This window comes from Coregonus lavaretus (genome assembly GCF_964263955.1).
Source record: "Coregonus lavaretus genome assembly, chromosome: 4".
In the NCBI taxonomy this organism is placed as follows: Eukaryota; Metazoa; Chordata; class Actinopteri; order Salmoniformes; family Salmonidae; genus Coregonus; species Coregonus lavaretus.
This window is the reverse complement of record NC_139991.1, coordinates 79,513,128-79,577,197: the sequence shown is the minus strand read 5'-3', so window position 1 is coordinate 79,577,197 and position 64,070 is coordinate 79,513,128. Positions and strand designations below refer to the sequence as shown.

At 41.8% G+C, this 64,070-nt stretch overlaps 1 protein-coding gene across 1 annotated transcript; it reads left to right on the top strand.

The window, feature by feature from the left end:
- Positions 1 to 9,496: 9,496 nt before the first annotated feature.
- On the top strand, positions 9,497 to 37,189 carry LOC311127106 (SKI family transcriptional corepressor 2-like; the record flags this gene model as incomplete). Its single annotated transcript, XM_084158870.1, has 6 exons — positions 9,497 to 11,299; positions 26,664 to 26,727; positions 27,060 to 27,125; positions 29,991 to 30,155; positions 34,564 to 34,631; positions 37,133 to 37,189. The coding sequence occupies 6 exons, from the start codon at positions 9,497 to 9,499 to the stop codon at positions 37,187 to 37,189; spliced, it is 2,223 nt and encodes a 740-aa protein (XP_084014996.1).
- Positions 37,190 to 64,070: the final 26,881 nt, after the last annotated feature.

The window sequence follows — 64,070 nt, the reverse complement described above, 5'->3', positions numbered from 1 at the left end:
TAAGAGGAAGCTGTTTACAGGCCGTAATAAGAGGAAGCTGTTTACAGGCCGTAATAAGAGGAAGCTGTTTACAGGCCGTAATAAGAGGAAGCTGTTTACAGGCCGTAATAAGAGGAAGCTGTTTACAGGCCGTAATAAGAGGAAGCTGTTTACAGGCCGTAATAAGAGGAAGCTGTTTACAGGCCGTAATAAGAGGAAGCTGTTTACAGGCCGTAATAAGAGGAAGCTGTTTACAGGCCGTAATAAGAGGAAGCTGTTTACAGGCCGTAATAAGAGGAAGCTGCTTAAAGGCCGTAATAAGAGGAAGCTGTTTACAGGCCGTAATAAGAGGAAGCTGTTTACAGGCCGTAATAAGAGGAAGCTGTTTACAGGCCGTAATAAGAGGATGCTGTTTACAGGCCGTAATAAGAGGAAGCTGTTTACAGGCCGTAATAAGAGGTAGCTGTTTACAGGCCGTAATAAGAGGAAGCTGTTTACAGGCCGTAATAAGAGGAAGCTGTTTACAGGCCGTAATAAGAGGAAGCTGTTTACAGGCCGTAATAAGAGGAAGCTGTTTACAGGCCGTAGTAAGAGGAAGCTGTTTACAGGCCGTAATAAGAGGAAGCTGTTTACAGGCCGTAATAAGAGGAAGCTGTTTAGAGGCCGTAATAATAGGAAGCTGTTTACAGGCCGTAATAAGAGTAAGCTGTTTACAGGCCGTAGTAAGAGGAAGCTGTTTACAGGCCGTAATAAGAGGAAGCTGTTTACAGGCCGTAATAAGAGGAAGCTGTTTACAGGCCGTAGTAAGAGGAAGCTGTTTACAGGCCGTAATAAGAGGAAGCTGTTTACAGGCCGTAATAAGAGGAAGCTGTTTACAGGCCGTAATAAGAGGAAGCTGTTTACAGGCCGTAATAAGAGGAAGCTGTTTACAGGCCGTAATAAGAGGAAGCTGTTTACAGGCCGTAATAAGAGGAAGCTGTTTACAGGCCGTAATAAGAGGAAGCTGTTTACAGGCCGTAATAAGAGGAAGCTGTTTAAAGGCCGTAATAAGAGGAAGCTGTTTACAGGCCGTAATAAGAGGAAGCTGTTTACAGGCCGTAATAAGAGGAAGCTGTTTACAGGCCGTAATAAGAGGAAGCTGTTTACAGGCCGTAATAAGAGGAAGCTGTTTACAGGCCGTAATAAGAGGAAGCTGTTTACAGGCCGTAATAAGAGGAAGCATTTTACAGGCCGTAATAAGAGGAAGCTGTTTACAGGCCGTAATAAGAGGAAGCTGTTTACAGGCCGTAGTAAGAGGAAGCTGTTTACAGGCTGTAATAAGAGGAAGCTGTTTACAGGCCGTTGTACGAGGAGAGGATCTGAGAGCAGCGGGACGGCAGCAGAGCGGCCTGGCTCTGAACCAACATGTTCATGAAGATGGTAGAAAGGTCTGACCTGGAGATCAAACACCTCCTACGATGATCAAACAGAACACCTAGTACTGCAACACGGCTATAACAGAACTCCTAGTACTGCAACACGGCTGTAACAGAACTCATAGTACTGCAACACGGCTGTAACAGAACTCCTAGTACTGCAACACGGCTATAACAGAACTCCTAGCACGGCAACACGGCTGTAACAGAACTCCTAGCACGGCAACACGGCTGTAACAGAACTCATAGTACTGCAACACGGCTGTAACAGAACTCCTAGTACTGCAACACGGCTGTAACAGAACTCCTAGTACTGCAACACGGCTGTAACAGAACTCCTAGCACTGCAACACGGCTATAACAGAACTCCTAGTACTGCAACACAGCTGTAACAGAACTCCTAGTACTGCAACACGGTGATAACAGAACTCCTAGCACTGCAACACGGCTATAACAGAACTCCTAGTACTGCAACACGGCTGTAACAGAACTCCTAGTACTGCAACACAGCTATAACAGAACTCCTAGCACTGCAACACGGTGATAACAAAACTCCTAGTACTTCAACACGGAGATAACAGAACTCCTAGTACTTCAACACGGAGATAACAAAACTCCTAGTACTGCAACACGGTGATAACAGAACTCCTAGTACTGCAACACAGCTGTAACAGAACTCCTAGTACTGCAACACGGTGATAACAGAACTCCTAGTACTGCAACACAGCTGTAACAGAACTCCTAGTACTGCAACACGGAGATAACAGAACTCCTAGTACTGCAACACAGCTGTAACAGAACTCCTAGTACTGCAACACGGTGATAACAGAACTCCTAGTACTGCAACACAGTGATAACAGAACTCCTAGTACTGCAACACGGTGACAACAGAACTCCTAGTACTGCAACAGAACTATCACAGAACTCCTAGTACTGCAACACGGTGATAACAGAACTCCTAGTACTGCAACAAGATGATAACAGAACTCCTAGTACTGCAACACAGCTGTAACGGAACTCCTAGTACTTCAACACGGCTGTAACAGAACTCCTAGTACTGCAACACGGTGATAACAGAACTCCTAGTACTGCAACACGGCTATAACAGAACTCCTAGTACTGCAACACGGTGATAACAGAACTCCTAGTACTGCAACAAGGTGATAACAGAACTCCTAGTACTGCAACACGGTGATAACAGAACTCCTAGTACTGCAACACGGTGATAACAGAACTCCTAGTATTGGTACAGCTAGACTCAAACACCACTCCTAGTTTTGGTTAGGTGGTGTTGAGTGCATGCTGTGCGGAGTGATGGCAGCTTATTGGCTGAATAACATCTTACTCAATAGAACCTCCCATTGTCCCAACGCATGCGATGAGTAATTTCACAAATATTGCGCGCCATGCTGTGCATCGTTCACCTGTATAGTAAAATATAGCGTAACCTGGTCACAAGAAAACTATTCGATAAAAAACGACAGGTTTTTTTGTGTCCCATATGTTATGATAGTCACGCTATAAACCCCAGGTACTTCCACCTGAGAGGAGACAGAGGGGTAAACCGGCATGATATTCCTCTGATGGCACATCAGACCGAACACCTATACCTGAACAATTGTACATCTACTAGACAGAAGGTAAGATGTAATATAATATACTACATATAAATTAAAATATAAATTGTTATATTTATGGTATCATCCGATTTTGGTTTGACTATTAAGTCAGAAGTTATATTCGATTTGGACAACTTATTTTTATTTTTATTTGATTCAGTGACTATTTTCCACTGACCATCTCTGAGAGAAATTATGATACATGTTGACATATAACCATTTTAATCGATATAATTGATTTGTGGCTTCAACATGTTCAAAGGACAGCATCAATTATTGCGGTAGGATGACATGAATGAACACACATTCATGCACGAATTATATCATCTCACATTTGTTTCCCGCGTTTACATTTGCACACATAATTATAGAGTAGGCCTAGATATGTTTTATTTTAATATTTTCATTGCATGAGCTGTCCTGGTACTTTCCGAGAGTTCGTTGAAAAGTTTCATTGTCCGCATGCACCTGCTGAAAGGCGCTGGCCGTCCTACAGACACGTGATTTGGGTGGTGGGCTCTGCTCTGATCCAGCCCCTGTCAGGCTGGATCCCTGACATCCTTAAGACAGTCTCTATCAATGTTCAGGAAGGAATAACTGGAACTATAACTATACTATGTACATACTATAGCATAACTATAACGACCTTGGAGTCTATTAAACAGAGAGACTGCATGCCGGCTGGGCGCCACGTTGTCTGTCTGTCTGTCTCTAATTGATTAATCTCCACTTAAACTTTCAGGAGTTTGTTTGCTGCAGCTCAACGGAATTCCGTGTGGAGTGGTGTTTTAATTACTATATGGCAAAGAGTCCATCAATAATTATTATGATGGGATATGGTTCAGTGAATCAGCCTCCTCTTTCTGCGGTTAAACCACTACTACACTCTTTTATTCTCCAAAGAAACAAAAAGGCGATCGCTCGCTTCATATCTGGCACCCCTAAAGGTTCTATATAGAACCCCAAAGAAGGCATTTTTTTCTAAAAGTGTGCATCCATAATAATATTGTATTTACATTTTAGTCATTTAGCAGACGCTCTTATCCAGAGCGACTTACAGTTAGTGAGTGCACACATTTTTTTTTCATGTATCACGTTGTTTGTCAAATGAGTTCCTTTAGGCCATCTGAACCGCGTTCCTGCTAGCACGCTTTATCCTGCACTAATATAGCAAATTCAACCGTCCTGCAAAATGTTTATTTATATTTGATTTGTTAATTAAATTGTTCAGAATTGATTTGTGACCAGTTGTATTTTGGCATGTGCTTTGTTTTTCCCTCCACCCGCAGATTTCTGACTGAGAAACTCTCCGCATTAAAATACGTTTTTCTACCAACATCAGGGAGTGGTAGGACTATGTATGTACTGTAGAATATATCCATGTGATTCAGGAATGTGTTCCTAACTACATCAGATAGGCTAGATCTACTGCACATGTGGCCTAATTTTCAAGAAGTCAATGTAGGCTACATAAGTCAATGTAGGCTACATAATTCAATTGAACCGAAAGGTTTCAGTCCACTTCTAGATGTTGGTATTGCGTTTATGAAGCCAGCAGTATTTTTTAATAACGGCGTCATTGTTTTATAATTCAACATTTATGTTTACACACAAATCTGGATGTGTAGCAAGGCCGCATCATGATGTCAGATCCCACCACCACACCCTGGCATTTTATCTGCTAGGCTACTTTAATTTGAGGCCATAATCAAGATATGGAAGAAGAAGAAGAAGAAGAAGAAGAAGAAGAAGAAGAAGAAGAAGAAGAAGAATGGAAAGGTTATTAGGAAACAACACTGACACTTTTCTCAGTGAAACATAGATTAGATTAATCTAGATTATATTGCAGGGTAAATCTTCACAGATGAAGACACACATGGTCTTGTAATTTAGTGATAGACCGCAGCATTAAATAACGATTCAAATCCAGGTCAGTTGTGCGCGAGCATTAGCATTAGCCTATTCCATCTCAAAATCTACATAAAGCCTAGGTCTACTTCTGATATAACATCAAAATGGCAACAAAATAAAATCCATAGGGCTACATTATAATTCTCCAACAAAAGCAATTGCAGCCTATTCACTGCTCCCACCCGCCCTTCTGCCGCCAAAAGACGGCCTAATCTCTGGCATCAGATGTTGATGATGTCGTACCGGAGGAGATCAGATGATGTATTTCAATATGATAATGACCCACCCCGGGCGCTGTTCATTTGTTGACTGATTTGAAGTTAAACGTCTCCGTATCACTTAGTCGTGTAACTCTTAATTTATAACGTTGTTTCTTATTGACCCTGGGAGGTCACACAGCTTTTCTGTTTTCAACGCATGATTAATTTCACAGTAGGGAGACCGTCACTAACATGACACGTCATGTATTATCAAAATGGACAATGAATTGATTTCGCACTTCAAATGGTCCAGTATAAAATATTACATGTATCCCATATTTATATAGTATAATTATCTTCCTTCCACTGGTATTTGTTTGCACACTTCACAGGCCCATCACTACTTCTACACTGGTGCAAAGCGCTTTTGTAGTTTGCCCAAATTAAAGTTTGTTCATTGAAAGGAAAAGAAACGTGGGCTATTAAAGAGTAAGATAAATAATAAATATTATTTTATGATATTATCTTGACTTAATTTAGGCTTTACCTGTTAAAGTAATATGCTAGTTTAAAATAATCCAATGCAATGAACATTGTATTTAACTAGTAGTGGTTTAATGAAATAGGCTATTCCTATTAAGTGTAGACCTATTCAATACATAAACATTTATTCCTCCCCGGCTCAATACATCATTCTCTATTTTATTTCACCATTGTCATTCATAGGCCTATACTCACGCCCTGTGAAGCTGCTGTAGTCCTAGCTATACCGTTCTAACCCTGTGTGTGTGTCGGACGGTGTGTAGATGCTGTAGTCCTAGCTATACCGTTCTAACCCTGTGTGTGTGTTGGACGGTGTGAAGCTGCTGCCTGGCCGCGTGCTCCGGTGCCTCTGCGGAGGCGAGACAAAAGCTCGAGCAATGACATCTAAATTGGTCTAAAGAGAAACAGATGGGGCTCGCGCTGCGTGCTGCTGTCACGACCGTCCGGTCAGGCCAAAAACTATCTGTTCATATTTATTAAGATGAAGGCAGGGAAATATAATACAAGCAAAATGATACGTCCATTCCGAAAACAAACGAATTGGTTGATAAGTGTAGTCTATTTAATTTTAAATTGAATGTATTTATTTAATAAAATGCTGAATATTATTTGCAATCAAAGTAGTCTAAATGTAAAGGGGTTTTATCCTATTTGCTGAAATCGCAATTATTTTTAATTCTAAATATTGACAAATATTTTATTGGAATATCTAGGCTATATTATACCGTTCTTCCATCTCTTTGACTAAATGTATCCAGTCAAATCTGAACCTCTTGCTGGTAATTCATCCTAGTTGTCTTTAATTCATTTAATTATAATCGGTTTGATCCAGTGTTGATGACGTCATCTGACTACATATCAATACCATTTACATCAATACACTGTTTAGGTAATTGATTAGGTGTTCCGGCTACAAACACTTAATCTGTTTCAGATGATCTGTTTCTGTCTTCCCGCCCTGTACTGGTAGTGATGGGAGACATGGTGAGACATATGCGGCCTTCTACAATGATGAAGAAATATCCACTCTTTATTGCCTTTTCACCCTCCTCCTGTTCTCCTCCTATCCTCTCATCTCCGCTTGGAAACATGATGGATGTATTTCTCTGATTGTTGTCTATGTGGTCTTTAACGGCCAATTTACGGAAGCCCTGAAATTATCTCTTCATGATGACGACAATTAGAAACTTGCTAAATACTGACGTCAGTAAACATGAAACCAGTTAAGTGATTTTAACAATCAGCATAATTTACATTACATTTTCACTACCCAGTCAGCTGACAGAAGGCATCATATGGCCAAGCAATAAATAGTGAATATTTAAATAACATTTAATTGCTTGGTTCAGCTAGAAGCCTATTGGCACACGGTTCATTGTATTGCTGCATGGGAAATCAGAAATGTTGAATTTCTTCCATGTATTTATGAGGCAATGTTAATTGACCAGTCATTCACAGGCCTATTCGATATTGTGATGTCGGCCCATATGTCGTACCAGCCTGTATATTTAAAACATATTTGTTAGGGGCCTATATATGCCTTTTTCGCTGTCTTGGTAGAGACTCGTTTTGAAAGGCAAATTTGCTTAGGACAAATAAAGTGCAGTATATAATTACCTGAAGGCATATTGATTATATTAGTTAGAATTGTTAGCCAATAAGTAAAGCATTTTAGGTTTACAAATTGATTTAGCCTTCTCCAGGTTATGTTTGAGTTACATAACGCTATGAGTGCCGTGATTTAGGACCGAAACCGTCTAAAATAGGCCACAGCAACATTTTAGTTGGTGACATCGACCTACTTATTGTCCCTCTCGTTGTTGGTAAGCCTGCTCCATATCTGCTGTTTGTGGATCTGTGAGTCAGAGTCCTCATTCAGATTGGAGGTGTACATCCCGTCTTTAGCCCGGGGCCAGACTCGTGCATTAGTCTCTTTAGAGTGTTGAGTGTCAGTTAGTGAAACGTCATTGGCTCCTAGCGGAAAGTATCGAGCTGTATAGCGGAAGAGGGGCAGAGCCACGCGCCAATCAAGTCCCGTCCATCACCGCCTGCCTCCAGACACGCGCCGTGTCCTTTAAAGGGAATAAGCCAGCGCGCGCAGCGCACTTATTCTTCACCGACTGGCAACTTTCTTTTATAGAGCAACATATATTCTCTTCTGCTATATTATTTTATTGAACAACATATATTATCTTCTTCTATATTCGGACTTAATTTACTGCAGTTTTGTAAGGTGCATGGTTTTTAATGTATCGATTGTTTTGGGCGAGAGATACGGGATGTTTTTATTTTCGTAACATTTGGATTTCTGTCATCACGCTGTAGAGGAGGTATGATATGCTATTTTGTCCACAGTGTAACAATTACAGTTTTACGTGTATTATAGTGTTATTAGCCTACACTATTATTTTTGATATTATTATTATTATTATTATTATTATTATTATTATTATTATTATTATTATTGTGAGTATTAATATTAGTTTTGTGGCTATCGGCATCAATGAGCTATTATTATTACCATTGCGTTATGTTGAAAATGCATTCTGGTCTAAAGCTGCTGAAAAATTACTAGCCTACGGAGCAAATTGTGTGACATAAAATATAGCCTTTTATTTTAGAATATCTTGCACAGTAAAATACCTCGACCTTAAATCTTCTGTCAGATCATGTCGTTGATGTGTATCTAGGCCCTGCTGGGATGGCCCTCACGTGTCGGTTTGATCTGCAGGTCAACCTGCATTTTGTCCTATAATGTAACGCGCGACAAATTACATTATTATTCAGCAGACTTTACACCAAGCCAGGTCATATAATAATATACTATATAATATTAATAATAAGTTATATTCTGCCTCTCAGATTGACGTGTAAAATGTAATATATAGCCTCCAGTGTTTTGGCAAAACATTTAAAATACAAATTCTGTATGAATATCAACGAAATGGAAGTTCTGTTAAATTAGGATGATTATTCCTTTTAATTTCGTCATGTTCAGTTGCAATTCTATACCTTTTTATCAACGTTGATAATTTGTAGGCTATCAACAAACGACCCCCAAAGTAAAGTAACTATTGCTAAAAAAAAATTTAACGAGTAAAGCCTAATGATGGTATGTCTCCATCATTCTCGCAGGTATACAGTTGAAAACAGTTCGGCTACTTCATATCTTCGATGCGACATGATGTCTTTAAACATTCAAGTCAAATACGCAGCGGGCTCAGGCGGGAGTTGCATTAAACTTGTTCTGCAAAATGCGCGAAAATGTTGAACATGTGAAAGTTGAACATTTAGCGCCTACAGTACAAACTTAATTAATATAATAATAATATAATATGCCATTTAGCAGACGCTTTTATCCAAAGCGACTTACAGTCATGCATGCATACATTTTTGTGTATGGGTTTTTTGTGTATGGGTTTTTTGTGTCCCCGGGATCAAAATAATTAAAATAAGAAACATAAGAAATAAAATGTGGTATCGCTATTCAATCATCATCAAGTTCTTCATCGTTAGGCATATATTTTATTTTGATAATGATAATTTGATATAATTATGATAATAATAATAATAATAATAATAATAATAATAATAATAATAATAATAATAATAATTATTATTATTATTATTATTATTATTATTATTATTATTATTATTATTATTATTATTATAACTGAAAATCTGTCTGACTAATGTGCAGTTTGAATTTAAATGTTAATGTATGGGTGGTTTTCCAGCAGAGTATCATCCAGACAGACAGACAGACAGACAGGAGGACTGACTCCACGGCAACACAACCTACTTCCTGGTTACCAACACCAGCGCTACCATGACGACCCCCCCCAGCTCGTTCCAGCAGGAACCCCTGACCCCCCCCAGACCCCCCCACTCCTCCTCCCTGAAGCCCAACCAGGTGGGTCAAGTGGTTCTGTATGGTGTACCCATCGTCTCCTTAGTGATAGACCACCAGGAGCGGCTGTGCCTGGCCCAGATCTCCAACACTTTGCTGAAGAACTACAGCTATAACGAGATCCACAACCGCCGCGTGGCGCTGGGCATCACCTGTGTTCAGTGTACCCCCGTCCAGCTGGAGATCCTGAGGCGTGCTGGCGCCATGCCCATCTCCTCCCGCCGCTGCGGCATGATCACCAAGCGAGAGGCGGAGCGGCTTTGTAAGTCCTTCCTGGGGGAGAACAACCCCCCCAAACTGCCCGACAACTTTGCGTTCGACGTGTCACACGAGTGTGCCTGGGGTAGTCGTGGTAACTTCATCCCAGCGCGCTACAACAGCAGCAGAGCCAAGTGCATCAAGTGTTCCTACTGCAACATGTACTTCTCTCCTAACAAGTTCATCTTCCACTCTCACCGTACTCCTGAAGCCAAGTACACCCAGCCGGACGCTGCTAACTTCAACTCCTGGAGACGCCACCTGAAGCTGTCAGATAAAACCCCTGCTGATGACCTGGCGTTCGCCTGGGAGGACGTGAAGGCCATGTTTAATGGTGGCAGCAGGAAGCGGTGTTTGCCCTCATCTCACTGCTCCCCCATGGGGCCGGGGAAGGTTGTGAACTCTGGTCTGCCCCACATGATGACCCCTGACCTGGTCCAGAAGAGGAGCCGCTTCGAGGAGGAGGAGGACCTGGATGGAAGCAGCCTGTCTCCCCATAAGAACCCACGCAGCTACCCAGTGATCCCTGTGCCCAGTAAAGGGTTCGGCATGCTGCAGAAGTTCCCCCCCACCTCCATGTTCCCCAGCCCCTACTCCTTCCCAGCCTTCAGCCTCTGTCAGCAGAAGAAAGATGACAGTGAGGTGGCTGGAGGACAGAAGAACGCTGGTCTGTCAGGTCTGCTCTGGCCTGGTCGTAAAGACACCTTCTATCCTCCGTTCTGCATGTTCTGGCCCCCTAGGGCTGCTGGCGGCCTCCCGGTACCCACCTACCTGCAGCAACAGCCCTCCGTCAACGCCCTGTCCTCATTGGCCGAGAGCCCTTCCCTCAGGCAGGCCTTCCTCGACCTATCAGAGCCCCCACAGCCAAGGGCGGGGCCAGACATGAGGGCCACACCCAGGTCAGGCTTGTTTGACACTGACTCCTCCCCACTGACCTCTGACCTGCGCACTGTGACCTCAGAGGGCTGGCTGAAGCTACTGGATGTCCCGTCTCTCCAGGCCAGGAAAGCCTCCTACCACTCAGCCTTCCGACCCGTCGTCAAGGATGCAGAGAGCATCGCCAAGCTCCATGGCAACCTGGAGGAGTTTGGTTCAGAGCGCCACCTGTCCCCCGCCACCAGCTGCAGCTATGCCTCTGAGAGCGGAGGAGAGGGGGAGGGAGAGGGAGGAGAGAGTGAAGAGGATGGAGAGGTGGATGTAGAGACCAAGCAGGATGAAGAGGAGGAGGAACGCTTCAACAGACCAACCCCACCACAGACACACAGCAGCCTGCACCTCCGAGGACCATGGGAAAGAGGGGAGAAAGAGGCTGTCACCTTCCCCTGCAGCCCTGCAGATCACAGCCAGGACCAGAGCAGCACTAGCCTGCCTGCCTCTCCCCCTGCTCCCCCGGCCAGCCTCACACTCCCTCTCCCCAGCCCCACACACACCCCACTGCCACTGGAGGACCAGGCCTACAAAAATGTAAATATTCCCTTAAGGCACTTTAACTAATTATTATTTAATTGGCGCTGTAGGCTGGCTGATGTAATATGCATAAAGAGATTGATAGCGGCATCTCCCTGAAGAAATGAAACATCCACAGTGCTCTGATCCCTGCTAATAAGAACAGTCCAGTATTGTTTAATGGTCACATTATGTCTGTTCTCTCCTTGTCACTTTCTGCCAGTTAGCCTTTCTAATCTGGAACCTGTCGACTCCACATTAAAAAGGCTAAGGGAGGTGGTCCCCAACCAGGGGAACAGTCCTGTTGTACTAATACAAGGCAGGAGACATTCACAGACTAATAGTAACACTAATGAAGAGACATTCACAGTCTAATAGTAACACTAATGAGGGAGACATTCACAGACTAATAGTAACACTAATGAAGAGACATTCACAGACTAATAGTAGCACTAATGAATAGACATTCACAGTCTAATAGTAACACTAATGAGGGAGACATTCACAGTCTAATAGTAACACTAATGAAGAGACATTCACAGTCTAATAGTAACACTAATGAAGAGACATTCACAGTCTAATAGTAACACTAATGAAGAGACATTCACAGACTAATAGTCACACTAATGAAGAGACATTCACAGACTAATAGTAACACTAATGAAGAGACATTCACAGTCTAATAGTAACACTAATGAGTGAGACATTCACAGTCTAATAGTAACACTAATGAAGAGACATTCACAGTCTAATAGTAACACTAATGAGGGAGACATTCACAGACTAATAGTAACACTAATGAAGAGACATTCACAGTCTAATAGTAACACTAATGAGTGAGACATTCACAGTCTAATAGTAACACTAATGAAGAGACATTCACAGTCTAATAGTAACACTAATGAAGAGACATTCACAGTCTAATAGTAACACTAATGAGGGAGACATTCACAGTCTAATAGTAACACTAATGAAGAGACATTCACAGACTAATAGTAACACTAATGAAGAGACATTCACAGTCTAATAGTAACACTAATGAAGAGACATTCACAGACTAATAGTAACACTAATGAAGAGACATTCACAGTCTAATAGTAACACTAATAAAGAGACATTCACAGTCTAATAGTAACACTAATGAGGGAGACATTCACAGTCTAACAGTAACACTAATGAAGAGACATTCACAGTCTAATAGTAACACTAATGAAGAGACATTCACAGACTAATAGTAACACTAATGAGGGAGACATTCACAGTCTAACAGTAACACTAATGAAGAGACATTCACAGACTAATAGTAACACTAATGAAGAGACATTCACAGACTAATAGTCACACTAATGAAGAGACATTCACAGACTAATAGTAACACTAATGAAGAGACATTCACAGTCTAATAGTAACACTAATGAAGAGACATTCACAGACTAATAGTAACACTAATGAAGAGACATTCACAGACTAATAGTAACACTAATGAGGGAGACATTCACAGTCTAATAGTAACACTAATGAAGAGACATTCACAGACTAATAGTAACACTAATGAAGAGACATTCACAGACTAATAGTAACACTAATGAGGGAGACATTCACAGTCTAATAGTAACACTAATGAGGGAGACATTCACAGACTAATAGTAACACTAATGAAGAGACATTCACAGTCTAATAGTAACACTAATGAGGGAGACATTCACAGACTAATAGTAACACTAATGAAGAGACATTCACAGTCTAATAGTAACACTAATGAGGGAGACATTCACAGTCTAATAGTAACACTAATGAAGAGACATTCACAGACTAATAGTAACACTAATGAAGAGACATTCACAGACTAATAGTAACACTAATGAGGGAGACATTCACAGTCTAATAGTAACACTAATGAAGAGACATTCACAGACTAATAGTAACACTAATGAAGAGACATTCACAGACTAATAGTAACACTAATGAAGAGACATTCACAGACTAATAGTAACACTAATGAAGAGACATTCACAGTCTAATAGTAACACTAATGAAGAGACATTCACAGTCTATTAGTAACACTAATGAGGGAGACATTCACAGTCTAATAGTAACACTAATGAAGAGACATTCACAGACTAATAGTAACACTAATGAGGGAGACATTCACAGTCTAATACTAACACTAATGAGGGAGACATTCACAGTCTAATAGTAGCACTAATGAAGAGACATTTACAGTCTAATAGTAACACTAATGAAGAGACATTCACAGTCTAATAGTAACACTAATGAGGGAGACATTCACAGACTAATAGTAACACTAATGAAGAGACATTCACAGTCTAATAGTAACACTAATGAAGAGACATTCACAGTCTAATAGTAACACTAATGAAGAGACATTCACAGTCTCATAGTAACACTAATGAGGGAGACATTCACAGTCTAATAGTAACACTAATGAAGAGACAATCACAGTCTAATAGTAACACTAATGAGGGAGACATTCACAGTCTAATAGTAACACTAATGAGGGAGACATTCACAGTCTAATAGTAGCACTAATGAAGAGACATTCACAGTCTAATAGTAACACTAATGAAGAGACATTCACAGTCTAATAGTAACACTAATGAGGGAGACATTCACAGTCTAATAGTAACACTAATGAGGGAGACATTCACAGTCTAATAGTAGCACTAATGAAGAGATATTCACAGTCTAATAGTAACACTAATGAGGGAGACATTCACAGTCTATTAGTAACACTAATGAAGAGACATTCACAGTCTAATAGTAACACTAATGAGGGAGACATTCACAGTCTAATAGTAACACTAATGAAGAGACATTCACAGTCTAATAGTAACACTAATGAAGAGACATTCACAGTCTAATAGTAACACTAATGAAGAGACATTCACAGTCTATTAGTAACACTAATGAAGAGACATTCACAGACTAATAGTAACACTAATGAGGGCGACATTCACAGACTACTAGAAACAATAATGAGGGAGACATTCCCTGTCATAATACTGACACAAATGAGGGAGAATTTCACAGTCTATTAGTAAAACTAACGAAATAGACATTCACATTCTAACAGTAACACTAATGAATAGACATTCACAATCTAAGAACAACACTAATAGTAACACGAATGAGGGAGACATTCACAGTTTAATAGTAACACTAATGAAGAGACATTCACGGTCTATTAGTAACACTAATGAAGAGACATTCACAGTTTAATAATAACACTAATGAAGAGACATTCACAGTCTAATAGTAACACTAATGAAGAGACATTCACAGACTAATAGAAACAATAATGAGGGAGACATTCCCTGTCATAATACTAACACAAATGAGGGAGAATTTCACAGTCTATTAGTAAAACTAACGAAATAGACATTCACATTCTAACAGTAACACTAATGAATAGACATTCACATTCTAAGAACAACACTAATAGTCACACGAATGAGGGAGACATTCACAGTTTAATAGTAACACTAATGAAGAGACATTCACAGTCTAATAGTAACACTAATGAAGAGACATTCACAGTCTAATAGTAACACTAATGAAGAGACATTCACAGTCTAATAGTAACACTAATGAAGAGACATTCACAGTCTAATAGTAACACTAATGAAGAGACATTCACAGTCTAATAGTAACACTAATGAGGGAGACATTCACAGTCTATTAGTAAAACTAATGAAGAGACATTCACAGTCTAATAGTAACACTAATGAGGGAGACATTCACAGTCTATTAGTAACACTAATGAAGAGACATTCACAGTCTAATAGTAACACTAATGAGGGAGACATTCACAGTCTAATAGTAACACTAATGAAGAGACATTCACAGTCTAATAGTAACACTAATGAAGAGACATTCACAGTCTAATAATAACACTAATGAAGAGACATTCACAGACTAATAGTAACACTAATGAAGAGACATTCACAGTCTATTAGTAACACTAATGAGGGAGACATTCACAGTCTAATAGTAACACTAATGAAGAGACATTCACAGACTAATAGTAACACTAATGAAGAGACATTCACAGTCTATTAGTAACACTAATGAGGGAGACATTCACAGTCTAATAGTAACACTAATGAAGAGACATTCACAGTCTAATAGTAACACTAATGAGGGAGACATTCACAGTCTAATAGTAACACTAATGAAGAGACATTCACAGACTAATAGTAACACTAATGAAGAGACATTCACAGTCTAATAGTAACACTAATGAAGAGACATTCACAGTCTATTAGTAACACTAATGAGGGAGACATTCACAGTCTAATAGTAACACTAATGAGGGAGACATTCACAGTCTAATAGTAACACTAATGAAGAGACAATCACTCTGTAATAACAAAACTAATGAATAGACATTCACAATCTAATAACAACACTAAAAGTAACACCAATGAAGAGACATTCAAAGCTTAATAGTAGCACTAATGAAGAGACATTCACAGTCTAATAGTAACACTAATGAAGAGACATTCACAGTCTAATAGTAACACTAATGAAGAGACATTCACAGACTAATAGTAACACTAATGAGGGAGACATTCACAGTCTAATAATAACACTAATGAGGGAGACATTCACAGTCTATTAGTAACACTAATGAGGGAGATATTCACAGTCTAATAGTAACACTAATGAGGGAGACATTCACAGTCTAATAGTAACACTAATGAGGGAGACATTCACAGTCTAATAGTAACACTAATGAAGAGACATTCACAGTCTAATAGTAACACTAATGAAGAGACATTCACAGTCTAATAGTAACACTAATGAGGGAGACATTCACAGTCTAATAGTAACACTAATGAAGAGACATTCACAGTCTAATAGTCACACTAATGAAGAGACATTCACAGTCTATTAGTAACACTAATGAGGGAGACATTCACAAACTAATAGTAACACTAATGAAGAGACATTCACAGTCTAATAGTAGCACTAATGAGGGAGACATTCACAGTCTAATAGTAACACGAATGAAGAGACATTCACAGTCTAATAGTAACACTAATGAAGAAACATTCACAGTCTAATAATAACACTAATGAGGGAGACATTCACAGACTAATAGTAACACTAATGAAGAGACATTCACAGTCTAATAATAACACTAATGAGGGAGACATTCACAGACTAATAGTAACACTAATGAAGAGACATTCACAGTCTAATAGTAACACTAATGAGGGAGACATTCACAGTCTAATATTAACACTAATGAAGAGACATTCACAGTCTAATAGTAACACGAATGAAGAGACATTCACAGTCTAATACTAACACTAATGAAGAAACATTCACAGTCTAATAGTAACACTAATGAAGAGACATTCACAGTCTAATAGTAACACTAATGAGGGAGACATTCACAGTCTAATAGTAACACTAATGAAGAGACATTCACAGACTAATAGTAACACTAATGAGGGAGACATTCACAGTCTAACAGTAACACTAATGAAGAGACATTCAGAGTCTAATAGTAACACTAATGAAGAGACATTCACAGACTAACAGTAACACTAATGAGGGAGACATTCACAGTCTAATAGTAACACTAATGAAGAGACATTCAGAGTCTAATAGTAACACTAATGAAGAGACATTCACAGTCTATTAGTAACACTAATGAAGAGACAATCACAGTCTAATAGTAACACTAATGAAGAGACATTCACAGTCTAATAGTAACACTAATGAAGAGACATTCACAGTCTAATAGTAACACTAATGAAGAGACATTCACAGTCTATTAGTAAAACTAATGAAGAGACATTCACAGTCTAATAGTAACACTAATGAGGGAGACATTCACAGTCTAATAGTAACACTAATGAAGAGACATTCACAGTCTAATAGTAACACTAATGAAGAGACATTCACAGTCTAATAGTAACACTAATGAGGGAGACATTCACAGTCTAATAATAACACTAATGAGCGATACATTCACAGTCTAATAGTAACACTAATGAAGAGACATTCACAGTCTAATAGTAACACTAATGAAGAGACATTCACAGTCTAATAGTAACACTAATGAGGGAGACATTCACAGTCTAATAGTAACACTAATGAGGGAGACATTCACAGTCTAATAGTAACAATAATGAAGAGACATTCACAGTCTAATAGTAACACTAATGAGGGAGACATTCACAGTCTAATAGTAACAATAATGAAGAGACATTCACAGTCTAATAGTAACACTAATGAAGAGACATTCACAGTCTAATAGTAACACTAATGAAGAAACATTCACAGTCTATTAGTAACACTAATGAAGAGACATTCACAGACTAATAGAAACACTAATGAGGGAAACATTCCCAGTCAAAACACTAACACAAATGAGGGAGAATTTCACAGTCTATTAGTAAAACTAATGAAGAGACATTCACAGTCTAATAGTAACACTAATGAAGAGACATTCACAGTCTATTAGTACAACTAATGAAGATACATTCACAGTCTAACAGTAACACTAATGAAGAGACATTCACAGTCTAATACTAACACTAATGAAGAGACATTCACAGACTAATATTAACACTAATGCAGAGACATTCACAGTCTAATATTAACCTGGTGAGGGAGACATTCACAGTCTAATAGTAACACTAATGAAGAAACATTCACAGTCTAATAGTAACACTAATGAAGAAACATTCACAGTCTAATAGTCACACTAATGAGGGAGACATTCACAGTCTAATAGTAACACTAATGAGGGAGACATTCACAGACTAATAGTAACACTAATGAGGGAGACATTCACAGTCTAATAGTAACACTAATGAAGAGACATTCACAGTCTAATAGTAACACTAATGAAGAGACATTCACAGTCTAATAGTAACACTAATGAGGGAGACATTCACAGACTAATAGTAACACTAATGAAGAGACATTCAGAGTCTAATAGTAACACTAATGAAGAGACATTCACAGTCTAATAGTAACACTAATGAAGAGACATTCACAGTCTAATAGTAACACTAATGAGGGAGACATTCACAGTCTATTAGTAACACTAATGAAGAGACATTCACAGACTAATATAAACACTAATGAGGGACATTCCCAGTTATAATACTAACACAAATGAGGGAGAATTTCAAGGTCTATTATTAAAACTAACGAGATAGACATTCACATTCTAACAGTAACACTAATGAAGAAACATTCACAGTCTAATAATAACACTAATGAGGGAGACATTCACAGACTAATAGTAACACTAATGAAGAGACATTCACAGTCTAATAATAACACTAATGAGGGAGACATTCACAGACTAATAGTAACACTAATGAAGAGACATTCACAGTCTAATAGTAACACTAATGAGGGAGACATTCACAGTCTAATATTAACACTAATGAAGAGACATTCACAGTCTAATAGTAACACGAATGAAGAGACATTCACAGTCTAATACTAACACTAATGAAGAAACATTCACAGTCTAATAGTAACACGAATGAAGAGACATTCACAGTCTAATAGTAACACTAATGAGGGAGACATTCACAGTCTAATAGTAACACTAATGAAGAGACATTCACAGACTAATAGTAACACTAATGAGGGAGACATTCACAGTCTAACAGTAACACTAATGAAGAGACATTCAGAGTCTAATAGTAACACTAATGAAGAGACATTCACAGAATAACAGTAACACTAATGAGGGAGACATCCACAGTCTAATAGTAACACTAATGAAGAGACATTCAGAGTCTAATAGTAACACTAATGAAGAGACATTCACAGTCTATTAGTAATACTAATGAAGAGACAATCACAGTCTAATAGTAACACTAATGAAGATACATTCACAGTCTAATAGTAACACTAATGAAGAGACATTCACAGTCTAATAGTAACACTAATGAAGAGACATTCACAGTCTATTAGTAAAACTAATGAAGAGACATTCACAGTCTAATAGTAACACTAATGAGGGAGACATTCACAGTCTAATAGTAACACTAATGAAGAGACATTCACAGTCTAATAGTAACACTAATGAAGAGACATTCACAGTCTAATAGTAACACTAATGAGGGAGACATTCACAGTCTAATAATAACACTAATGAGCGATACATTCACAGTCTAATAGTAACACTAATGAAGAGACATTCACAGTCTAATAGTAACACTAATGAAGAGATATTCACAGTCTAATAGTAACACTAATGAAGAGACATTCACAGTCTAATAGTAACACTAATGAGGGAGACATTCACAGTCTAATAGTAACACTAATGAAGAGACATTCACAGTCTAATAGTAACACTAATGAGGGAGACATTCACAGTCTAATAGTAACACTAATGAGGGAGACATTCACAGTCTAATAGTAACAATAATGAAGAGACATTCACAGTCTAATAGTAACACTAATGAGGGAGACATTCACAGTCTAATAGTAACAATAATGAAGAGACATTCACAGTCTAATAGTAACACTAATGAAGAGACATTCACAGTCTAATAGTAACACTAATGAAGAAACATTCACAGTCTATTAGTAACACTAATGAAGAGACATTCACAGACTAATAGAAACACTAATGAGGGAAACATTCCCAGTCAAAACACTAACACAAATGAGGGAGAATTTCACAGTCTATTAGTAAAACTAATGAAGAGACATTCACAGTCTAATAGTAACACTAATGAAGAGACATTCACAGTCTATTAGTACAACTAATGAAGAGACATTCACAGTCTAACAGTAACACTAATGAAGAGACATTCACAGTCTAATAGTAACACTAATGAAGAGACATTCACAGACTAATATTAACACTAATGCAGAGACATTCACAGTCTAATATTAACCTGGTGAGGGAGACATTCACAGTCTAATAGTAACACTAATGAAGAAACATTCACAGTCTAATAGTAACACTAATGAAGAAACATTCACAGTCTAATAGTCACACTAATGAGGGAGACATTCACAGTCTAATAGTAACACTAATGAGGGAGACATTCACAGACTAATAGTAACACTAATGAGGGAGACATTCACAGTATAATAGTAACACTAATGAAGAGACATTCACAGTCTAATAGTAACACTAATGAAGAGACATTCACAGTCTAATAGTAACACTAATGAGGGAGACATTCACAGACTAATAGTAACACTAATGAAGAGACATTCAGAGTCTAATAGTAACACTAATGAAGAGACATTCACAGTCTAATAGTAACACTAATGAAGAGACATTCACAGTCTAATAGTAACACTAATGAGGGAGACATTCACAGTCTATTAGTAACACTAATGAAGAGACATTCACAGACTAATATAAACACTAATGAGGGACATTCCCAGTTATAATACTAACACAAATGAGGGAGAATTTCAAGGTCTATTATTAAAACTAACGAGATAGACATTCACATTCTAACAGTAACACTAATGAAGAGACATTCACTCTTTAATAACAACACTAATGAATAGACATTCACAATCTAATAACAACACTAATAGTAACACTAATGAAGAGACATTTACTATTTAATAACAACACTAATGAATAGACATTCACAATCTAATAACAACACTAATAGTAACACTAATGAAGAGACATTTACTATTTAATAACAACACTAATGATTAGACATTCACAATCTAATAACAACACTAAGAGTATCACTAATGAAGAGACATTCAAAGTTTAATAGTAGCACTAATGAGAAAGCCATTCACAGTCTAAAACTAATAATAATGAGGTACACATTCACAGTCTAATAGTATCATTAATGAATGACACACTCACAGTTTAATAGTAACACTAATGGGGAAACATTCACAGTCTATTAGTAACACTAATGAAGAGACATTCACAGTCTAATAGTAACACTAATGAAGAGACATTCACAGACTAATAGTAACACTAATGAAGAGACATTCACAGTCTAATAGTAACACTAATGAAGATACATTCACAGTCTAATAGTAACACTAATGAAGAGACATTCACAGTCTAATAGTCACACTAATGAAGAGACATTCACAGTCTAATAGTAACACTAATGAAGAGACATTCACAGACTAATAGTAACACTAATGAAGAGACATTCACAGTCTAATAGTAACACTAATGAAGAGACATTCACAGTCTAATAGTAACACTAATGAGGGAGACATTCACAGTCTAATAGTAACACTAATGAGGGAGACATTCACAGTCTAATAGTAACACTAATGAGGGAGACATTCACAGTCTAATAGTAACACTAATGAAGAGACATTCAGAGTCTAATAGTAACACTAATGAAGAGACAATCACAGTCTAATAGTAACACTAATGAAGAGACATTCACAGTCTAATAGTAACACTAATGAAGAGACATTCACAGTCTAATAGTAACACTAATGAAGAGACATTCACAGTCTAATAGTAACACTAATGAGGGAGACATTCAGAGTCTAATAGTAACACTAATGAAGAGACAATCACAGTCTAATAGTAACACTAATGAAGAGACATTCACAGACTAATAGTAACACTAATGAAGAGACATTCACAGTCTAATAGTAACACTAATGAGGGAGACATTCACAGTCTAATAGTAACACTAATGAGGGAGACATTCAGAGTCTAATAGTAACACTAATGAAGAGACAATCACAGTCTAATAGTAACACTAATGAAGAGACATTCACAGACTAATAGTAACACTAATGAAGAGACATTCACGGTCTAACAGTAACACTAATGAAGAGACATTCACAGTCTAATAGTAACACTAATGAAGAGACATTCACAGTCTAATAGTAACACTAATGAAGAGACATTCACAGTCTAATAGTAGCACTAATGAGGGAGACATTCACAGTCTAATAGTAACACTAATGAAGAGACATTCACAGTCTAATATTAACACTAATGAGGGAGACATTCACAGTCTATTAGTAACACTAATGAAGAGACATTCACAGTCTAATAGTAACACTAATGAAGAGACATTCACAGTCTAATAGTAACACTAATGAGGGAGACATTCAGAGTCTAATAGTAACACTAATGAAGAGACATTCACAGACTAATAGAAACAATAATGAGGGAGACATTCCCTGTCATAATACTAACACAAATGAGGGAGAATTTCACAGTCTATTAGTAACACTAATGAAGAGACATTCACAGTCTAATAGTAACACTAATGAAGAGACATTCACAGTCTAATAGTAACACTAATGAGGGAGACATTCAGAGTCTAATAGTAACACTAATGAAGAGACAATCACAGTCTAATAGTAACACTAATGAAGAGACATTCACAGTCTAATAGTAACACTAATGAAGAGACATTCACAGACTAATAGTCACACTAATGAAGAGACATTCACAGACTAATAGTAACACTAATGAAGAGACATTCACAGTCTATTAGTAACACTAATGAAGAGACATTCACAGTCTAATAGTAACACTAATGAAGAGACATTCACAGTCTAATAGTAACACTAATGAAGAGACATTCACAGTCTAATAGTAACACTAATGAGGGAGACATTCACAGTCTAATAGTAACACTAATGAGGGAGACATTCAGAGTCTAATAGTAACACTAATGAAGAGACAATCACAGTCTAATAGTAACACTAATAAAGAGACATTCACAGACTAATAGTAACACTAATGAAGAGACATTCACAGACTAATAGTAACACTAATGAAGAGACATTCACAGTCTAATAGTAACACTAATGAAGAGACATTCACAGTCTAATAGTAACACTAATGAAGAGACATTCACAGTCTAATAGTAACACTAATGAAGAGACATTCACAGTCTAATAGTAGCACTAATGAGGGAGACATTCACAGTCTAATAGTAACACTAATGAAGAGACATTCACAGTCTAATAGTAACACTAATGAGGGAGACATTCACAGTCTATTAGTAACACTAATGAAGAGACATTCACAGTCTAATAGTAACACTAATGAGGGAGACATTCACAGTCTAATAGTAACACTAATGAAGAGACATTCACAGTCTAACAGTAACACTAATGAAGAGACATTCAGAGTCTAATAGTAACACTAATGAAGAGACATTCACAGTCTAATAGTAACACTAATGAGGGAGACATTCACAGACTAATAGTAACACTAATGAAGAGACATTCACAGTCTAATAGTAACACTAATGAAGAGACATTCACAGTCTAATAGTAACACTAATGAAGAGACATTCACAGACTAATAGTAACACTAATGAAGAAACATTCACAGACTAATAGTAACACTAATGAAGAGACATTCACACTCTAATAGTAATAATAATGAGGTACACACTCACAGTTTAATAGTAAGACTAATGGGGGAGACATTCACCATCTAATAGTAACACTAATGAAGAAACATTCAGAGTCTAATAGTAACACTAATGAGGGAGATATTCACAGACTAATAGTACACTAATGAAGAGACATTCACAGACTAATAGAAACACTAATGAGGGAGACATTCCCAGTCATAATAGTCATAATAATAGTCACAGTCCATTAGTAAAACTAACGAGATAGACATTCACATTCTAACAGTAACACTAATGAATAGACATTCACAATCTGATAACAACACTAATAGTAAAACTCATGAAGAGACATTCACAGTTTAATAGTAACACTAATGAAGTGACATTCACAGTCTAATAGTAACACTAATGAAGAGACATTCAGAGTCTAATAGTAACACTAATGAAGAGACATTCACAGTCTATTAGTAACACTAATGAGGGAGACATTCACAGTCTAATAGTAACACTAATGAAGAGACATTCACAGTCTAATAGTAACACTAATGAGGGAGACATTCACAGTCTAATAGTAACACTAATGAAGAGACATTCACAGTCTAATAGTAACACTAATGAAGAGACATTCACAGTCTAATAGTAACACTAATGAAGAGACATTCACAGTCTAATAGTAACACTAATGAGGGAGACATTCACAGTCTAATAGTAACACTAATGAAGAGACATTCACAGTCTAATAGTCACACTAATGAAGAGACATTCACAGTCTATTAGTAACACTAATGAGGGAGACATTCACAGACTAATAGTAACACTAATGAAGAGACATTCACAGTCTAATAGTAGCACTAATGAGGGAGACATTCACAGTCTAATAGTAACACGAATGAAGAGACATTCACAGTCTAATAGTAACACTAATGAAGAAACATTCACAGTCTAATAATAACACTAATGAGGGAGACATTCACAGACTAATAGTAACACTAATGAAGAGACATTCACAGTCTAATAATAACACTAATGAGGGAGACATTCACAGACTAATAGTAACACTAATGAAGAGACATTCACAGTCTAATAGTAACACTAATGAGGGAGACATTCACAGTCTAATATTAACACTAATGAAGAGACATTCACAGTCTAATAGTAACACGAATGAAGAGACATTCACAGTCTAATACTAACACTAATGAAGAAACATTCACAGTCTAATAGTAACACTAATGAAGAGACATTCACAGTCTAATAGTAACACTAATGAGGGAGACATTCACAGTCTAATAGTAACACTAATGAAGAGACATTCACAGACTAATAGTAACACTAATGAGGGAGACATTCACAGTCTAACAGTAACACTAATGAAGAGACATTCAGAGTCTAATAGTAACACTAATGAAGAGACATTCACAGACTAATAGTAACACTAATGAGGGAGACATTCACAGTCTAATAGTAACACTAATGAAGAGACATTCAGAGTCTAATAGTAACACTAATGAAGAGACATTCACAGACTAATAGTAACACTAATGAGGGAGACATTCACAGTCTAATAGTAACACTAATGAAGAGACATTCACAGTCTAATAGTAACACTAATGAAGAGACATTCACAGACTAATAGTAACACTAATGAGGGAGACATTTACAGTCTAATAGTAACACTAATGAGGGAGACATTCACAGTCTAACAGTAACACTAATGAAGAGACATTCAGAGTCTAATAGTAACACTAATGAAGAGACATTCACAGACTAATAGTAACACTAATGAAGAGACATTCACAGTCTAATAGTAACACTAATGAAGAGACATTCACAGTCTAATAGTCACACTAATGAGGGAGACATTCACAGTCTAATAGTAACACTAATGAAGAGACATTCACAGACTAATAGTAACACTAATGAAGAGACATTCACAGTCTAATAGTAACACTAATGAAGAGACATTCACAGACTAATAGTAACACTAATGAGGGAGACATTCACAGTCTAATAGTAACACTAATGAGGGAGACATTCACAGTCTAATAGTAACACTAATGAAGAGACATTCACAGTCTATTAGTAAAACTAATGAAGAGACATTCACAGTCTAATAGTAACACTAATGAAGAGACATTCACAGTCTAATAGTAACACTAATGAGGGAGACATTCACAGTCTAATAGTAACACTAATGAGGGAGACATTCACAGTCTAATAGTAACACTAATGAAGAGACATTCACAGTCTAATAGTAAAACTAATGAAGAGACATTCACAGTCTAATAGTAACACTAATGAGGGAGACATTCACAGTCTAATAGTCACACTAATGAGGGAGACATTCACAGTCTAATAGTAACACTAATGAGGGAGACATTCACAGTCTAATAGTAACACTAATGAAGAGACATTCACAGTCTAATAGTAACACTAATGAAGAGACATTCACAGACTAATAGTAACACTAATGAAGAGACATTCACAGACTAATAGTAACACTAATGAGGGAGACATTCACAGTCTAATAGTCACACTAATGAGGGAGACATTCACAGTCTAATAGTAACACTAATGAGGAGACATTCACAGTTTAAAATGAATACTAATGAGGTACACATTCCCAGTCTAATAGTAACACTAATGAATGATACGGTCCTGCTTTACTAATGCTTCAGGCTCAGTATGAGAGGGAAATACAAGCTTCTTATTGGATAGTAACACAACAGGATTCTCATTAGATAGTAACACAACAGGATTCCCATTGGATAGTAACACTATAGGCTTCCCATTGGATAGGAACACCATAGGCTTATATTAACAGCATTGTTCTTGATATATAAGATTAGTCCAAAAGGGGAACTGTTGCCCTCCATTGGCTCTTCCAGTCTGATAAGGCCCGAAGCTATTCTAGTGTACACCAGCATTATATTTCCCAGGACACCAGTGGTTCTTTTCTGTGTAGCATTATTCAACACTCTGTCTGTCTGACATGTAGATGTTGAAACCTCTTTCTCTCTCTGTGTTCTCAGACTCATAAAAGCAGAGAGCATGGACTGCCTGTTTACACAACCAAAGAAAACTCCAACATAGCTCGTGAGTAGTCCCGTGTAGCTCAGTTGGTAGAGCATGGCGTTTGCAACACCAGGGTTGTGGGTTAGATTCCCACGGGGGGCCAGTATGAAAATGTATGCACTCACTAACTGTAAGTTGCTCTGGATAAGAGCGTCTACTAAATGACTAAAATGTAAATGTAGTGTTATCTCCTCATCTTATTGATTTAAAGACATTGGTTCCTTTCTACCAGTTTTCTGTGTGCAGGTGACCAAATCAACTGTGTTCACCTATGAACAGATGAATGAATGTCCTTCTGTTGTCCTCTTCCTCTCTCCTCTTCCTCTCTCCTTTTCCTCTTGATGAAAATAAAGAGGCCTGCAGTTTGTTTGTATCGGAGACAGAATCATCTGGCCCAGAGTACTGGAAAGAGACGGCAGGTAAACCTTCGCTATAATATCTAACTGTTTAATCAAGACAGATAAAACCTCTACTATAATTTCTAACTGTTTAATCAAGACAGATAAAACCTCTACTATAATATCTAACTGTTTAATCAAGACAGATAAAACCTCTACTATAATATCTAACTTGTATCAAGACAAGAAGAACAGCAGCCTCATAGTCCTCTACCAGACCATAGTCCTCTACCAGACCATAGTCCTCTACCAGACCATAGTCCTCTACCAGACCATAGTCCTCTAACAGACCATAGTCCTCTACCAGACCATAGTCCTCTACCAGACCATAGTCCTCTACCAGACCATAGTCCTCTACCAGACCATAGTCCTCTACCAGACCATAGTCCTCTACCAGACCATAGTCCTCTAACAGACCATAGTCCTCTAACAGACCATAGTCCTCTAACAGACCATAGTCCTCTAACAGACCATAGTCCTCTATCAGACCATAGTCCTCTACCAGACCATAGTCCTCTAACAGACCATAGTCCTCTAACAGACCATAGTCCTCTAACAGACCATAGTCCTCTAACAGACCATAGTCCTCTAACAGACCATAGTCCTCTAACAGACCATAGTCCTCTAACAGACCATAGTCCTCTACCAGACCATAGTCCTCTAACAGACCATAGTCCTCTATCAGACCATAGTCCTCTACCAGACCATAGTCCTCTACCAGACCATAGTCCTCTACCAGACCATAGTCCTCTAACAGACCATAGTCCTCTACCAGACCATAGTCCTCTACCAGACCATAGTCCTCTATCAGACCATAGTCCTCTATAACAGACCATAGGTTTAGGGATTATTAGAACTACATAAATAGATGGAATAGCCGATAGACTGTGGAACAGAACAACGGCTGATTCCAGTGTTCCAATGTCGTCCAAAATGTTTTGTAGAATGTGTTCTACAGGGGGCCATTACAGTTCTAGAATGTGTTCTACAGGGGGCCATTACAGTTCTAGAATGTGTTCTACAGGGGGCCATTACAGTTCTAGAATGTGTTCTACAGGGAGCCATTACAGTTCAACAAGACAATCAGCTCAACACAGGGAAGGTGACAATCTCCATCTCAACAATATCAAACCCATATAATTGCCTTTTCCCTTGGCAAAACCTTTCATTACAAAGATCACATCTTATTGCCTTTTATATCTGTCACAGAGACATTAAAAGTGTTTTATGACATCTATGCCAACATTCTTATTATGTAGCCCATAATGATACCCTCACATAATGTAGAATTTATTTCAAAAAATTACACGAAACAAATTAAATGAGACCACCTTTGTCTGATTGCTAAACGTCTCCCTGGGCGATGGACGACGTGATTAGAAGTTCTGATTCCAAAGACTCTCAGGCTCTGTCTTAAGGAGAGGGCTGTTTCTTGGGAGAAAAATAATCTAATTTTCCATTTATGTAATGCAAACTGCCTTGGCTTTGACTATTCACGGTTAATTGACTGTCAAACGAGGTTGTTATCCTGAGGCACTGTCTGCTGATTTGCTTGTCAAATGAGACAGAGAGAGGAGAGGAGAGAGCGAGAGAGGAGAGGAGAGAGAGAGCGAGAGCACGCCGTTCCAAATGAGGGAAGCATTGGGAGGCTTAAGGAGGCAAGACATGAAATGACTAGAGAGGGAAAGAGAGAGAGAGGGAGGGAGAGAGAGAAATGGAGAGAGGGGGAGATTATACATAGAGAGAGGGAGAGAGAAGGGGAGATTATATACACAAATGTGCTGGATCGCTTCATTTAAGCCATTTGATATGCCACATTGTCAGAATTCAGACACAAACACAATACATTTTCAGGTTCATAAATTAAGAAAACAGGCCATAATGGAAATGACACTAACATTGTAGAAGAGTGATAGAACAATATGGTTATCGTGGTTACAGCACTACAGTAATACAAATCCACTGTTACCAAACGCTGCCCGGCAACAGACATATTATAGACTGACACAGCTACTGTTACCAAACGCTGCCCGGCAACAGACATATTATAGACTGACACAGCCACTGTTACCAAACGCTGCCCGGCAACAGACATATTATAGACTGACACAGCCACTGTTACCAAACGCTGCAAGGCTACAGACAGAACGATAGGTGTTACAGGCAGAATAATAATGAACATTTGTTTCAAGTGAATGCTATTTCTAGCATTTTATGGAAATTATTTAACGCATTCACCATTGAACAAGTGGTTTAATTAGTTATTTATATGAACAAGCTTTTTTTTGTATTAACTCCTTTTTCCATTATTATTTATTGGTTTTTAGCATAATGCAAAAACATTACAATAGTCTTATCGGTGTATTCAGTAAAATGAATAGTGGGCATGAATATTGTGACGTTATTAGTGCAGTTTGACATTTAACATTTACAAACATGGTTCTTTACGGAATGCAATGACCATTGAGAATGTAAATGACAGTAGTTCTCTGAGAAGGCAGTAGTAGACAGGGCAATAGAAGATCATAGCCCATCTCAGGATAGAGCGTCTCAACTCAGCGTGGTCCTCTGTAGCTCAGCTGGTAGAGCACGGCGCTTGTAACGCCAAGGTAGTGGGTTCGATCCCCGGGACCACCCATACACAAAAAAATGTATGCACGCATGACTGTAAGTCGCTTTGGATAAAAGCGTCTGCTAAATGGCATATTATTATTTTTTATTATTCAACTTGGAGCCGGGTGGAAAAATGAATTTAGACTGACACCTACAGCCCAATGGTTGCATTGCAGTCAGAGGACTACAGATTTATTAGAGGGAAAATATAACTCACTGTCCTATTGAATGCTTGATTCATATTTAACATGTATTTTCTTTCATCCTTTCCAGGGGATCAAACTCAAGATGGAAGTTCCCCCGTGCCACTAAAGGAGGATGTTGAGAACATGGAGAAAGAGGAACTCCAGAAGGTTCTATTGGAACAGATCGATCTACGAAGAAGACTAGAACAGGAGTTCCATGCTCTGAAGGGAACCTCCCCCTTCCCTGTGTTCCGTAGGTCTACCTCTCTGTCTATAACCCTAACCCCTCACACCCTAACCCCTAACCCCTAACCCCTAACCCCTAACCCCTCACACCCTAACCCCTAACCCCTAACCTTAACCCCTCACACCCTAACCCCTAACCCCTAACCTTAACCCCTCACACCCTAACCCCTAACCCCTAACCTTAACCCCTCACACCCTAACCCCTAACCCCTAACCCCTAACCCCTCACACCCTAACCCCTCAAACCCTAACCCTAACCCCTCACACCCTAACCCTAACCCTAACCCCTCACACCCTAACCCCTAACCCCTAACCCCTAACCCCTCACACCCTAACCCCTAACCCCTAACCTTAACCCCTCACACCCTAACCCCTAACCCCTAACCTTAACCCCTCACACCCTAACCCCTAACCCCTAACCCCTAACCCCTCACACCCTAACCCCTCAAACCCTAACCCTAAACCCTCACACCCTAACCCTAACCCTAACCCCTCACACCCTAACCCCTAACCCCTAACCCCTCACACCCTAACCCCTAACCCCTAACCCCTAACCCCTAACCCCTCACACCCTAACCCCTAACACCCTAACCCCTAACCCCTAACCCCTCACACCCTAACCCCTAACCCCTAACCCCTAACCCCTAACACCTTAACCCCTCACACCCTAACCCCTAACCCCTCACACCCTAACCCCTAACCCCTAACCCCTAACCCCTAACCCCTCACACCCTAACCCCTCACACCCTAACCCCTAACCCCTCACACCCTAACCCCTAACCCCTAACCCCTAACCCCTAACCCCTTACACCCTAACCCCTCACACCCTAACCCCTAACCCCTCACACCCTAACCCCTAACCCCTAACCCCTAACCCCTAACCCCTAACCCCTCACACCCTAACCCCTAACCCCTCACACCCTAACCCCTAACCCCTAACCCCTAACCCCTCACACCCTAACCCCTAACCCCTCACACCCTAACCCCTCACACCCTAACCCCTAACCCCTCACACCCTAACCCCTAACCCCTAACCCCTAACCCCTAACCCCTCACACCCTAACCCCTAACCCCTCACACCCTAACCCCTCACACCCTAACCCTAACCCCTCACACCCTAACCCTAACCCTAACCCCTCACACCCTAACCCCTAACCCCTAACCTTAACCCCTCACACCCTAACCCCTAACCCCTAACCCTAACCCCTCACACCCTAACCCCTCACACCCTAACCCTAACCCCTCACACCCTAACCCTAACCCCTCACACCCTAACCCTAACCCCTCACACCCTAACCCTAACCCCTCACACCCTAACCCCTCACACCCTAACCCTAACCCCTCACACCCCTAACCCTAACCCTAACCCTAACCCCTCACACCCTAACCCTAACCTTAACCCCTCACACCCTAACCCTAACCCTAACCCCTCACACCCTAACCCTAACCCTAACCCCTCACACCCTAACCCTAACCCCTCACACCCTAACCCTAAACCCTCACACCCTAACCCTAACCCCTCACACCCTAACCCTAACCCCTCACACCCTAACCCTAACCCCTCACACCATAACCCTAACCCCTCACACCCTAACCCTAACCCCTCACACCCTAACCCTAACCCTAACCCTAACCCCTCACACCCTAACCCTAACCTTAACCCCTCACACCCTAACCCTAACCCTAACCCCTCACACCCTAACCCTAACCCTAACCCCTCACACCCTAACCCTAACCCCTCACACCCTAACCCTAACCCCTCACACCCTAACCCTAACCCCTCACACCCTAACCCTAACCCCTCACACCCTAACCCTAACCCCTCACACCCTAACCCTAACCCCTCACACCCTAACCCTAACCCTAACCCTAACCCCTCACACCCTAACCCTAACCTTAACCCCTCACACCCTAACCCTAACCCTAACCCCTCACACCCTAACCCTAACCCTAACCCCTCACACCCTAACCCTAACCCCTCACACCCTAACCCTAACCCCTCACACCCTAACCCTAACCCCTCACACCCTAACCCTAACCCCTCACACCATAACCTTAACCCCTCACACCCTAACCCTAACCCCTCACACCCTAACCCTAACCCTAACCCTAACCCCTCACACCCTAACCCTAACCTTAACCCCTCACACCCTAACCCTAACCCTAACCCCTCACACCCTAACCCTAACCCTAACCCCTCACACCCTAACCCTAACCCCTCACACCCTAACCCTAACCCCTCACACCCTAACCCTAACCCCTCACACCCTAACCCTAACCCCTCACACCCTAACCCTAACCCCTCACACCCTAACCCTAACCCCTCACACCCTAACCCTAACCCTAACCCCTCACACCCTAACCCTAACCCCTCACACCCTAACCCTAACCCCTCACACGCTAACCCTAACCCCTCACACCCTAACCCTAACCCCTCACACCCTAACCCTAACCCCTCACACCCTAACCCTAACCCCTCACACCCTAACCATAACCCCTCACACCCTAACCCTAACCCCTCACACCCTAACCCTAACCCCTCACACCCTAACCCTAACCCTAACCCCTCACACCCTAACCCTAACCCCTCACACCCTAACCCTAACCCTCACACCCTAACCCTAACCCCTCACACCCTAACCCTAACCCCTCACACCCTAACCCTAACCCCTCACACCCTAACCCTAACCCATCACACCCTAACCCTAACCCCTCACACCCTAACCCTAACCCCTCACACCCTAACCCTAACCCCTCACACCCTAACCCTAACCCATCACACCCTAACCCTAACCCCTCACACCCTAACCCTAACCCCTCACACCCTAACCCTAACCCTAACCCTAACCCCTCACACCCTAACCCTAACCCCTCACACCCTAACCCCTCACACCCTAACCCTAACCCCTCACACCCTAACCCTAACCCTAACCCCTCACACCCTAACCCTAACCCTAACCCCTCACACCCTAACCCTAACCCCTCACACCCTAACCCTAACCCTAACCCCTCACACCCTAACCCTAACCCCTCACACCCTAACCCTAACCCCTCACACCCTAACCCTAACCCCTCACACCCTAACCCTAACCCTAACCCCTCACACCCTAACCCTAACCCTAACCCCTCACACCCTAACCCTAACCCCTCACACCCTAACCCTAACCCCTCACACCCTAACCCTAACCCTAACCCCTCACACCCTAACCCTAACCCCTCACACCCTAACCCTAACCCTAACCCCTCACACCCTAACCCTATCCCCTCACACCCTAACCCTAACCCTAACCCTAACCCCTAACCCCTCACACCCTAACCCTAACCATAACCCCTAACCCCTCACACCCTAACCCTAACCCTAACCCTAACCCTAACCCTAACCCCTCACACCCTAACCCTAACCCCTCACACCCTAACCTTAACCGCTCACACCCTAACCCTAACCCCTCACACCCTAACCCTAACCCCTCACACCCTAACCCTAACCCCTCACACCCTAACCTTAACCCCTCACACCCTAACCCTAACCCCTCACACCCTAACCCTAACCCTAACCCCTCACACCCTAACCCTAACCCCTCACACCCTAACCCTAACCCCTCACACCCTAACCCTAACCCCTCACACCCTAACCCCTCACACCCTAACCCTAACCCCTCACACCCTAACCCTAACCCTAACCCCTCACACCCTAACCCTAACCCCTCACACCCTAACCCTAACCCCTCACACCCTAACCCTAACCCCTCACACCCTAACCCTAACCCCTCACACCCTAACCCTAACCCCTCACACCCTAACCCTAACCGCTCACACCCTAACCTTAACCCCTCACACCCTAACCTTAACCCCTCACACCCTAACCCTAACCCCTCACACCCTAACCCTAACCCCTCACACCCTAACCCTAACCCCTCACACCCTAACCTTAACCCCTCACACCCTAACCCTCACCCCTCACACCCTAACCCTAACCCTAACCCCTCACACCCTAACCCTAACCCCTCACACCCTAACCCTAACACATCACACCCTAACCCTAACCCTAACCCCTCACACCCTAACCCTAACCCCTCACACCCAAACCCTAACCCCTCACACCCTAACCCTAACCCCTCACACCCTAACCCTAACCCCTCACACCCTAACCCTAACCGCTCACACCCTAACCTTAACCCCTCACACCCTAACCTTAACCCATCACACCCTAACCCTAACCCCTCACACCCTAACCCTAACCCCTCACACCCTAACCTTAACCCCTCACACCCTAACCCTAACCCCTCACACCCTAAACCTAACCCCTCACACCCTAACCTTAACCCCTCACACCCTAACGCTAACCTTATTGTATGAATCACAGATCATTTCCACATTATCTAATGATTAGCTGAATGTGGTTTTATCCATCCCAGATCATTTCCAGGACCAGATGAAGCGAGAACTATCGTACAGAGAGGAGATGGTTCAGCAGCTACAGATGGTGAGATCACCTCCTACTATACCATAAAGTCTCATTTATGGATATGTCTGAGGTTTACAGTCTGTAAAGGTGTATCTGATTGAGAGCAGCTGATGGATCTGTCTGAGGTTTACAGTCTGTAAAGGTGTATCTGATTGAGAGCAGCTGATGGATCTGTCTGAGGTTTACAGTCTGTAAAGGTGTATCTGATTGAGAGCAGCTGATGGATCTGTCTGAGGTTTACAGTCTGTAAAGGTGTATCTGATTGAGAGCAGCTGATGGATATGTCTGAGGTTTACAGTCTGTAAAGGTGTATCTGATTGAGAGCAGCTGATGGATCTGTCTGAGGTTTACAGTCTGTAAAGGTGTATCTGATTGAGAGCAGCAGATGGATCTGTCTGAGGTTTACAGTCTGTAAAGGTGTATCTGATTGAGAGCAGCTGATGGATCTGTCTGAGGTTTACAGTCTGTAAAGGTGTATCTGATTGAGAGCAGCTGATGGATCTGTCTGAGGTTTACAGTCTGTAAAGGTGTATCTGATTGAGAGCAGCTGATGGATATGTCTGAGGTTTACAGTCTGTAAAGGTGTATCTGATTGAGAGCAGCTGATGGATCTGTCTGAGGTTTACAGTCTGTAAAGGTGTATCTGATTGAGAGCAGCAGATGGATATGTCTGAGGTTTACAGTCTGTAAAGGTGTATCTGATTGAGAGCAGCTGATGGATCTGTCTGAGGTTTACAGTCTGTAAAGGTGTATCTGATTGAGAGCAGCTGATGGATATGTCTGAGGTTTACAGTCTGTAAAGGTGTATCTGATTGAGAGCAGCTGATGGATCTGTCTGAGGTTTACAGTCTGTAAAGGTGTATCTGATTGAGAGCAGCTGATGGATCTGTCTGACGTTTACAGTCTGTAAAGGTGTATCTGATTGAGAGCAGCTGATGGATCTGTCTGAGGTTTACAGTCTGTAAAGGTGTATCTGATTGAGAGCAGCTGATGGATCTGTCTGAGGTTTACAGTCTGTAAAGGTGTATCTGATTGAGAGCAGCTGATGGATCTGTCTGAAGTTTACAGTCTGTAATGGTGTATCTGATTGAGAGCAGCTGATGGATCTGTCTGAAGTTTACAGTCTGTAATGGTGTGACCCTGGACAACACCCTGTCGTTCTCCGCCAACATCAAGGCGGTGACCCGCTCCTGCAGGTTCATGCTCTACAACATTCGGAGAGTGCGACCCTGCCTTACACAGGAAGCGGCGCAGGTCCTGGTCCAGGCACTTGTCATCTCCCGTCTGGACTACTGCAACTCGCTGTTGGCTGGGCTCCCTGCCTGTGCCATTAAACCCCTACAACTCATCCAGAATGCCGCAGCCCGTCTGGTGTTCAACCTTCCCAAGTTCTCTCACGTCACCCCCCTCCTCCGCACACTCCACTGGCTTCCAGTTGAAGCTCGCATCCGCTACAAGACCATGGTGCTTGCCTATGGAGCAGTGAGGGGAACGGCACCTCTGTACCTTCAGGCTCTGATCAGTCCCTACACCCAAACGAGGACATTGCGTTCATCCACCTCTGGCCTGCTGGCTCCCCTTCCTCTGCGGAAGCACAGCTCCCGCTCAGCCCAGTCAAAACTGTTCGCTGCTCTGGCACCCCAATGGTGGAACAAGCTCCCTCACGACGCCAGGACAGCGGAGTCACTCACCACCTTCCGGAGACATTTGAAACCCCACCTCTTTAAGGAATACCTGGGATAGGATAAAGTATTCCTTCTAACCCCCCCCCCCCAAATTGTAAAGTGGTTATCCCACTGGCTATAGGGTGAACGCACCAATTTGTGAGTCGCTCTGGCTAAGAGCGTCTGCTAAATGACGTTAATGTGCCCTTGAGCAAGGCACTTAACCCTAATTGCTCCTGTAAGTCGCTCTGGTTAAGAGCGTCTGCTAAATGACTAAAATGTAAATGTAATGTAAATGTGTATCTGATTGAGAGCAGCTGATGGATATGTCTGAGGTTTACAGTCTGTAAAGGTGTATCTGATTGAGAGCAGCAGATGGATCTGTCTGAGGTTTACAGTCTGTAAATGTGTATCTGATTGAGAGCAGCTGATGGATCTGTCTGAGGTTTACAGTCTGTAAAGGTGTATCTGATTGAGAGCAGCTGATGGATCTGTCTGAGGTTTCCAGTCTGTAAAGGTGTATCTGATTGAGAGCAGCTGATGGATCTGTCTGAGGTTTCCAGTCTGTAAAGGTGTATCTGATTGAGAGCAGCTGATGGATCTGTCTGAGGTTTCCAGTCTGTAAAGGTGTATCTGATTGAGAGCAGCTGATGGATCTGTCTGTAATGATGGAACACCATACAGTATGAGGTTGTGTTAGGACTATCTAACCCTAAACCATTTCAGAGTGAAGGGAGGTACAGAACAATCCATTTAAATTTGTTTGCAAATCCCAAATGTGTAAAATAATGTCAATGACTGGTAACAAGGTCTATCTACACTGGACTAATGTTACTGCTCTGCCTTGTTCTTCAGATGCCAAACATCATACGGAAAGAAAAGATCACATCACATCTCAACAAAAAGAGCTAAACGGTAAGCACCTTCTTGATGGTTTTAGAACATTTTCTGTAAGTGTTTTGTGTAAAACGGAGGGGGGGGTTCTAAGCTGACATGTGGACTTGTTTTAAGATGGTTTTGAATTTTAGGACCCATTTAAGTATTTAAATAATATATTAACAAATTATTTAAAATAATATTGAGTTTGGCCTTTGCTACTATAGCCCAGAGAAACACATTGAATAACACATTCATTAATGGCAAAAAAATACAATTAAAAAAGAAATCACGAGGAACAAGGTTTTGAAGTGTCTGTCCTAAATCTAGGAGATATATATTAAACACATATTTAACCCGTTTTTTGGGAGGCACAAAACTACTTTCATACTTCCATTCCTTTTTTAAACCGGTACCGGTTCTGTTCAGACGGGTCCAGTGATTGATTTGGCTGTAGCTCTGCCACCGTCACAGCAGATGCAGAAGTGCAACATGACATGACATTGGTGGATGCGGTGGATTGAGATGCATCCAATGCAAAAAAAATAATGTTTTGTATTATGTTACTTAGATCAATCAACTCTAGGGGGCTAATATAGGTGCCTTCAGAAAGTATCCACACCCCTTGACTCTTTCCACATTTTGTTGTGTTACAAAGTGATATTAATATGGATTTAATTGGTATTTTTTTGTCAATGATCTACACAAAATACTCTAATGTCAAAGTGGAAGAAAAATGCTAACATTTGTAAATAATTTATGAAAAATAAAACGAATATATCTTGATTAGATAACCATTCAACCCCCTGAGTCAATACATGTTACAATCATTTTGGCAGCGATTACAACTGTGAGTCTCTCTGGGTAAGTCTATAAGAGCTTTCCACACCTGGATTGTGCAACATTTGCCCATTATTCTTTTCAAACATTCTTCAAACTCTGTCAAATTGGATGTTGCTCATTGCTAGACAACCATTTTCAGGTCTTGCCATACATTTCCAAGCAGATTTAAGTCAAAACTGTAACTCGGCCACTCAGGAACATTCACTGTCTTCTTGGTGAGCAACTCCAGTGTAGATTTGGCCTTGTGTTTTAGGTTATTGTCCTGCTGAAAGGTGAATTCATCTCCCAGTGTCTGGTGGAAATCAGACTGAACCAGGATTTCCTCTAGTCTCCCAGTGTCTGGTGGAAAGCAGACTGAACCAGGGTTTCCTCTAGTCTCCCAGTGTCTGGTGGAAAGCAGACTGAACCAGGGTTTCCTCTAGTCTCCCAGTGTCTGGTGGAAAGCAGACTGAACCAGGGTTTCCTCTAGTCTCCCAGTGTCTGGTGGAAAGCAGACTGAACCAGGGTTTCCTCTAGTCTCCCAGTGTCTGGTGGACAGCAGACTGAACCAGGGTTTCCTCTAGTCTCCCAGTGTCTGGTGGACAGCAGACTGAACCAGGGTTTCCTCTAGTCTCCCAGTGTCTGGTGGACAGCAGACTGAACCAGGTTTTCCTCTAGTCTCCCAGTGTCTGGTGGAAAGCAGACTGAACCAGGGTTTCCTCTAGTCTCCCAGTGTCTGGTGGACAGCAGACTGAACCAGGTTTTCCTCTAGTCTCCCAGTGTCTGGTGGACAGCAGACTGAACCAGGTTTTCCTCTAGTCTCCCAGTGTCTGTAGGAAGGCAGACTGAACCAGGGTTTCCTCTAGTCTCCCAGTGTCTGGTGGACAGCAGACTGAACCAGGTTTTCCTCTAGTCTCCCAGTGTCTGGTGGAAAGCAGACTGAACCAGGGTTTCCTCTAGTCTCCCAGTGTCTGGTGGACAGCAGACTGAACCAGGGTTTCCTCTAGTCTCCCAGTGTCTGGTGGAAAGCAGACTGAACCAGGGTTTCCTCTAGTCTCCCAGTGTCTGGTGGACAGCAGACTGAGCCAGGTTTTCCTCTAGTCTCCCAGTGTCTGGTGGACAGCAGACTGAACCAGGTTTTCCTCTAGTCTCCCAGTGTCTGGTGGAAAGCAGACTGAACCAGGGTTTCCTCTAGTCTCCCAGTGTCTGGTGGACAGCAGACTGAACCAGGGTTTCCTCTAGTCTCCCAGTGTCTGGTGGACAGCAGACTGAACCAGGGTTTCCTCTAGTCTCCCAGTGTCTGGTGGAAAGCAGACTGAACCAGGGTTTCCTCTAGTCTCCCAGTGTCTGGTGGACAGCAGACTGAGCCAGGTTTTCCTCTAGTCTCCCAGTGTCTGGTGGACAGCAGACTGAACCAGGTTTTCCTCTAGTCTCCCAGTGTCTGGTGGACAGCAGACTGGACCAGGGTTTCCTCTAGTCTCCCAGTGTCTGATGGAAAGCAGACTGGACCAGGGTTTCCTCTAGTCTCCCAGTGTCTGATGGAAAGCAGACTGGACCAGGGTTTCCTCTAGTCTCCCAGTGTCTGGTGGAAAGCAGACTGAACCAGGGTTTCCTCTAGTCTCCCAGTGTCTGGTGGAAAGCAGACTGAACCAGGGTTTTCCTCTAGGATGTTGCCTGTACTCAGCTCCATTACGTTTCTTTTTTATCCTGAAAAACTCCCCAGTCCTTAACGATTACAAAAATACCCATAACATGATGCAGCCACCACTATGCTTGAAAATATGGAGAGTGGTTCTCAGTAATGTGTTGTGTTGGATTTGCCCCAAACATAACACTTTGTATTCAGGACAAAAAGTGTATTGCTGTGGCAATTCTTTTTTTCAGTATTACTTTACTGCCTTGTTGCAAACATGATGCATGTTTTGGAATATTTTTATTCTGTACAGGCTTCCGTCTTTTCACTGTGTCAATTAGGTTACTATTGTGGAGTAACTTCAATGTTGTTGAGCCAGCCTCAGTTTTCTCCTATCACAGCCAATAAACTCTGTAACTGTTTTTAAGTCATCATTAAACTCATGGTGAAATCCCTGAGCGGTTTCCTTCCTCTCCAGCAACTGAGATAGGAAGGACGCCTGTATCTTTGTAGTGACTGGGTGTATTGCTAAACCATCCAAAGTGTAATTAATAACTTCACCTTGCTCAAAGGGATATTCAATGCTTTTCGTATTTTTACCCATCCACCAATAGGTGCCCTTCTTTGCGAGGCATTAGAAAACCTCCCTGGTCTTTGTGTTTGAATCTGTGTTTGAAATTCACTGCTTGACTGAGGGACCTTACTGATAATTGTATGTGTGGGGTACAGAGATGAGGTAGTCATTCAGGAAATCATGTTAAACACTATTATTTCACACAGAGTTAGTCCATGCAACTTATAATTTGACTTGTTAAGCACATGCTTGCCATAACAAAGGGGTTGAATACTTATTGACTAGACATTTCAGCTTTTAATGTTTAATTAATTTGTAAACATTTAGAAAAACATAACTCAAAGTTTTCTATTATGGGGTATTATCTGTAGGCCAGTTACAAAAAATCTAAATTTAATTCATTTTAAATTCAGGCTGTCTGAAAAGATTGACTCCCTTGATAAAGATGAGCAAAAATTACTGTATAAAATAAATAATTCAAATTCTGAGCTATATTTTATGCTCAAAAACATTTGGAAATTATATTATTTTATACTAATACAATTGCTCAGAAAAATAGATTTTGTTTTGAAAGTAATATATTTTTTTTCTCAAAAAGGTAGGGGTCAAAATTATTGACACCCCTGTTTTCAATACCTTTCAATACCTCACCTGACCACGTCAATCATTTCCGACCCAACTGTAGGTTATATAATACACATGGTATAATACGATAGTGATGATGTTTTAACTTTGACTCACCAGGGAACTTGGAAGTCCTGAAACATCTGGACAAGAACCTGAGGTCCTATGAACCTTAGGAGTGAAATGGAGGAGGAGTTAAACCAATTAAAACAGACAACTATGAAAATGGACAGAAAAGAACAAGTATGTGAAGATGTTTGACAATACAACATGTGACCTCGTCCCCCAACCAATCCTGGATAGTCTCTGACATGGAGCATCGAGGAAACAGAGAAAGACTTCGTCCACTGCACTGACACCAGGTCCAAACTGAGAACAGTATTAAATACTACTGCAGACTGACACCAGGTCCAAATGGAGAACAGTATTAAATACTACTGCAGACCTGTAAATATTCCACCTGCCGTCCCTGGATACACACAGAACCAATCAGCTATGAAGGACTCAGATCTTTGTTGGTGATCCAATACAATGAATGAACTCTTTTCATCCCAATGTATCTATATGTGTTTGTTTTATCTATCTGATCAATCTGATTAAATGACTGACTACATTACTGATTACATTACTATGATCCTGATCATGACATGTCACATGTCAAAGGAGGAAGACATATGCATCAACAGAGGACAGTAGAAACAGCCACTCACCCCTCCTTGTTAAGAACATATCATTGATAAATTGTCATTAATTCAAAATCAATAATGTTATTATTACAGACTGTTAATGTATTTAAATATTGTCATTGTTGTTTCTCTACTATTTATGTGGATAAATAAAAAGTCTATACAACCATTTAAAAACGTTTTTTGTTTTTTTCTGTTGATAAAATGTGGATTCATAATTACTACTTTGGTGTTACTTTGGTGAGAAGACATTTTATTTTTATTTATTTATTTATTTAACCTTTATTTAACCAGGTAAGCCAGTTGAGAACAAGTTCTCATTTACAACTGCGACCTGGCCAAGATAAAGCAAAGCAGTGCGATAAAAACAACAACACAGAGTTACATATGGGGTAAAAGAACATAAAGTCAAAATACAACAGAAATATATATACAGTGTGTGCAAATGTAGCAAGTTATGGAGGTAAGGCAATAAATAGGCTATATATTAACACTGGAATGCTAGATGTGCAAGAGATTATGTGCAAATAGAGATACTGGGGTGCAAAAGAGCAAAATAAATAACAATATAGGGATGAGGTAGTTGGGTGGGCTAATTTCAGATGGGCTGTGTACAGGTGCAGTGATCGGTAAGGTGCTCTGACAACTGATGCTTAAAGTTAGTGAGGGAGATAAGAGTCTCCAGCTTCAGAGATTTTTGCAATTCGTTCCAGTCATTGGCAGCAGAGAACTGGAAGGAATGGCGGCCAAAGGAGGTGTTGGCTTTGGGAATGACCAGTGACATTGTTTTATAAGAAAGGTTAGGGTTCTGTTAGGGTGGGTTAGGGTAGGGTTAGGGTTGGGTTAGGGTACGGTACGGTTAGGGTAGGGTTAGGGTTGGGTTAGGTTAGGTTAGGGTAGGGTAGGGTTAGGCTAGGGTTAGGGTAGGGTTAGGGTAGGGTTAGGGTAAGGTTAGGGTAGGGTTAGGGTAGGGTTAGGGTTAGGGTAGGGTTAGGGTAGGGTTAGGGTAGGGTTGGGTTAGGGTAGGGTAGGGTTAGGGTTAGGGTTAGGGTAAGGGTAAGGGTAAGGGTAAGGGTAGGGGTAGGGTTAGGGTAGGGTTAGGGTAGGGTTAGGGTAGGGTTAGGGTAGGGTAGGGTTGGGTTAGGGTAGGGTAGGGTTAGGGTAGGGTAGGGTTAGGGTTAAGTTAGGGTTAGGGTAGGGTTGGGGTAAGGTTAGGGTAGGGTTAGGGTAGGGTTAGGGTAAGGGTAAGGGTAAGGGTAAGGGTAAGGGTAGGGGTAGGGTTAGGGTAGGGTTAAGTTAGGGTTAGGGTAGGGTTGGGTTAGGGTAGGGTAGGGTTAGGGTTAAGTTAGGGTTAGGGTTAGGGTAAGGTTAGGGTTAGGGTAGGGTAGGGTTAGGGTAGGGTTAGGGTAGGGTTAGGGTTAGGGTTAGGGTTAGGGTAAGGTTAGGTTTGGGTAGGGGTAGGGTTAGGGTTGGGTTAGGGTTGGGTTAGGGTTGGGTTAGGGTAGGGTTGGGTTAGGGTAGGGTAGGGTAGGGTTAGGGTTAAGTTAGGGTTAGGGTTAGGGTTAGGGTTAGGGTTAGGGTAAGGTTAGGGTTAGGGTAGGGTAGGGTAGGGTTAGGGTTGGGTTAGGGTAGGGTTAGGGTAGGGTTAGGTTAGATCACAATCTTCAAGCAGCCCAAAATATACAATTTTTAGGGAAGTCGTTGGTCAGGTAAAGGTAGAATTAGTGTACTTTAGTCTGAAGTAAAGGAGGAAATCAAAGACCATTATGATAAAAGGTGCCACAGTATCTTTGATGTGGCTGTACGTCGTCGATGCACTTGTAATTTAGGGTTAGGGTTGTCGGTGACTGATGTGGTGTGGTTAGGGTTAGGGTTAGGGTTAGGGTTAGGGTTATTGATAGTGTATTGGTACTGAGGTGGTGTACTCCTCAATGCCATCGGATGAATCCCGGAACAGATTCTAGTCTGTGCTAGCGAAATAGTCATGTAGCTTAGCATACACTTCATCGGGACCCCTCCGAATTGCCAGAGACCTCACAATTCGATATTATCACGATACTTAGGTGCCGATACAATATGTATTGTGATTGTTACGATTCTCACAATGTTATATGTATTGCGATTCGATACTGTGATTTTATTGTGTTTTGATGTTCCAAACATATTACTCACTATATGTCTGCTGCAGAGAGACAAGAGAGAGCATTACAAAAATTAGTTTTGATCAGTCATGGAAATAAATGTGCTGAAAACATATTGGCTCACTATATAAAAGATGGAGAACAAGTTATAAGATGAAAAATTCAGTTTTCTTACTTTTATTATTGATACTTGGAGTCTTAAGTATCGATATAATACTTACAAAAATAATATTGCGGTATGTAATTTTTTAGAATTTTCCCCGATCACTAATGTTAGTCTTTTATAAGTTTTGAACATTCATATGGGACTGTAAAGCCTTCCCTACAGAGTTATGTTGATCTAGCACGGATTTAGCGCACATTTGCAGTTTAGACTTTATGTTTTGGTTTCAGGTGTGTAGTCTACGGGCCGACTCTGTTCCCTTAACGTGTTGTGGTGTTTGGTTTCAGGTGTGTAGACTATGGGCCGACTGTGTGCCCTTAACGTGTTGTGGTGTTTGGTTTCAGGTGTGTAGTCTACGGGCCGACTGTGTGCCCTTAACGTGTTGTGGTGTTTGGTTTCATTTTTTGAAGTGATCTGGGTGATGGGTGAGGGTTTGAAGTGATCTGAGGGATGGGTGAGGGTTTGAAGTGATCTGGGGGATGGGGTGGTTTGGAAGTCATCTGGGGATGGGGTGGGTTGGAAGTGATCTGGGGGATGGGGTGGGTTGGAAGTCATCTGGGGATGGGGTGGGTTGGAAGTGATCTGGGGGATGGGGTGGGTTGGAAGTCATCTGGGGATGGGGTGGGTTGGAAGTGATCTGGGGGATGGGGTGGGTTGGAAGTGATCTGGGGGATGGGGTGGGTTGGATGTGATCTGGGGGATGGGGTGGGTTGGAAGTGATCTGGGGGATGGGTGAGGGTTTGAAGTGATCTGGGGGATGGGTGAGGGTTTGAAGTGATCTGGGGGATGGGTGAGGGTTTGAAGTGATCTGGGAGATGGGTGAGGGTTTGAAGTGATCTGGGGGATGGGTGAGGGTTTGATGTGATCTGGGGGATGGGTGAGGGTTTGAATCCGTTCTACCTAATTTCTACCAGCATGTTAAATGTGCAACCAGAGGAAAACAACTCTAGACCACCTTTACTCCACACACAAAGACACATACAAAGCTCTCCCTCGCCCTCCATTTGGTAAATCTGACCATAACTCTATCCTCCTGATTCCTGCTTATAAGCAAAAACTAAAGCAGGAAGCACCGGTGACTCGGTTAATAAAAAAGTGGTCAGATGACGCAGATGCTAAGCTACAGGACTGTTTTGCTAGCACAGACTGGAACATGTTCCGGGATTCTTCAGATAGCATTGAGGAGTACACCACATCAGTCACTGGCTTCAACAATAAGTGCATCGATGATGTCGTCCCCACAGTGACCGTACGTACATACCCCAACCAGAAGTCATGGATTACAGGCAACATCTGCACTGAGCTAAACGGTAGAGCTGCCGCTTTCAAGGAGCGGGACTCTAACCCGGACGCTTATAAGAAATCCCGCTATGCCCTTCGACGAACCATCAAACAGGCAAAGAGTCAATACAGGACTAAGATTTAATCGTACTATACCGGCTCTGATGCTCGTCGGATGTGGCAGGGCTTGAAAACGATTACAGACTACAAAAGGAAGCACAGCCGCGAGCTGCCCAATGACACAAGCCTACCAGACGAGCTAAACCACTTCTATGCTCGCTTTGAGGCAAGCAACACTGATGCATGCATGAGAGCACCAGCTGTTCCGGATGACTATGTGATCACGCTCTCCACAGCCAATGTGAGTAAGACTTTTAAGCAGGTCAACATTCACAAGGCTGCAGGGCCAGACGGATTACCAGGACGTGTACTCCGAGCATGTGCTGACCAACAGGCAAGTGTCTTCACTGACATTTTCAACATGTCCCTGACTGAGTCTGTAATACCAACATGTTTCATGCAGACCACCATAGTCCCCGTGCCCAAGGACACTAAGATAACCTGCCTAAATGACTACCGACCCGTAGCACTGACGTCTGTAGCCATGAAGCGCTTTGAAAGGCTCGTCATGGCTCACATCAACACCATTATCCCAGAAACCCTAGACCCACTCCAATTTGCATACCGCCCCAACAGATCCACAGATGATGCAATCTCTATTGCACTCCACACTGCCCTTTCCCACCTGGACAAGAGGAACACCTACATGAGAATGCTATTCATTGACTACAGCTCAGCGTTCAACACCATAGTGCCCACAAAGCTCATTACTAAGCTAAGGATCCTGGGACTAAACACATCCCTCCTGGACCTCCTGACGGGCCGCCCCCAGGTGGTAAGGGTAGGTAACAACACATCTGCCACGCTGATCCTGAACACTGGGGCCCCTCAGGGGTGCGTGCTCAGTCCCCTCCTGTACTCCCTGTTCACCCATCACTGCATGGCCAGGCACGACTCCAACTACCTCAACTAGCCGGTGCCCCCGCACATTGACTCTAATAATACAAAAAAAGTAAAGAGCTAAAGAGCAGCAGTAAAATAAAATAGCAGTAGGGAAATACAGTGGGGGAAAAAAGTATTTAGTCAGCCACCAATTGTGCAAGTTCTCCCACTTAAAAAGATGAGAGAGGCCTGTAATTTTCATCATAGGTACACGTCAACTATGAAAGACAAAATGAGAAAAAAAAATCCAGAAAATCTTGTAGGATTTTTAATGAATTTATTTGCAAATTATGGTGGAAAATAAGTATTTGGTCAATAACAAAAGTTTCTCAATACTTTGTTATATACCGTTTGTTGGCAATGACACAGGTCAAATGTTTTCTGTAAGTCTTCACAAGGTTTTCACACACTGTTGCTGGTATTTTGGCCCATTCCTCCATGCAGATCTCCTCTAGAGCAGTGATGTTTTGGGGCTGTCGCTGGGCAACACAGACTTTCAACTCCCTCCAAAGATTTTCTATGGGGTTGAGATCTGGAGACTTGCTAGGCCACTCCAGGACCTTGAAATGCTTCTTACGAAGCCACTCCTTCGTTGCCCGGGCGGTGTGTTTGGGATCATTGTCATGCTGAAAGACCCAGCCACGTTTCATCTTCAATGCCCTTGCTGATGGAAGGAGGTTTTCACTCAAAATCTCACGATACATGGCCCCATTCATTCTTTCCTTTACACGGATCAGTCGTCTTGGTTCCTTTGCAGAAAAACAGCCCCAAAGCATGATGTTTCCACCCCCATGCTTCACAGTAGGTCTGGTGTTCTTTGGATGCAACTCAGCATTCTTTGTCCTCCAAACACGACGAGTTGAGTTTTTACCAAAAAGTTCTATTTTGGTTTCATCTGACCATTTGACATTCTCCCAATCCTCTTCTGGATCATCCAAATGCACTCTAGCAAACTTCAGACGGGCCTGGACATGTACTGGCTTAGCAGGGGGACACGTCTGGCACTGGAGGATTTGAGTCCCTGGCGGCGTAGTGTGTTACTGATGGTAGGCTTTGTTACTTTGGTCCCAGCTCTCTGCAGGTCATTCACTAGGTCATCCCGTGTGGTTCTGGGATTTTTGCTCACCGTTCTTGTGATCATTTTGAGCCCACGGGGTGAGATCTTGCGTGGAGCCCCAGATCGAGGGAGATTATCAGTGGTCTTGTATGTCTTCCATTTCCTAATAATTGCTCCCACAGTTGATTTCTTCAAACCAAGCTGCTTAGCTATTGCAGATTCAGTCTTCCCAGCCTGGTGCAGGTCTACAATTTTGTTTCTGGTGTCCTTTGACAGCTCTTTGGTCTTGGCCATAGTGGAGTTTGGAGTGTGACTGTTTGAGGTTGTGGACAGGTGTCTTTTATACTGATAACAAGATCAAACAGGTGCCATTAATACAGGTAACGAGTGGAGGACAGAGGAGCCTCTTAAAGAAGAAGTTACAGGTCTGTGAGAGCCAGAAATCTTGCTTGTTTGTAGGTGACCTCAAGAGGAGGATGGAAGCTAGCTGTCCTCCGGCTGCACCATGGTGCCAACCTACAGAGTGCTGCTGAGGCTATTGTGGACCTTCATTGCAGAACAGTGTGTTTCAATACAATATTATGTGACGTGAATATATTTAGTATAGTTGTATCTAAAAAAGGTAACATATTTAATATTTCACAATTTTAAATTTATGAAATTTCACTGAGGAGGATGGTCCTCCCCTTCCTCCTCTGAGGAGCCTCCACTGACACACCCATACACACACACACACACACACACACACACACACACACACACACACACACACACACACACACACACACACACACACACACACACACACACACCCATACACACCCATACACACCCATACACACCCATACACACCCATACACACACACACACACACACACACACACACACACACACACACACACACACACACACACACACACACACACACACACACACACACACACACACACACACACACACACACACACACACACACACACACCCATACACACCCATACACACCCATACACACCCATACACACCCATACACACCCACTCTGTTCACACATATCTCACAATAGTCACATCTATATTAGGTACAACTATATTATGTCTATATTATATTAGGTTTTGATTGGTGATTTTTTCCTCCTCTTTTCTCTGTCAATACTCCATATTGCTGAATGACATGATAGTGGGGATAGTGTATAGGTACAGGGTTAGATAGTGGGGATAGTGTATAGGTACAGGGTTAGATAGTGGGGATAGTGTATAGGTACAGGGTTAGATAGTGGGGATAGTGTATAGGTACAGGGTTAGATAGTGGGGATAGTGTATAGGTACAGGGTTAGATAGTGGGGATAGTGTATAGGTACAGGGTTAGATAGTGGGGATAGTGTATAGGTACAGGGTTAGATAGTGGGGATAGTGTATAGGTACAGGGTTAGATAGTGGGGATAGTGTATAGGTACAGGGTTAGATAGTGGGGATAGTGTATAGGTACAGGGTTAGATAGTGGGGATGGTGTATAGGTACAGGGTTAGATAGTGGGGATAGTGTATAGGTACAGGGTTAGATAGTGGGGATAGTGTATAGGTACAGGGTTAGATAGTGGGGATAGTGTATAGGTACAGGGTTAGATAGTGGGGACTAGGTACAGGGTAGATGGTTAGTGTACAGGTACAGGTTTAAGATAGTGGGGATAGTGTATATGTGTAAGGTACAGGGTTAGATAGTGGGGATAGTGTATAGGTACAGGGTTAGATAGTGTATAGGTACAGGGTTAGATAGTGTATAGGTACAGGGTTAGATAGTGGGGATAGTGTATAGGTACAGGGTTAGATAGTGGGGATAGTATATAGGTACAGGGTTAGATAGTGGGGATAGTGTATAGGTACAGGGTTAGATAGTGGGGATAGGTATAGGTACAGGGTTAGATAGTGGGGATAGTGTATAGGTACAGGGTTAGATAGTGGGATAGTGTATAGGTACAGGGTTAGATAGTGGGGATAGTGTATAGGTACAGGGTTAGATAGTGGGGATAGTGTATAGGTACAGGGTTAGATAGTGGGGATAGTGTATAGGTACAGGGTTAGATAGTGGGGATAGTGTATAGGTACAGGGTTAGATAGTGGGGGATAGTGTATAGGTACAGGGTTAGATAGTGGGGATAGTATATAGGTACAGGGTTAGATAGTGGGGATAGTGTATAGGTACAGGGTTAGATAGTGGGGATAGTGTATAGGTACAGGTTAGATAGTGTATAGGTACAGGGTTAGATAGTGGGGATAGTATATAGGTACAGGGTTAGATAGTGGGGATAGTGTATAGCTACAGGGTTAGATAGTGGGGATAGTGTATAGGTACAGGGTTAGATAGTGGGGATAGTGTATAGGTACAGGGTTAGATAGTGGGGATAGTGTATAGGTACAGGGTTAGATAGTGGGGATAGTGTATAGGTACAGGGTTAGATAGTGGGGATAGTGTATAGGTACAGGGTTAGATAGTGGGGATAGTGTATAGGTACAGGGTTAGATAGTGGGGATAGTGTATAGGTACAGGGTTAGATAGTGGGGATAGTGTATAGGTACAGGGTTAGATAGTGGGGATAGTGTATAGGTACAGGGTTAGATAGTGGGGATAGTGTATAGGTACAGGGTTAGATAGTGGGGATAGTGTATAGGTACAGGGTTAGATAGTGGGGATAGTGAATAGGTACAGGGTTAGATAGTGGGGATAGTGTATAGGTACAGGGTTAGATAGTGGGGATAGTGTATAGGTACAGGGTTAGATAGTGGGGATAGTGTATAGGTACAGGGTTAGATAGTGGGGATAGTGTATAGGTACAGGGTTAGATAGTGGGGATAGTGTATTGGTACAGGGTTAGATAGTGTATAGGTACAGGGTTAGATAGTGGGGATAGTGTATAGGTACAGGGTTAGATAGTGGGGATAGTGTATAGGTACAGGGTTAGATAGTGTATAGGTACAGGGTTAGATAGTGGGGATAGTGTATAGGTACAGGGTTAGATAGTGGGGATAGTGTATAGGTACAGGGTTAGATAGTGGGGATAGTGTATAGGTACAGGGTTAGATAGTGGGGATAGTGTATTGGTACAGGGTTAGATAGTGTATAGGTACAGGGTTAGATAGTGTATTGGTTCAGGGTTAGATAGTGTATAGGTACAGGGTTAGATGAAAGGCATCAATACGTAACACAGCGTCTACCTACTGGAAAGCCACACGAAGAAGTAGATTGCACCTCTAACGTTTGTCTGCAGACCTCCATAATACCATAGAAGAAGAAGACAGGTAGCAGTTATTTCATAGGTGATTGAATGCCATATGTTAAGACATCATCATAACAGATTGGATTATTGTATCAGTGTTGAATTTCCAAACTGAAATAAATAACTAGTAGTGATGGGAAACCAAGGCTTTCTGAATGCTTTGGCGCTTTCACCAAATTATACCGAAAAACGGTTTATTCCTCTGAGCTTTATTATCTGTTCACATTAGGGACATCTGCTGGTCAGCAATAATTAGCACTGTGTGATTATCAGATAACTGCATTCCTCCGTGTTTCAGTAGCCTATAATCAGTTGGAATACCAACCAGGTTTGCATCTTATATCATGCCTTCATGTTGACTATTTTTCAAAAAAGTAATCTATGGCATTATTTAGGATGCTTAAGACAGAAGCTTATACTATACTAAATAAAACAAAAGATTTGATCAACAGTGCAGAAAGAGTGTTTTCACAAACAACTATTTTCAAAATAGTGTGCCTTCAAAGGGATTCGACCTCATACCCTCATGTCCCTGAATGTTCCCTAATCTGCTAAACTCAGGTGACACCAGGTGAATCCTTTTTTACAAAATCCTAATTACATTTGTAAGTACGGTGTCCAGCAGATGTCCGTGTTTGAAAGCAGCTTAGAATCTAAGAAAGCACCAGAACCACGGGGATCTCGCATTTTGCGTAACACTGTTTGAAAAAGCATGTGATCAAATGAAGCTTCGGACGTCAATGATGGCATAATTATTTTTTATATTTTTGTATAGTTTTTTGTGTTATTTTTACTCCCTTTTTCTCCCCAATTTCGTGATTACGATCTTGTCTCATCGCTGCAACTCCCCAACGGGCTCGGGAGAGGCGAAGGTTGAGTCACGCGTCCTCCAAAACATGACCCGCCAAGCCGCGCTTCTTAACACCCGCTCGCTTAACCCGGAAGCCAGCTGCACCAATGTGTCGGAGGAAACACCGTTCAACTGTCGACCGAAGTCAGCCTGCAGGCGCCCGGCCCTCCACAAGGAGGCACTAGAGCGCGATGAGACAAGTACAGCTAGTAATGCCAAACCCTCCCTAACCCGGACGATGCTGGGCCAATTGTGCGCCGCCATATGGGACTCCCGGTCACGGCCGGTTGTGACACAGCCTGTGATTGAACCCCAGGCTGTAGTGACGCCGCAACACTGCGATGCAGTGCCTTAGACCGCTGTGCTACTCGGGAGGCTAAAGATGGCGTACTTCTGATAGTGATACACGCATCGACACACTGCTTCTTTAATGGAGAAGGAGCCACGGTCGGTGTAGGAAGTGCAATGACACGAGAGCATAAGAATGGCGCTGTTAAGATCAGAGATTCCTCTCCTGAGTATACACCTTCGTTCGAAGTTTACAAACCAACTAATATGACTTATAGCTCTTCGTGCTCTCTTTCCAGGTGCTGTTGGTCCTTTTGCAGGAAAGTATAATTACATCAACTTTTCAAATAGGTGCATTCACCTTATAGCCAGTGGGATCACCACTTTACAAGGTGTTTTTTTTTTTATACATTTTTTTTTTGGGGGGGGGGGGTAAGGGGAGGGGTAGAAGGATTACTTTATCCTATCCCAGGTATTCCTTAAAGAGGTGGGGTTTCAAGTGTCTCCGGAAGGTGGTGAGTGACTCCGCCGTCCTGGCATCGTGAGGGAGCTTGTTCCATCATTGGGGTGCCAGAGCAGCGAACAGTTTTGACTGGGCTGAGCGGGAACTGTGCTTCCGCAGAGGTAGGGGGGCCAGCAGGTCAGAGGTGGATGAACGCAATGCCCTCGTTTGGGTGTAGGGACTGATCAGAGCCTGAAGGTACGGAGGTGCCGTTCCCCTCACAGCTCCGTAGGCAAGCACCATGATCTTGTAGCAGATGCGAGCTTCAACTGGAAGCCAGTGGAGTGTACGGAGGAGCGGGGTGACGTGAGAGAACTTGGGAAGGTTGAACACCAGATGGGCTGCGGCATTCTGGATGAGTTGTAGGGCTTTAATGTCACAGGCAGGGAGCCCAGCCAACAGTGAGTTGCAGTAAACCAGACGGGAGATGACAAGAGCCTGGATTAGGACCTGTGCCGCTTCCTGTGTAAGGCAGGGTCGTACTCTCCGAATGTTGTAGAGCATGAACCTACAGGATCGGGTCACCGCCTTGATGTTAGCGGAGAACGACAGGGTGTTGTCCAGGGTCACGCCAAGGCTTTTTGCACTCTGGGAGGAGGACACAACGGAGTTGTCAACCGTGATGGCGAGATCATGGAACGGGCAGTCCTTCCCCGGGAGGAAGAGCAGCTCCGTTTTGCCGAAGTTCAGCTTGAGGTGGTGATCTGTCATCCACACTGATATGTCTGCCAGACATGCAGAGATGCGATTCGCCACCTGGTTATCAGAAGGGGGAAAGGAGAAGATTAGTTGTGTGTCGTCTGCGTAGCAATGATAGGAGAGGCCATGTGAGGATATGACAGAGCCAAGTGACTTGGTGTATAGCGAGAATAGGAGAGGGCCTAGAACTGAGCCCTGGGGGACACCAGTGGTGAGAGCACGTGGTGCGGAGACAGATTCTCGCCACGCCACTTGGTAGGAGCGACCTGTCAGGTAGGACACAATACAAGAGTGAGCCGCGCCGGAGATGCCCAACTCGGAGAGGGTGGAGAGGAGGATCTGATGGTTCACAGTATCAAAGGCAGCAGACAGGTCTAGAAAGACAAGAGCAGAGGAGAGAGAGTTAGCTTTAGCAGTGCGGAGAGCCTCCGTGACGCAGAGAAGAGCAGTCTCAGTTGAATGACCAGTCTTGAAACCTGACTGGTTTGGATCAAGAAGGTCATTCGGAGAGAGATAGCAAGAGAGTTGGCTAAAGACGGCACGCTCAAGAGTTTTGGAGAGAAAAGAAAGAGGGATACTGGTCTGTAGTTGTCGACATCGGTGGGATCGAGTGTAGGTTTTTTGAGAAGGGGTGCAACTCTCGCTCTCTTGAAGACTCTCTTGAAGACCTAGCTATCAATGTTCAAACGTTACCTATGGTAGCTAGCCATTTAGCTAACATAGCTAACGTTAGCTAGCTAGGTGTCTAGCTAGTACCGCTATGTTCAACGTTTCATGTTGTTATCTAGATACAAACAGAACGATGCATAGAATGATCTGCACAAAAAGGCAACTAAGCAAGGTCTATTAGCTAACCCTCTTTGGTCTGTTTTAACTAGCGACAGCGAGCCCAGACACAGTTTCAACAAACAAAGCAACAACTTTTTACCTTAGGTAGCTAGTAAAGATGTTATGTTTGAAACTGGAGCAGCTAACTTCAAAGCAGTGTGTCTTCTTCTTCGTGTGGCTTTCCGGCAGACTTGACACTTTGTTGCTTATTGCTGTCTTTCACAGGTCAGAGTGCGGATTGAACATTTTGGTCACCAAAGTGGAATGGGAAAACTTAAATTACACCACCATCTACTACTACCCAGCCGTGTCAAAAAGCCGGAATCCACTCTTAGCAAACATATCACTCCTACTACTTAACTCCTCGAGTTCACCGAGGGAGGACAGTGGAACCCTATAACAGTTATGGATACATTTTCAATAAGCATTTGATTAGCTAAACTAGCTAACTAGCTACGGTGGAGAAGTCAATTTGATGCAACTAAATGAACGTTTGTAGCTGATCTGATTTGATCTGATCTGATCCCTGCATGTTAGATAGTTCAAATCAAATCCAATTTTATTTGTCACATACACGTGTTTAGCAGATGTTATAGCGGGTGTACAAAAAAATGCTTGTGCTTCTGGCTCCGACAGTGCAGTAATATCTAACAATTTCACAACATATACCCAATACACACAAAAAAGTAAGGAACGGGATTAAATAATATATACATATATGGACAAGCAATGACAGAGCGGCATGGACTAAGATACAGTAGAATATTATAGAATAGAATACAGTATATACATATGAGATGAGTAGTGCAAGATATGTAAACATGATTAAAGTGACTAGTGTTCCATTTCTTAAAGTGGCCAGTGATTTCAATAGGCAGCAGCAGCCTCTAATGTGCTAGTGATGGCTATTTAACAGTCTGAAGGCCTTGAGATAGAAGCTGTTTTTCATTCTCTCGGTCCCAGCTTTGATGCACCTGTACTGACCTTGCCTTCAGGATGATAGCAGAGTGAACAGGCAGTGGCTCGGGTGGTTGATGTCCTTGATTATCTTTTTGGCCTTCCTGTGACATTGTGTGCTGTATGTGTCTTGGAGGGCGGGTAGTTTGCCTCCGGTAATGCGTTTGGCAGACCACACCATCCTCTGGAGAGCCCTGCGGTTGTGGGCGGTGCAGTTGCAGTACCAGACGGTGATACAGCCAGACAGGATGCTCTCAATTGTGCATCTGTAAAAGTTTGTGAGGGTTTTAGATGATGAGCCACATTACTTCAGCCTCCTGAGGTTGAAGAGGCTCTGTTGCGCCTTCTTCACCACACTGTCTGCGTGGGTGGACCATTTCAGTTTGTCAGTGATGTGTACGCCAAGGAACTTGAAACTTTCCACCTTCTCCACTGCAGTCCCGTCGGTGTGGATAGGGGGGTGCACCCTCTGCTGTTTCCTGAAGTCCACGATCATCTCCTTTATTTTTTGTTGATGTTGAGTGAGAGGTTATATTCCTGGCACCACACTCCCAGAGCCCTCACCTCCTCCCTGTAGGCGGTCTCGTCATTGTTGGTAATCAAGCCTACTACTGTTGTGTCGTCTGCAAACTTGATGATTGAGTTGGAGGTGTGCTTGGCCATGCAGTCATGGGTGAACAGGGAGTACAGGAGGGGGCTGAGCACGCACCCTTGTGGGGCCCCAGTGTTGTGGATAAGCGAAGTGGAGATGTTGTTTCCTATCTTCACCACCTGGGGGCAGCCCGTCAGGAAGTCCAGGACCCAGTTGCACAGGGCGGGGTTCAGACCCAGGGCCTCGAGCTTAATGATGAGCTTGGAGGGTACTATGGTGTTGAATGCTGAGCTATAGTCAAAGAACAGCATTCTTACATAGGTATTCCTCTTGTCCAGATGGGATAGGGCAGTGTGCAGTGTGATGGCGATTGTATCGTCTGTGGATCTATTGGGGATGTAAGCAAATTGAAGTGGGTCTAGGGTGACAGGTAAGGTAGAGGTGACATGATCCTTGACCAGTCTCTCAAAACACTTCATGGTGACAGAGGTGAGTGCTACAGGGCGATAGTCATTTAGTTCAGTTACCTTTGCTTTCTTGGGTACAGGAACAATGGTGGCCCTCTTGAAGCATGTGGGAACAGCAGACTGGGAAAGGGAGAGATAGAATATGTCCATGAACACACTGCTCTGAGGACGCGGCTAGGGATGCCGTCTGGGCCGGCAGCCTTGCGGGGGTTAACATGCTTAAATGTCTTAATCACGTCGGCCATGGAGAAGGAGAGGCCACAGTCCTTGGTAGTGGGCCTCGTCAGTGACACTGTTTTATCCTCAAAGCGGGCGAAGAAGGTGTTTAGCTTGTCTGGAAGCGAGACGTCGGTGTCGGTGACGTGGCTGTTTTTCATTTTGTATTCCGTGATTGTCTGTAGACCCTGCCACATACGTCTTGTGTCTGAGCCGTTGAATTGCGACTCCACTTTGTCTCTATACTGATGTTTTGTCAGTTTAATTGCCTTGCGGAGTGAGTAGCTACACTGTTTGTATTCTGCCATATTCCCAGTCACCTTGCCATGGTTGAATGCGGTGGTTCACGCTTTCAGATTTGCACGAATGCTGCTGTCTATCCACGGTTTCTGGTTAGGGTAGGTTTTAATAGTTACAGTGGGCACAACATCACCTATACACTTCCTGATAAACTCAGTCACTGTTTCAGTGTATATGTCTAAATTATTTTCAGAAGCTACCCGGAACATATCCCAGTCCGCATGGATTCCGATTGGTCAGACCAGCGTTGAATAGTCCTTAGCACCGGCACTTCCTGTTTGAGTTTCTGCCTATAGGAAGGGAGAAGCAAAATGGAGTCGTGATCAGATTTGCCGAAAGGAGGGCGGGGGAGGGCCTTATAACCATCCCGGAAGTTTGAATAGCAATGGTCAAGGATTTTAGCAGTGCGAGTACAACCGTCGATATGTTGATAGAACTTCGGCAGCCTTGTCCTCAAATTTGCTTTGTTAAAATCCCCGGCTACAATAAATGCAGCCTCAGGATATGTGGTTTCCAGTTTGCATAAGGTCCAGTGAAGTTCGTTGAGGGCCGTCGTGGTATCGGCTTGAGGGGGGATATACACGGACGTGACTATAACCGAAGAGAATTCTCTTGGGAGATAATACGGTCGGCATTTGATTGTGAGATATTCTAGGTCGGATGAACAGAAGGACTCCAGTTCCTGTATGTTACTACAACCATGAGTCATTAATCATGAAACACACACCTCCGCCCTTCTGCTTCCTGTCTGTGCGATGAACTGAGAACCCGTCTGGCTGGACCGATTCTGACAGAATATCCTAAGAGAGCCATGTTTCCGTGAAACAGAGTATGTTACAGGCCATGATGTCTCTCTGGAAAGAAATCCTTGCCCGGAGCTTGTCGACCTTGTTAACCAGAGACTGAACAGTAGCGAGTAGAATACTTGGAAGTGGTGGGTGGTGTGCGCGCTTCCTAAATTGAACCAGCAGGCTGCTCCGAGTGCCTCTCCTCCGCCGGCGATGTTTTGGGTCAGCCGCTGGAATCAGTTCAGTTGCCCTGGGGAGAGCAAACAAAGGATCTGCTTCGGGAAAGTAATATTCCTGGTCATAATGCTGGTGAGTTACCGCCGCTCTGATATCCAATAGTTTTTTCCGGCTGTATGTAATGATGCAAAACACTTTCTGAGCTAATAATGTAAAAAATTATACATAAAAAAAAATAATACTGCAACGTTTCCTAAGAGCTAGTCGTCAGGCCGCCATCTTCGTCGGCGCCAGTACATGATATCCCTACGTTAATCAGCCTTGAATTTAATAGTGAATATGGCTGAGATAAAAAAAAAAGCAAAATAAGTTTGTTGAGGGTCAATGTTTCTTTTTATTTATTTTTTTTTTTTGGGGGGGGGGGGGGGGGGGGGGTGGATCAGCTTAATATTGCAGATAGATTGTATCTTCTATCAATGTAATTGTCTGCATCACTTCCAATCCCCCAAGTTTTTTATATATATACTCCCCTTTATTACTTTTCAACCCCTCCATCCTTTCCCTACTTGGAGTTAATTAGTGAACAACAATGCCCAGGCCTCTACTTCCGGTCTATACTTACTATCTACACCTTATGGACAGAGATAATTTTACAATAATTATATTATATATATATATATATTTTTTTTTTGCTCCTGATCTTCTTCTACTCTCAACCTCTCCGATCATTTTCATGGTGTCCATCCGGTTTGCTTCTATATGCCATATCTTTCTAACTGTGCTCCTTCCCAAAAGCTCCCAACATACAACCTATGTACTTATTATGGACACAGAATGCTTACATTATTAGCTATCTTTGTTATTATTTGTTGTTATTTTTTATTAGTCCCATCCTTTAACTCTATTTAATACCTCCCATCTATCTCTTAACACCATCCATATAGGATTTCTATTTGCCATATATATTTCAACCGTACTGTGATGTTTTACAAAAGTTCTGAACCTTTCTATTCTCATTGCTTCTACAGATTGTGAATTAAAAATTAACATTTTTGCTAAAAGTATTATTATATTATTGATCGATTGACTATGACTTTTCAGATCACCCAGTAATGCTATCTGCAAGGTTAGCTCCAGGTAAATATTGCAATCCTTTAGCCATTCCTGGACCTGTGTCCAAAACAAGCTACAAATGGACAGAACCAAAACAAATGATCTAATGATTCTGTCTCTTCACTGCTAAATCTGCAGAGCTGGGAAGATTGTATCCCCCATATAAGTAACATTCTATTGGTAGCAAGAATTGTATTTAATAATTTAAGTTGAAAGATTCTAATTTTTGAATCCGGTGTCGTTTTGCGTATCAGTTCATAAACACTATGCCATGGGATTGGTACGTCAAAAATCTCTTCCCAACTATTTTGCAATCTACATGGGACGGCTGTCAATCCTTTGGTCCTTAAGTGAAACTGATATACTTTTTAATTTATCACAGTTTTCCTTAACCAATTATGTTCTTTAATGCAAGGCCGACAGACAAGTTCCTTACTTTCTCCCCCTTCCACTTTCCTCTTCCACTTTTGCGGTAAGGCTGCAATTATTTGGTTGTAATTTTGGGTAGAGCAGACATTTCCATATGTTTTTGTTAGCAGCACGTGTGACATAACTCCACCAGTCCTACCGATGATATCATTTACGAAGATTATACCTTTTTTAAACATTCTGTCAAAAAATTAAGGTTTAGGCAAGACCATAAGCAAATAGGTAAACTGGGATAATACTAAAGAGTTAATCAGGGTGATTTTTCCACAAATTGACAGGTATTTTCCTTTCCATGGTAGTAAGATCTTATCTATTTTTGCCAACTTTCTATAAAAAATTATTGAAGTGAGATCATTTATTTCCTTTGGGATATGTATTCCAAGTATATCCACATCACCATCAGACCATTTTATTGGTAAACTACATGGTAATGTAAAAATTGTATTTTTTAGTGATCCAATACGTAATATAGTACATTTGTCAATGTTGTCACGAGTTAGGTAGCTAGCCATCTAGCCAACTTGTGCCATAGCTGGACTGCTCGGATGAGACGTGAACCCGGGAGCCTGGCTAGCAAGTTAGCTAGCTGTCAACTAACGTTACAACGTCAACTAACGAAACAGATAATATTTTAAAAATGATTTTCAAACTATCTGGTTTGAATTACATTTTGAATATGGCTTAGACAGCTGAGATAAATATATTGTCGGGATATAATGTTAGCTAGCTAGCTTGTGTAGCTAGCATATGTAGCTAGCTTGTGTAGCTAGCTAGCGTGTGTAGCTAGCTAACTACTGTTGCTAAGATACGAGAGTGGCTAGGTTTCATTTTTGCACCACAACATACATAGAACAGATAGATCACCAATGAGGACATGCTGCATTTCTCACTTTGAATGAGACTATATGATTGTCTATCTTGTAATGTTTCTCCTTAAACAAAAATGCAATATTAGCCTGTTAGCCCCCATGTATAATTAATTAGCTTTCCTTAATCATTTGTTGTAAAAGATTGCAGAGAAAATATTGTTTTTAATTACATCAACAACACCTTTTGTGGTTATTCAAACAGAAGCCACTTCTAATATGTCATCTATCTTGACAGCTTAGTAGAATTTCTTAAATGTCTTCTTAGAGAATCCCTACGTGATAATGCTATATTTCTTTTTATCCTTCTAGCAAGAAAACTAGCGAGTGGATCGCGATGCCATCTGCTGACCATTTAGGGAATTGAGATCTCAACCGGTGTGCCAAATTTCGTTCCGTAATTGATGGTGCTTTCAAGACAACTGGGAACTGTAGAAAAAAAATGTCAATGTATGACGTCAGTGATTTTAAGGTTGGAAAGTCGGAGCTCTAGAAAGAGGCCCGAGTTCCCGACTTGGAATTCCGAGTTGGATGACTGTTAAAAAAAAAAAACAGTCTGACCTATTTTGTTTCCTACTTCCCAGTTGTTTTAAACGCACTGAAGTTTGAAGTCGGAGATTTCCGAGTTTCGAGCTCCCATTTTTTAACGCGGCATGAGCCCCACAGTAGGAGTCATCATACCCATAAAACCTAGCGGTCAAACACGGAAATGGTTCCAAACATTTTTCCACCATTCATTTGATCCATTGTGGATTTTAGAAACACTTCAAGTAAGGGCTGGGTTTCATGTAGGCTTACGCTGGCGTGACATTTTGATAACCATGTAAATCTCTCTTGGACAAGGTGACTTTTATCAATATATTCGGATCGATTTACTCTCTGATTCGAAAATGCTAATAAGCCTCAAAGTAGACATCATACAAGACTACAAATCTTTGCAAGCTCCTGCACGTAAACTCTAGCTGTCATTTTTGCTGTCAAAAATAGCTACTAGCTACCTTGATCCAAAACAAAATATACTGTATATTGAAGATTTTAATTTACTGTTCCATATTTTATTTAACTAATATGCATTTGGTCTCATGTACAGAATACTATTCTTAGTAGCAGTCAGATAAGTATAATGTGCCATGAATACTAGGATAGTTTTTTGCAAACAAGCTCCCACCTAGATGATATTAGCAACATAACATTTGTAAAAAAGTCTGTCCTGCTCCTCTCCTCTCTACCTCTCACAGTCCCTTCAGTTTCCCTTGAGTCCCGTTTGTTTGGCTGTTCAGCCTACCGTAGTCATCCCTCACCCAGCCCTGTCATTCCCAGCCAATCAGAGTGCTTGGAAAGGCGCATCTGGACACTGCATCCACCCACTTAGGTCAGAGTGTTATCGTCGTCGGAAGAAAGAAGGCGCACATTTTCTACCCTTACAAAAAATATTGCAGTATTGAAGCTGCGGTAAAACTGCAGTCAACTGTGGTATTTTGGAAACAGTAATTGCAGAATAACTGCAGTGTTTATACTGCTCTAACTGCAGTTACACTGCAAAATTACTGCAGTAAAAAAAACGGTGATATTTTGGACACATTATTTGCAGCATACTGCAGTTATACTGCAGTGTACTACAGTTATACTGCAGTGCACAGCAGTTATACTGCAATCTTTTTTCGTAAGGGTGAGGACTGTTTTTATTGTGGATGGTAACAGGAATACCTGAATGTTGTGCATGCATCGAAATATAAATTGCAGGGGGATTATTTGGTTTCTTTTTACATGTTGTGTAATAATGGTTAATTACCACAAATTACTTAGTAACTTTGATACGTTTGCTGCCATATGTTCTATTGTACAGCTAGTACTATTTTTAGTTTTGGAGTTTCCAATACTGCTTGGCATATTGTTTATAGCATGTAGCATTGTGCCCGTTGCCATAGGTGTCATTGTTGTATTAGTAAAGATAGTTTTCATATGCACATTCTACTGCAAGGCTTTCCATAGTGGCCTTGTTAAAGTGATTGTTGGACAAGCTTCTAGAACCCTCCCCGATGGGTCTTGGAGCTCGCGCATGCGCATAGTAATTTAGGACACTGCGACGCTGGTGTAGATCAGATAAAGCAGATTATCACACCAGGTCAGAGAGAGAGAGAGAGAGAGAGAGAGAGAGAGAGAGAGAGAGAGAGAGAGAGAGAGAGAGAGAGAGAGAGAGAGAGAGAGAGAGAGAGAGAGAGAGAGAGAGAGAGAGAGAGTGAGAGAGAGAGAGGGAGACAGAGACAGAGAGAGAGAGAGAGAGAGAGAGAGAGAGAGAGAGAGAGAGAGAGAGAGAGAGAGAGAGAGAAGAGAGAGAGAGAACTCTTTATCTTGACGGTCTCAGTAATTGGTTTCTCTCTCTCCTACAAGAGGTTCATCTTCAGGTTAATGTTTATAGCCCTGTTTATAGCTGTGTTATGATAGTGTCATATTATGCTTATTCATTCATGTTCACATAGTCTATTCATATTGCATAATTATGAAACTTTACTGATATTATGTTGTTATGTTCTTGCCTTATAGAACCACAATTCATTCAGATTAACACAAATACTACTCCACCAAGATTCCCTCCCAGTCAGGATCCATGGACATCCTGTGGAGGGTCAGAACCCAAATCAGTCAGCTGAAGTATGCTAGTAGGGCAGGGTATTCACAGCCGACGGCCCAGACGGATGAGGGCATACTAGGCAATCGTTTTTTCACCCTTATTTGACCAGATCCCCTTCTCCTTCAGCCAGTGGAGGTCTGTATTTAATCCCATATAATGTCTGCCAACTATATGAACGAGGTGAAATTTGTTTCAATTCATGGTGTCGGAATGCACTGCTGTATTAAAGCAATTCAGATCTAACTTGTTGACACGTTCTGTAGCAGATTCATAGCCAGATTAACCAATTGCAGATTGTTTCCATAATCATGACTGAATTAGCATATTGACAACAATGCACCTAGTCACCCATCAATCACATCAAACACCTCTAGTGGCACAGCTAGCACTGACCACTGCGCCACTCAGGAGGACATCAAACACCTGATGTCCAACAATGACATTGTTTTAAAGAAATCAAAATAGTAAACAACGCATACATATGTATTTTATACATAACACAAAACCATCTGACTTGAAGTAAAGATTAAACGATTTCTTCATCAATGTCACAAACCTGGGACATAGAGCACCATGTGAACTTTTATTACTAACCTGGGACATTGAAGAGCACCATGTGAACTATTATTACTAACCTGGGACATAGAGCACCATGTGAACTATTATTACTAACCTGGGACATAGAGCACCATATTAACTATTATTACTAACCTGGGACATAGAGCACCATGTTAACTATTATTACTAACCTGGGACATAGAGCACCATGTGAACTATTATTACTAACCTGGGACATAGAGCACCATGTGAACTATTATTACTAACCTGGGACATAGAGCACCATATTAACTATTATTACTAACCTGGGACATAGAGCACCATATTAACTATTATTACTAACCTGGGACATAGAGCACCATATTAACTATTATTACTAACCTGGGACATAGAGCACCATGTGAGCTATTATTACTAACCTGGGACATAGAGCACCATATTAACTATTATTAATAACCTGGGACATAGAGCACCATATTAACTATTATTACTAACCTGGGACATAGAGCACCATGTGAACTATTATTACTAACCTGGGACATAGAGCACCATGTGAACTATTATTACTAACCTGGGACATTGAAGAGCACCATGTGAAATATTATTACTAACCTGGGACATGTCCTCTTCATTCTGCAACGGGAGAGGTCGTGTTTTTCTCTAGCTGGAGGTAAGCAGGAGGTAAGCTTCTCATATGGTGTTGAGTAAAGCTTAACCATGTATTAGATCGTAGGTAGGTAGTTAGTTGTAGTTAGGTATTGTATTTATTATAGGTTAGTATTGTTGTTATTGTAGGTTTCCGTAGGTAATTGTAGGTTAGTATCGAAGCACGAGGCTAGCTAGCTAGCGGGTAGCTACTGGTAACGATTAGCAACGCTGCAGAGCTGTTTCCAATGTTAATGTAGTCCTAGCCAACGTTTAATTTTTTTGCTTAACCATGTATTAGATCGTAGGTAGGTAGTTAGCTGTAGTTAGGTATTGTATTTATTATAGGTTAGTATTGTTGTTATTGTAGGTTTCCGTAGGTAATTGTAGGTTAGTATCGAAGCACGAGGCTAGCTAGCTAGCGGGTAGCTACTGGTAACGATTAGCAACGCTAGAGAGCTGTTTCCTATGTTAATGTAGTGCTAGCCAACGTTTAATTTTTTGCTGCGTTATGCGTTATGAAAGGAACTAGACACGGACTTGAATTATCTGTTTAGTGTGCTAACACACTCTTGGCAGTTTGTTGTAACCAAGTATTGATGCTAAATTGTGTGTTATTGGATGCTAGCTTGCAAGTTAGCTACGGCGTCATAGCTAGGCATCGTGGGTTGTTCTGGGTAGTTACTGTGTCTTGGCAGTGTCCTCGGCCGTGCCGGCTGTAGCACGAAGCTAGCTAGCTAGCCGTTCTTCAAACAAAGT